The 72089-nt window shown below is 35.6% G+C and overlaps 2 protein-coding genes across 5 annotated transcripts; one reads left to right on the top strand and one right to left on the bottom strand.

Moving 5' to 3' along the window:
• The first annotated feature begins 3752 nt into the window (after positions 1 to 3752).
• LOC121426100 (histone-lysine N-methyltransferase EZH2-like) lies at positions 3753 to 32362 on the top strand. 4 transcript variants are annotated; one of them, XM_041622259.1, is made up of 21 exons: positions 3753 to 3861; positions 6185 to 6372; positions 7577 to 7705; positions 8501 to 8617; positions 9448 to 9568; positions 10125 to 10220; positions 11462 to 11621; positions 13804 to 13967; positions 15247 to 15338; positions 17588 to 17759; positions 18509 to 18672; positions 19276 to 19364; positions 19860 to 19906; positions 21532 to 21657; positions 22357 to 22470; positions 22770 to 22843; positions 23305 to 23400; positions 24485 to 24566; positions 25120 to 25200; positions 25955 to 26039; positions 27958 to 32362. In XM_041622259.1, the coding sequence occupies exons 2-21, from the start codon at positions 6205 to 6207 to the stop codon at positions 28025 to 28027; spliced, it is 2247 nt and encodes a 748-aa protein (XP_041478193.1). In that variant the 5' UTR covers positions 3753 to 3861; positions 6185 to 6204; the 3' UTR covers positions 28028 to 32362. The 4 variants fall into 4 exon arrangements, with proteins under 4 accessions (XP_041478193.1, XP_041478211.1, XP_041478203.1 ...); XM_041622277.1 differs by having other exon boundaries at positions 19860 to 19900; XM_041622269.1 differs by having other exon boundaries at positions 11465 to 11621.
• A 3953-nt stretch (positions 32363 to 36315) lies between these two features.
• LOC121426124 (galanin receptor type 2-like) lies at positions 36316 to 45913 on the bottom strand. Its single transcript, XM_041622295.1, has 2 exons — positions 45777 to 45913; positions 36316 to 37872 (listed from the first exon to the last, which is right to left on the bottom strand). The coding sequence occupies exon 2, from the start codon at positions 37548 to 37550 to the stop codon at positions 36510 to 36512; it is 1041 nt and encodes a 346-aa protein (XP_041478229.1). The 5' UTR covers positions 37551 to 37872; positions 45777 to 45913; the 3' UTR covers positions 36316 to 36509.
• Positions 45914 to 72089: the final 26176 nt, after the last annotated feature.

Here is a 72089-nt window from a genome sequence, read left to right on the forward strand (position 1 = left end):
TTGATTGACAACCATGATCGGGTTTTTTTTAACGATGATTATGAAAAGATCACAAAATAATGAGTATATGCAGACAATGTAACTAAGATTTGTTTATCAAAATGTTCCTTTTGTTATTCCATATATTTTGATAAATGCCCCGATATCAAACTACATAGATTTTGATTGGCTTTCTATCGAGATTGTACTGACGAGACGATAGACAGTGATTGGTGACAGATTTGGGGTAGGAGGGAGAGGGGGAGGGAGAGCTGAGACCATGGTGGCGGAGGAGGGGGCTGAGGGAGAGGGATGGATGCACTGAGACAGGTGATGGAAGGAGAGGGGGAATTGAAACAGGGGAGTGAAATAAAGAGGAAGGGGGTAGAGGTAGAGATAGATGGGGAAAACTGAGATATAGGAGAAGGAACAGAATGGGGTGGGGGGTGGTGCGAGCTGGAGGGAAGAGGGAGAGAGGGTTACAGAAGGGGAAAGATAGTTAGGAGAGAAGGGGAAAGGTGGTAAAAGGGACATATACTTAAAGGAAAAGATAAGAAGTGAAGCAAAATGACCGACGATGAATAGGCAAAATCAAAAGATCAGAGAGAGAGAGCGGGGGGGGGGGGCAGGGGTTCAAAGAGAGAGTGAGCTACGGAGTCAAATTTTTCTCAGAATGGTGCAGATGAGGGTCAAACATAACGTGTACCAGATTATTGAATTTGGCTGGGACTGGCATGGCATCAATTCCTAGTCATATAAAAAACTAGTCGCTTTGACTCCCAGCTGTTGCCGCTTGAGTCAAATTTGACACAGCAAGAAATAAGAGGACGATCATTTTGTAATGTTATCAGATGATGTTCTACTTTATCCGCTTTCAAGGTGATTCCCACTCTCTCTTACACTTTTAGAAAATTTATCCTTAAAATAAAAGAAGTTCCTGCAGCAGAGTCTCGAGAACACCTGTAATTTTACCAGATTGCCTAATCTTACAAAAAATTGGTATTTGGTGTATACATGGAACCTTACCAATTTCCTTTAATAAAACACCCTTTTACCCATTTTAAACCGACCTGTTCTGTTGAATAGCAGAAAAATTCACGTTTTATGACTTTCCAGAATGATTCTGTTATTGCTTTTTGCAAAACCTTCTTTCTTTTGTCTGTAAAATCAGGGGTTTTTTTTAACAGTGTATGTAGGCCTGTACAGTGACCGGCTAAGTTAGCCGGGTGTGCTAAATATTTAGCACACCCAGCTTAGCCCGGTGGGTTAAAACATAAAGTGAAGTACAAATATTCATACTAATAGAAAAAGATAAGCAGCATGGGAGGCAATTACTTAGAGCCAGTTTTGAACAGAAGTTTGGCCAGAAGTAGGCCTACGGTGCACTCTGCCATAAATTAAGGAGAAATGGAAAAACATGCGTGTCACCGCCAAAAAAAGAAGAAGAGTGTTATGGTGGGTGGAGGAGGAACACCCCCCCCCAAAAAAAAAAATGGGGGTGGGCCTCCTCCACATCTGAGCGAATCCACAAAAATTGACACATGCACAGATCGTGATCAGTGTAAAGAAAGGGCTCGCTTATCTGGTGACCCAGATGTCTGGCGTGAATATAGACTGTTACGCAATCAAGTCACGGCAAAGCGACGTAAATCCAAAAGGGAATATATAACAAAGAACATTCTTGAGAACTCTGGCAATAGTGCTGGGATATGGAAACTGCTAGGTAAAATCCTTCCAAACAAACGTAAAAGTCAAACTTTGAAATCTCTTGATATTGGTGGTGGTATATTGTCTGATCCAGAAGACATCGCAAATTATATGAATAATTATTTTGCTAATATAACTAAAGAACTTAAAGATGGTGCCCAGTTTACTCAGAAAACGTTTGAACCAACAATCAAATGCTCGACGGTGTTTTCTTTTAATGAAGTTACACAGAACGATATAGTAAAGTGTTTTAATGAGATTCCAAAAAATAAGTCTTCAGGATTAGATGGTATACCTACCTGTATCTTAAAAGACTCAGTTTCACATATTATTGTACCATTGTTACACATAATAAATCTTTCTCTTAAACAGGGAATAGTTCCATTAGACTGGAAAATGGCTAAGCTCACGCCATTATTTAAAGGTGGTAACTTAAAGGATCCTACTAATTATAGGCCAATTTCCGTATTGCCTGTACTGTCAAAAATAATGGAAAAGGTTGTTTTTAAACAAGTTTATAAATATGTTTCTGATAATGATATACTTTCAAATAATCAGTTTGGATTTCGCCCCAATTATTCAACAAATACAGCCCTCTTTACAATTACAGAAAATATTCGTAAAGAATTAGATATTGGGAACGCTGTTGGCTTAGTATCGCTTGACCTTCGGAAAGCATTTGAAATGGTTTCCCACGATATTCTGTTAACAAAACTTGATCTTCTGGGGTTCGATGAGTCAAGCTTACGATGGTTCCAAAGCTATTTAACTTTAAGAAAACATGTAACAGTTATCAATAATACATTTTCTTCTTATAATACAATTACCTGTGGAATTCCGCAAGGGAGTATAATTGGTCCATTGATGTTTATAATTTTCATAAATGATATTTCTACTGTTGTAAAGTTTAGCAGTATTTCAATGTACGCTGATGATACCTGTATATACTATTCCTCAGATAATGTTTCTGATTTATGTTCCTGTCTAAATGAAGATTTGGCACGGATTTCAGACTGGTTGAAATGTAATGAATTATTACTGAACCCTAAGAAATGTGAATTTATCATATTTGGATCAAGGCGTAAATTATTAGCATTTGCAAATGCACAAGTTCAAATTGACGGTGAAAAAATCAGAAGAGTGGAAGAGTGTAAATACCTTGGCGTTATGCTCAGTGCACCGCTTAACTGGAATGCACATGTTAAATTCGTTAAGACGAAAGCAACAAAAACCCTGTATTGTTTGAAACGGCTCAGGCCGTACATCAGTCTGAATACTGCTATAATGCTTTACAAAGCACTTTTTCAACCACACTTTGATTACTGGTTCAATGCATGGTTCAATGGTTCAGTATGGTTCAATGCAGGGAAAGTTTTACTTAAAGAATTAAGTGTTCTTCAAAATCGAGCACTGCGTATGGTCTTAAGAGTTGATTATAGATACAGTTCCAATCTATTGTATTCTACTCTGAACATTGATAAGTTAGAATTGCGATGGAAAAAACAGGCAGTTTCCTTTATATTTAAATTACTTCATGGACTACTTCCATCTTTCTTGTGCTCCAAAATAAGCATCAAGAAAAGTAATTATTCTCTTCGAAATTACCAGTGTAAGATTAATCTCGAAAAACCCAAAACTAATTTTATAGGGGACGGTGCTCTCTATATAGGTATTAAATTATTTAATTCCTTACCAAGTAATACCGGCAACTGGATCAGTTCTCTTTATTTATGAAATCAGTTAATTCCAGCGACTTCTAACTCATCTGCGGGGGGGGGGGGGCTAGAGAATTTCTATGATTTCTCTTCGCACTGCGGTTTTATGTAGTTTTACTTATTGTTTTTCATTTTAATTATGTATGTCTTATATTATGTGTTACTGTAATATTTAAAATATTTTCGTATTGTCTCACTTTTACATGTTTTTTAATGTTCATGGACTTGCTGAAAAGCAGTCTGTTATGACTGAATGTAAGTTTTACCGTGATTAAATAAATACAATACAATACAACAGTACAACTCCTCCGAGCTCCATGTCCATTGTCAAGGCCCATTGTCCCATTATGCTCTAGCGCCATCTTTTGTTGATTGTTTGCAGCAGCACATCCGAGACCGAGATCCCGCGTTGATCCGATTCCGACTCTTTTGTGGAAATTCAATCTATACTTGACGTTTGGTGAGTAGAGGATAGGTCTAAATATTCAATTCTTATGAACCTTACGTGGTCAGGTTATGTAGATTCTGTATTCTTTGCTTTTCAATAATCTTGAAAATATGAGAAGCGTTACATATTCACAAGATTTTACTTTCTCAGTCCCACTGCTATGTTTTTGTGTTGTGTTGAATTCATGATTTCATCCGTTCACCTGTCCTGGCTTAGGCTTTAATCATGTTAATAGTCTTGAGGACGCAATGATTGTGACTTAACATCCTGATATATACTTCTTCATCATTGACGTCTTGACACTCTGGAAAGACTTATGTCCCCTCCAATAATTAAAAAAATTACTTCTCCAAAACCCCCTTCTTTTGTTCTCTTTTTCTTCTTTTTTTTACTTCATACTTCCGGTTGGAGCTTGGATTTGAACCTCTCGCTGCTGATTAGGCCCGTTTTGAAAGTCCATTTTTGATGCATGTGTACACGGCATGTTTTTCGGTCGTGTACACCACTTGTTCACTGCTACCACCCTGCCTGTAGGAAATCTAGAGGTAGGACTATGGTATGCCAATGTTGCACAGAGCACAAACTTAAAAAAAATCATTAAAATATCACTTTTGTGACCAAAATTACTAATTTCCATACAGTTGCAATTTATTTTTCACTAGTAATTGGGAATAATTTTTTCATTCACCAGAGCGCTCAAAATCATGAATTTTGGGCATATATTTGTGTACGCCCTCTATTGGTGGAAAGTAATATGGCAAGAAAATTTTCATTTTTTGATCTCTATTGTTAATTAAGAAAAAAAAGGATTTAAAGAATCAAATTTAAATAAGAGCCAAGTTGTATGAATAATAGATGTAATGGAAACTGTCAGTGTAAAAAAAACAAGCATTTGCCCCAAAGAAAAAGAGAAAATAAGCCAAACATTGCCACCCTTATTTTGCCACACATGGAGATATAACTGAGAACAAGGTTATATTATGTTCATTGAATGAGTGGTGTACACGTAAACACTGTCAGAGCGAGTTATGTTTTCATGTCGACATGGACCCGCATCAACATTTCATAAAATAAGGTCTATGTAGCCTAAGTCACGGTTTTAAAGCTTACCTGAGAAGTTTGAAGTATCAATCCACAAAATTGGTGCAAATTAAAAGTTTACTCAGCTTAGCAGTGCATTAAATTAATAAAGAATGCAAAAGAAAATCAGTGCAGGGCCCTAGCTAGCGCCGACGCTCGTTGGATGCGTATTTTGTATACTGTACCGTACATGCATGCACAGATCGCTGTAACCCAGGGAACTCCCACCCATATTGGAGAGTCTCCAATATTGGCTGTGCGCCTCTACTGATTATTGACTGTTTGCAGCGCACAGCGCAACTTCGTTCTAAAAAGCAAGTACACGGTGCGTTATAACAACAGCACGTATTACCAATTTAATCAGCCGAGCCCGAGATGTCCGATATTTTGGAAAGTGCTAGTCTTGAGTTGAGGACTCCATGATGATGTTTTTTTCAAACATTTTGACATATATTTCTTCATCATGGAGTCTTGAATCCCTGTCCATTTACAATAAGAGACACATGAACACAAAGATTTCCCTAGGAAATCCAAATCCATAGGGTGAAATAGGTTTGTATTGTCTAATTTTATCTATCTATGATCCTTCAGGCGCCTAATGCATATAAAGGGATAAAAATTATTTCACTATAAGTGGTAAAAATGAGACGTTTCTTACCAGACCCGATCTCCCATACATTTGTAGGTCCCGTTTGTCAACAAAGCAAAGACAATAGACCTGACCCTTGAACCGCTTCGTAATGATGTACTTCCGACTAGCGATGCCGATTTGAAGAAAAATTAATAGATAAAATTTATTATTTCACAAATACTAAAATTTGCTACATGTTTATAAAAAATTATTAGTAAATTGAGACATTGATTTCTAAGCAAGGGCATCTCAAACCGTTGCCCAATTAAATGGGGGCTAATATTCAGACCATATGGAAAAGTGTGCAAGTCGGACTGCACTAAACTCCATATTCTTTTGCAGGATGTTTTAACCAAACACGGCAACATTTCAGGAAAATAGTAAGGATTAATACCAGGTGCCATGAGACACCCTACAACATTGCAATTGATTTCTTGAACTGTTTTGGTCAGGCAGTGACAATGGCAAACTAACGCATTTGCACATTAAGTTGTTGAAAAATACCACCGACACCGACAAATTTTAAGATAAAATTCTACACCGCATACCCTTTCCTGTAAAACTATTTGTACTTATAAAAACTTTCTTTCATTTCAATTTATGTGTCTTCATTTTTGATGACAGGTCATAGGTCAAATGACATCATGGCATCAAACGCTACAAGGTCAGCAACCTCCAGCCCGGCCAAGAGTGAACGGAGTACAAGTGAAAAGAGCGAAAAGAACACCTTCACAGATCTGAAGTCAATAGTGAAGTCAGAGTACATGAGCTTGGTGACTAACAGACGTTTCAAGAGAGCTGGAGAGATTAGGGTGGGACTAGGAGATTTTCTTATATTCTTATAATTACTGTGTGAAATAGACCAATATGAATGTTTGTTTGAATTGAATCGCAACTTTGAGTTAAATAAGATTATTCACCACTGCTCTTCAGGCTCATAAGTGACAAAGAAAATGATTTTCTAGAAATCAATTAGGGCCAAGCCATGCCAGAATTCTTTCTTCCTGGATTCTGACAGCATACAGTATTATATTCAGATCTCTGCATGTTTTCAGTACATCCTGTAATAAGGTCATAGGTAATTTAATGGACTTTGATATTCCTCTCAATTTTGACTTGATAGATTTAGCCTACACCTTCTATAACATTAATGATAAGGGTAACAAACGCTACAAGATGGAGACTATTCTGGCTAAAATGTATACTCTTTTTTTCCATGGAAATAAATGAAATCATGTAAAGTGGTTTAATCTCCATAATCTCGCCAAGTCAGATGAACCAAAAAGAGATATGAAAATAGAGGGTGATTCACTAACCACTATAAAAAGATATAAGAAGCTTAATAGACCAATAAAGCAGGGCAATAAAGTCTCATGAAAATTAATTTTACACTGTACCTCTCTTACAATTGATTTTTAATTCTCAGGGAATCATCTCACCGAAATTAATTATGCTCAAAATTATTTATATTCTATCCAAATTTACCACTTTCAGTAAGTCTCTGATCCAGACCAGTCCCGAGGCTACTTCACAAAATTTTGATTTTATGAATGGCTGAAATAGCTTGCGTCAGGCTTGGGCTATTTGGGTGCTGCTTTTATTAGCACCAGGACCACGTGCCCAAGTTTGTTAATGGGTGATTGTAAAAGTAGTGGGACTCTGCTATAGTTACTGAGCGCAAATTTTATCGAGTAGTGCGGACTATTTTTTTGCACGGGCCTGGTGCCGTAGTGCGTACCCAAAAATCATGAGTTACTGAAAACAGTAGTAGATAGTTTCCAATGGGCCTTGTGGTTAGATATTATTCTCAATTTTGACTTGATAGATTTAGCCTGCACAAAGTTTGAACACTTTGCGATTGTTCATTGGGATGTCTTTTACAGTGATTATGTTTAGCATTATGTGAAATCAATGGTACAGTCATTCGCTCTGTTGAGTGTTAAATGTTACATGCCCTTGTTTGATGGCCACTAGGACACTTGAAAATGTGTCTTCAAAGTCTTGTCTTTTTTACAGATGATTTGGTCGGCCAATCGTAAATGTATAGAAGAGAGAACGGAGGAGAATGAAAGGAAGAATCAGGATCGTCCCTTCCAGTCTATCCACACTGCTGCTTCCTTCGATCAACTTCCCATTACAAGAAAGGTAAGACATGTCATCTTTAAATCTCATGCTGCTCTACTTTGGCAAATTGGGGTCTTTGATATTAGCCAGAACTTGATACTTCCCGACAACAGATCTTGTGGTATTGAAAAAAAAAGGAATGAACCCAGTTGAATACACCTTTGCATGATTGAGCGCTTTGTGTATTCCATGTTATAATTTTCATGACATTCATCAGATTTTTTTGTATTCAAAAGTGTTATCAAGTCAAGCTTTAATGGTTTTTTTTTTGTTAATCTTTTTAGCTTTAATAGGTAGTGAAGATCTATCCCTTCTTTATTATTCATGTAGGTTTTATGTGTCACAAGATTGGTGTTGGTGATAATGAATATCTATCATGTAAATAAAATTTCTCCTTACAGATGGAAAACCAGGGCTCACAGGAGCAAGAGCATAAGTGTTATGAAGCGTGCATAGAATCGTAAAAACTTTTTAGGTCTGTTTTCAAAGATAAGGGTTTAGCATTTGACACTGAAAGCTGTATTCAATGGATCCTTTCAACTTTCTTAGCCTTGGTCCTTGAACATATTTTACTCTGGAGGTGATTCACACATAAGATCAATTTTAGGTGACATTAGATTAATCTTGAGAGAACTTGATTGCTCTACAGCTTGTAATATTTTATTTTATCTGTTGATCACACAAGTGTTTGTAGAGTACACTATTTATTAGTTCATAATGCCCTGTTTGACTATTCAGTGCAGCTAGTGACTATTCAAACAAATCAGAGATGCATTGGTTATTATTTTGAATGATGATCTGCTAAATTGATTTCAGTGTTCCATAGAGGTTGGTAGTAACAAGCAGAAACAGACTGCCCCGCTGCATACACTTAATGGTGTTAGTTCAGTGCCATGTGTCTATACATGGGCTCCACTTCAACAAAATTTTATGGTAAGTAGGCTTATCCATTTACTTCTTGATAATGCTCCCCTTTATTTTGTAATGTCCACGATGATAATAATAAGTATTATTTATTTTTTTATTCATTTTTGCATGTCATGATAATGTACAAAGTGTGACCATCACAAAAGTAAATACACTAAATTATAATTTTACATAAAAATATGTATTATTATGATCATTTGCTAACTGATTGTACGAAATTGGCAGACATGCAGTGGTATGAAAATATATACAGATGCTTGAGCCGTTATCACACCTTTGGAAACATGAAATATGTATGTATATATAAAAAAAATACTAAGAAAGTCAAACAAACAAACTTATGATTACGATTAGAAAACTAAAATTATAGTGGGATCTTATAGAGGCTCAGGTCTGTAAAATATGGCAACTCTGATCGATCTCTAATTATATAGTATCCCAGCATTAGAATAGCTACCAATAAGATTCTCAAACATATTAAGAAACAAATGAGCTATGACAGTGAAGGCAATCTATTAATCCAACCTTTGTTGAACCCAGGTTACCGATTTTCAGGCTCTCTATTTAATGTTTATGTCATCCATGATATCATAATTCTGCTTTCCAATATGTCAAAGTAGTGGTGAAGGAAATCCTTAAAGCTAGATTTGTCCCAGTGTACTGAAGGTAGCAGGAAGTACTTCCCACTTGTAGCAATTGCCCTTCTACTCAACCTGATTCATTGCATTTTCAACCCTCATCCCAATTCTCCTGCTCTCCTCCACTTGTTTCATCCTTGTCCCGGTTGTCCTTTTATTATAACCTGGTGCTTAATCCCATTCTTCTGTTGGTCTTAGGTGGAAGATGAGACGGTTCTGCACAATATTCCTTACATGGGGGATGAAGTCTTAGAGCAAGAACAGACATTCATTGAGGAACTCATCAAAAACTATGATGGCAAAGTACATGGTGATCGAGGTAAATTGATGATTTAATTTAGTAACTAAGATCAAACTTGCAACTGTCTTTTCCTATATCGAGTTATTGACACTAGGGAAAATAATGGTTATTGGCTTAAACCTCTGCTTCATATTGAGCAGAACTTTTTATGTGTACCTCCAATCAATATACGGAGGGAAGTGAGATTTTTTTTTACTATATTAATGTCAAATGAGAAATAGAACAAGAAACAAAACCAGTTTTATCAAATGCACCTTCAAGTTGTTGGTTTTTCCAGCCTTTTGCATTTAATACAAACATCCCACGCAGGAGGCTCTTGTCTTTTCTTCCCTCAAATCCTGCATATGTCACAGCTTTCGATATATTATAAGCAATACTTAACTTTCTCAAGGTTTCTGTCTAAAATCTCTCACATTGCCCATCTTTGACTCTGGCATTTCTTAGGTTCAAAGAACCCGAGTTTGGTAACAAGTCATTTCCGATTACATTGTTAGTTCTCATGTACTCTCATGAAATAAAGTGTGAGATTGTCAGAGCCATTCTAACTAGTTGATATTGATTGTTTTGCTGACAGAGGGAGGTTTCATTGATGATGAAGTCTTTGTTGAGCTTGTTAGGAGTGTAGCAGCCTCAGAGCGTCAGATGACAACCAAAAGAGAAGAAGAAAGTGGTAAGAAGAACAAAAACATTCCTTCATGAATTTCAGTAAGACAACAATATTTCGAGATTCATGAACAGTAACTTCAATTTTTTGTGCATTCCCGTCAAAATATGCAATGGGTTCATGGAATATAAACTGCAGTCAAACCGATCTGTTAACACATACTTGTGTAGTAGGTTTCACAGTACACCATGCATCTTTCTTGGGCAAATGTTGGTCCTGAAAAGGACCACCCAATCTCATTCTCCTGAAGATGACCAGAAGACACTTGTTGAAACGTCAAGATTAGGTGATCCTTTTCAGGACCAACGCTTGCCAAAGAAAGAAACATGGTGTACCGCTAAACCTAATACACTATTCTTCTTCTACACGGAAACATGTTTAGAAGTTATAAAACACGTGCTCATTTAAAATTGGAAGCAGTTTTGGGGGTCACAATAGACACGTTTGACTTCTTTTAGCATTGCATGTGTTTGACATTTTTTTTTCTAGAATTGATTCTCATGAATGATATGTCAATATTGATATTTCAGATGCATATGATGGTGTGATAAATTCCTAAAACACTTCTTTATCTTATATCAATGATGTATGGTAAAAGAGATCAATGTACATGTAGTTGTAATACCATGCTCTTGTGTTGAGTGCAGCAGGCTCAGTTGAACCACAGACTTCCCTTGTGAGAACCAAGGTGTCTAGACCACTTTGCCAAGGCACCTCCTTTAAATTGATATTGATATAATAATATATATCAATAATGGGAGGGAGATTCTGTGTTGAGTTCTGTAATTGTGCCATTTATTGACATCATCCTAAACAATGTTTGGGAGATACGAACATTGTTTCGTTTGAGAGATGTAAACATTAGACATGATAAATGCAACTTCTGTAAAATTAAAAGAGCACCCATGCCTGCCTCCAAATTTGTAAAAAATTACCTTCACTGATTCTGCTTTTCCTCTTTTCCTTCTTTCTCCATTTAATTCTCCATCTCCTCCCTTTGCTACTCTCTTTTCTTCCCTTTTTTCTTTGCCCATCTGCTCCTCTTGTTTCTACATATTTCTACTTTTTTTAAAAAATGTCTTCTTTCTCCACATTCTTCACTTTCTTGTGATCCTTTCCCTATGCTTGTCTTTCTTCTTCTCCTCTATATCTTCCACCATTTCTCTTCCATCTCCTCTTTCTCCCTCTTCCTCTTTTATTTTTCTCATCTAATCATACTCATCATCATGCATAATTTATCTAATCAGCAGGCTCTGATTTGACCCAGATGAAATTAGAAGAATTGAAAGAGCCGGAATTGAAACCAGAAGAAGATTCTTCATCGTCTGTTTTTCCTAAAGATATCATCTTCAAGGCCATCGTCAGCTTCTTCCCTGAAAGAGGAACAATAGAAGAGCTCAAAGAGAGGTCAGTGGCCTATAATACAAAGGGCAATTCCACAGGTTGGTGGACATGAGCTTAAAAATTAAAATTCAATATTTTCTTGAATTTTTTAATACTTTAAGTCCTTCATACATGATAGTTTCAGGAACAAGAAATAAAAAGTTTATTTTCATATGTATACTTTGGAAAAAAATGGTCAAAAGTTGTGTCTTCCATTGTGTACCAAAATACAAGTAAAATAGTGAAAAATGAAATATGCCTTATTACCATTTTGTTATTGCAACAACATACCACTTTATATATTTCTGAAGTTTAGAAGAGTCAAATTACTTAAAATACACAACCGCTTTTTAAGTAAACTTGTAGTACTCATTCAGAAATGAATATTGCAACCTGCTCAGGTGATGTAACGTGAGTAACCGAAAAAACTGACTTTGTTTTCTGAGAGAAAAATTCTTCACAGTTAATTGGTGGGATTTTAAATTCTCTTCCTTCAAACAATCTTTGACACAGTGATGACTATCAAAATCATTAAAAATTACAATTTTTTATAAAAATGATGACTAAAAACTGTAACGTGAGTAACTTTGTAACGTGAGTAACCATCATGTAATGTGAGTAACCAGTAAAAATTATTCAGTTCGGTAACATTTTCTGTGGGATGTCAAGTTTTAAGTCTCATGGTTAGTTGTGAAGTTATTTTTGATTAATTAAAAGCAAAATGAGGGTACATCTCTTTGATGCTACTCTTTGTTCATCAAAATATCAGTGGTCATACAATCACACAAAAAATTGAATATTAGTAGAAGTATTCACAATGCGAGAGTGCATTAGTAAGACTTGGTTTTGATTAACCAAACTTTAAAGAGTGTTCGAACAACACATTGAATGCCCTTACCTGTAACCCTATCTAGGCCGGGGTATTTTGGGAGTTGATATGGCCCGGGGGGAGAGGGGGGGGGGGCTCCCAGGCCCCCCTTGAGATCTCGGCCATTGGCCGCACAATCAAGCCAAAAATTTGCGTGCAGGTTGTCTTGGACATAATCTACAATACTATACAGTAATTTATTTCATGCAAATTGGTATTAAGCGATTATGCTAATTTATGCATAATTAGTAAGCGAAATCATACTTTTCCCTCCTACTCCCTAATAAAGCTCCAATTGTTCCAAGTTTTGGTATAAAATCTCTTTTTGATGTTCCTAGCAATGAATTTTACACACATTATTGAATTTTCAATGACATGTGTGTTGTTCACCATACATGGACAAAATGTAACGTGAGTAACCGTAACGTGAGTAACCATATTATCTGCACCCCAAGTAAAAACCAGGTGTTCTTTATTTTTTTAATTATATACAAAGTTTGTCTCCCTAATATACTTCTTTGAAATGGATATGATCAACTTTCGTAAAAGCCTTGTATGAGGAGACTTTTCACTTATATCGACTTTTCATTTTATGCATGTCCAAATCATGTAACGTGAGTAACCGACACATTCCAAAGATTTGCCAGGAGCATAATATTTCCCAAGTTTTGTTTTTATACAAAGGATAGTCAGACTGTGTACTTTGTTGTGATAAGGAGATTTTTATTTGCTATCAATAATGATGGAGTTACAGCTCCAAGTATGAGTCAAGGTGTCTCCAAATGTAACGTGAGTAACCGTGGAATAGCCCCAAAGCTTAGCAATCATCATAGAATATATTTCTATGATTAATTACATTGACTACAGTGTACAATTGATAATGAAAATCAAGCCTACAATTAATTGTTAACCTTGTGTTATGGGACCCAAAACTATTTATTTTGTATAGATTCAGCAGCTAAATAATGAATGAATGATGCGAAAACAATTAGATGCCAACTTATTCTAATTTTAGCATAATGGCTGCATTAAACAAACTGCTTTGTACAGATTACTTCATTTATCTCTGCTTTTTCAAGAGCTAGTATGCCGGGCATGTAACATAATCACTATAGCCTTAATGTTATCTGGTTTTTTGATATTTTCTATGGACAAACATCTAAAGATTTACCACCTTCAAAATGGTTACCTTTCAACAAGTAACAAGATGTAAGTAATCATAAAAGTAGTGATCGTAATATCATGCCTGAATTGAAACAAAATGCATAGACTCTTGATGTATTATTCTTTATTCTTGATTGTTCTTATTTCTCAATCTTAATTATTTTCATAATTTAGGTATCGAGAGCTGACAGAGAAGCAGGATCCTAACATCTTACCTCCCGAGTGTACTCCAAACATTGACGGACTAAATGCCAAATCAGTGCCTCGAGATGAGACTATGCATTCCTTCCACACACTCTTCTGCAGACGCTGCTATAAATACGACTGCTTCCTCCATCGTGAGTTCTTATTCTGTTTGCAAGACCAGCCTCATTTCGTTGTTCTTCCTTTCTCTTTTTGTTGTCAAATTCTTATATATTTACTCAACCTTTTATTCTTTCAATTTCTTTTCCACTTGTCTAGCCTTTTCTCCTGCTCAGAAATGTTTTATCATAAATAGCTGGTTTAATTAACACAAAGACAATTTGATTTCATCGTTATTCTCTCTGTTATCTGACTTGATACCTTTTGGGACTCTCCTCTTGTAGTTGATACCAATAATAATAATAATGATGTCTATTTACTTGGAGATTATTGTTACTCCTGTCATCAGGTTCATTCAGATATTTCCACTCATACTTGGTAGGATTCCATCGAAAGGCATATTGAAGGTTTTGAAGAGATGGGTTACCACTTGCTGTCAGCAATTTATTGTGCTGATGGTTTGGATACACATACAATAAGCATGTTCTCGATTGATATTTGAAAGTTTGGCTTGGTCTTATGAATCACAGAAAATATTCATGCTACACATGTTGGTTTTGAACGCAGATTGACAAGAATGCAGGGAGGTTGTACTTTTTCCAGGGGGGGGGACTGTTCCAGTTCTGTACTGTTCCTTGGAAGGATTAATATTCACTTACAATCTAACAATCTGTTGCACATAACTTTGTTGATGTAGAATTGTAGGTCATGGGTAGGGGTCTCTAGCTCAGTACCGTAAGTAACGGACCATAAACCGCACCCGTAGATTAACCGCTTCCGCAGATTAACCGCACCCCCAACTTTGGACCAAAAAAAAAATCCTCACATTTACATGCATATAGGTATGAAGAAACAAGAACTAAGTTAAAGATTTCAAAGTATCCAAAGAGATTACTAGTATGCGGAAATCTGCTGTTCTTGATCAATTCATCTACAAATGTTGGCAAGAAAGAAAGGTCCTGACAATATTGGCCACTAACACACTCACCTCACAGTCACAGTGTACACACACACACAGCACTGCCGTTCTTGTACATTGCAAAGTACGATACGATACCAGTACATCTTATCAAATAATGATCTGTGTCTTTCCCAGCGTAGGAGGAAGAAACATTCACATTTCTTGCATCACAACCTCACAATCACTTTTAGAATTTGTCTAGCATTCAATGTCTTAGCTCAGACCCATCACCGTGGATAAACCACACCCCCGACCTTTGCTTCTATACCGCCAAGAATAAGGTGTGGTTAATAGACCGTTATTTATGGTACCCATCGTAATTTCATGATTTCATGTATTGTTTTTGTTTTCAGCATACCATCCAACTCCTAGTCAGACCAAACCCAAGAACAAGGAATTCAGGACTAGTACTGAGCCATGTGGACCAAGCTGTTTTATGCATAAAGTGAGTGACTGACAAACACCAGTGCTGGTATTCAATTCAAGTATTGATTAATAAAGTAAATTACTTAGTATTTTACTTGCTTAAGCAAGATGCTTATATTATTCAACTCACTTCTAAGTATTTTACTTTATCAAGCAAACTTTAAGCAAAATACTTTTACTACTGTATAAGCTGTTATTTTCGGGAATTTTGTTGATAGAAGATCACCCACAAATTTAACAACGCGCAAAAGTGTTCTCTTATAAACATGCAACGATACGAGAGCACATTAGCTAGCCGAACAATACAGCACTAGCTATATACTAGTACACACAATTACAAAACATCCATTGTCACCTCGTTTTTATGATCCCTGCCCTAACACAGCCTGGTGATTGTTTCATGAAGAGTTTTTTGCTGAAAATCACAGCGAGAAATGTCACATGAAATTTACAGCGCATTCATAAGGCCTATGAATAATAGTGACGTAAAGGGGTTTCCCCTCTTGCCTTGTGTATGCGTGGTTTCCGTCTTTGGTATCCAGGGTTCACAACAGCACACGGGGCTGGCCTGGGAATACCTGCAGGATTTGAAGAGTGCGAGTCCGAGCTGGAGAGGGACATGAAGGTTGGCAGGGGCGTGAACGTGATTGTGTTTGGGGATGGGCCGAGGGTGGGTACTAGTATAGAAATAAATGTATATACTGCAATCTCGCGGGATATCAAATGGCGAAATGAGTGAGTAAAAATGTGGCAGGAGTTTATAGCGATAACAATAGTTAGAGCTTTTGTTTGCACTTAACATGATCGTAAACGAGTTATGTCAAGGATTTTCCCAAGCTGTTGTAAGGCGTGGTCAACGTGAAGTTAAGGTCATGCAATTATGTGACAGAGGCCGCCTTTCGCCAAAATATTAGCTTATACAGTACAGTAATAACCATTGTGACATCATAAAGCCCAAATCAAATGATTTGCAATGTATGTATCCAGTTTTGTCCATGTACATTTGTAATGGCACGCAAGCAAGATTTAAGCCAGGTAGGCTGCTGACTTAGATTTAAGCAAAATGTGTATCCACAAATTAAATTGAATACCAAAGATGGCCAGGTATTCTACTTAGTCAAAATACAGTAAAGAAATCTGCCTTGAACTATCAAATTTAATACCAGCCCTGGGCCTTACATGTATTTCACAAAGTGCTGCAATTCTTTAGATTCAAATCAAACTTCAATTACATTTGATCTATAATTCCCACCTCGTACAGTAGATACACAAATTAAGATAAATTGCAATGAGTGTTATTTGAATCTATATGTCATAACTTTTCATAAGATAGTGCCCTATTCTCTTTTTCCCCTAACTTTTGATAAGTTGCAAGAAAATGGTGATTATTTTACATCTGTTACTTATTAACCATTTGGAGCCTAGTCATGAGTTTTCTCTGGTTGGAGTCTGTGTAAAATATGGTGTTCTAGAGACAATTACTAATCTTTTATGTCTTAAAGATGAAAATGTCATGATCTAGGGGTGAGGGTTTAGGGCATTTCATGAAGCGCTAATAAGTTATTCACAATCTTATGGAAAATTAATCTATGTTGCATTAGCTGGAGCTGAAACATCAAAGTGTCGATATATGCTTTACCTGTTCAATCACATTTTCAGAGCAAAGTATAAATTGGCTTTTTTATACATCAAAGTATTTGAAATGTGACCATTTCAGAATAAAGACTGGAAAAAATGCTGACCTTCATCACTGCCGATTTTATTTCATATGGGACTGAAATATTTGGTGCAAGCAAAGTATGCTTTAACATATAGGATGTTAACAGAGGTATCTGCTCGTCTGTGTTGGTATGGAACCAACACAGAGCGTTGTGGCCCAGTGGATTAGTCTTCTGACTTTGAAACATAGGGTCGTGGGTTCAAATCCCAGCCATGGCGTACTTTCCTTCAGCAAGGAATTTATCCACAATGTGCTGCACTCAACCCAGGTAAGATGAATGGGAACCTGGCAGGAATTTATTCCTTGAAATGCCAATGCGCTGTAAAAAGGCTGTGGGGCTAAAGCCAGGGTAATAATATCCAATTCCTTTGGAAACGCATAGGGACGTTATGACATAATGTGATATGTGCTATACAAGAACTGCGTTATTGTTATTATTATGGAGGCTCTATGTAATCACGCAGCTGCATCATGCATTGCATTATGGGTGAATAATATTTGTACAAATTTTTTTTTCATTTTTTGTCTCAATTTATTCATCTATACAGCAAGAGTACTGTATTCCAGAGCTTCCCACACCATCTACTGAGAAGAGTAAGGGATCTCCATTCCGACCCGGCTTCAGGAAGTTGGGAGGCGGACGTTCTAACACCAGCACACCAACCAAATTCCTGGGAGAGTTAGAACCCGAGTTTCAGCCATATGATAAACCCTTTATTGGTAGGTATTTGGAATTTTGGGGGGAAGTTTTGAAAGTTTTCCATGGCGCATATTTATGCAGAACTGTAATTGAGTTCACTTTGCTAAACATACCCCATTGAGAGTCCTTTATAATGAAACTCACTCCAAACAAATACCAGAATTCCACAAATATCACTCTCTGCCAATTAAAGGGATCCATTTTAGTAGCTTATTACAGTTGCTTGATATTTCCCAATTATATGAAACATTTTGCATAGCTCCTAACTCTAAATCACAATTTGCTGATACCTTGTGTCCTGCTTCTGTCACTTTACCTCCATGATGACATATGGCATGGTAAAAAACAACAGTTTTAAACGCTTTCTGTGCTCTTTTCGATCTCTGATTTTTATGCCTTCGCCCACAGCAGGTGGTTGCCTGAAGTATTACTTTTGGGGGTTTTCCATCTGGCATTTTATTCTCTTGATAACTTATTAACTGTTTTATAGATTTACTTCAAACTTGGTCCGATTATAATTGTAATTATGATCCAAGCATTGGTTGTTCTTTTTATATCCATGTTAACATCTTGGGCTTGGAATTGACAAAGAGTTGTTTAGGGATGAGCTTTAAATTTGGGCTCATGAAAGCATGTATAATTATTGATCGTTGTGAATCCATCAAGTTAACATGATGTGATTGATCCTGGAAGGGAAAGTATGAGAAATTGTGGACAGTTTTACATTGTATATTGATTGCCTTACTATTTATGAAATCTATTTTTCTAGAGCCAGAGAGTAGCAGTAATGACAGCTTGCCAGCTGATACCAACCTTGTGACATCAGAGGAATGGAATGGAAGGGAGTCCTCACTCTTCAGAGTCTTGAGAACTGTCTATTATAACAATTACTGTGCCATGGCGAGGTTGCTCAGGACAAAGACTTGTGTTCAGGTGGGTCATTCTCACTTGGCTTGGTATATTGTACTGAACCTACGCAGTGTGTTTTCCACAAGCTATGGTAGCTGAAATGTGCAATGCTTTCCTATCTTGCGTGTACAGTCCAAAATATGTAACATGATACAGCTACATTATAGCATTAAATATTGATGCACATTCAGTTTTGTGCTTGCTATGTAATAGATATTCTTGGAAATTTCTTGTTTTCTTGGTTTTTTTTTACCTCACTTCTAGCATGGAAGCTGAATGTATGTTTTCCTGCTATGCCGTCTCTAGCATTCAAATCGTAAGCATATGCTGTACAGTATAAACGTGAACAACTATGACAATGATAATTTGATATGACAACCATTGTGGTTGCTATTGGTTTTATTGTCTTGTCTCTTTATTATGCCTCAATTAAGTTGTATAACAACAAAAGTGTCATTTCTAAGCCACTTTTTGTATTACTTGGAGTCAAGTATTTCACTCTTTGTTTTCCAAAGCATTTTTTCATATTTTTGGTTGGGTACATTGCATGATTTGGTGAATACATTTTTTTTTCATGGTGGAATTTGTTGAAATTTAAATTGAAAATTGAATTACTGATCATTTTAGGTGGCAGAATTTTCATCGAAGGAAGGTGAAGCAATGGAACTCTCACCAGAGCACAACACACCACCTAGGAAGAAGAAGAGAAAACAAAAGTAAGTTTGATATAATCTCTTTTTTACACCGCCGTCATTTTAAGAGTATTTAAATTGAAAGCTATTTGTGTATTAAAGGGTTAGGGTTTGTGTGAATATTGGTGCTCATGTAAAAAGATAATTACAATTGGCTGGATAGTTCCTATGGCTCTCTTGAAGTGGGTAGTACAGTGATTTGTTGAGAGAGCTGAACCAAGTCTCTGAATAATACTTAAAGACGTCCAAGGTAGAGCCATGAAGCACTGTTTTGTGTTGATCTTTGACTCTGATTGAGGTAGTCCAATATGAAAATGGTAATCTGATTGTTTTTGACTTGTTGAAGGTGCTCAGCCGAGTTTGTAGTCTTCTCGTTTTGAGGATAGGGAGACAGACAATTATCCTCATCGATGTGACACTCACCTTTCTTGGTAGTTCAATATTTTTTTTACACTGTAATGAGATTGTAGAATGAATAAATAAGAAGTGAATCCAAATTTCCTTTTTATTTTCCTTTAGGTTGTGGTCTATGCATTGCAGAAAAATTCAACTCAAGAAAGGTAAAGGTACTTTGATCTCATTTTTTTTTCTCATCCATTTTAAAAATAAATTTATTGACACAAATAAGTTAATCAAACAAAGTTTACACAAATATATATTTTAACAATTTATCTGGATAATTCATTTTTGCACATTGTTGATTGACAGTCCTTAATGTCTTGTACGATTATATGTATTAGTAACCTTAACAGAATAAAAGTTGATGGTTGATGTTTTTGTTCACCTGACAGCTATAGAATCTTGAATGTTTGTGATAAACAACCAAGGACCAATAATTTAAATCCTGTCCATGGCACCTATTTAATGAGTATATAGGACATTAGGCGTTTAATTACATTTCATTTCAACTTGGTTTTAAAGCAATCTTTAATATGTTGACAAATTACTATTGAGCTGAAACTGATTTAGTCTTCAATTTTCTACCTTTACTATAATGATAATGTGAGCAGTCATCTGGTATTTCAATCATGATTTTTGCAGAACTTGTTATTTTGTAAACTGGGTGACAAGCATACACTTGTAAGAGAAAATTGACTCCTGGTTTCTCAGCATGTAATCCAGTGGTGATCTGCACAATTTTTGCAGGATTATGAAGCTCTCATTTTACATGTGAATTCATTTGATATTGGGACTGACTCTCCTGTGCTATGTAATACAGAAAGGCGTTATAGGCCATGGGGTGGTATTCTGGAACTCTGTCATAGCTTTGTCATAAATTTGTCATTTCTCCCCGAGATGTGACGCCGCTATGATTGTCACAAATCAGTATTCTGGACGTTGTCTTTTTCCCTGTCGTATTTCTTTAAGTCCCGCCCACCTTTTTAGAAGCAAACCAATGAAAATCACTGTTAATTCTGAGTTGAGAGCCCTGCTAACCAATTGGAAGGCCAGGGACGTGTGAGGTGTATCCTCAATACAGTAGCTGGCATCGCGTGCATGCGCATGTATTGATGCGCTTAATTACAAAGAGAGACAGGGAGCTGAGAAGGAATTTTAGAGGAGATGGAAAAAAGGGAGAGAAAAAAGAGAAGGAAGGAATTAATATGTTGAATGAAAATATATTTATGAAAATAGTTACGGATGATTAGTGAAACTAATACAACAATCTGGTATAAATAATATCATTGTATGCTTAGCATATAGTCTGTGTGATATCAGGATATTGTGTTACTAAAAGAAATAAGTTTTGTGACTTCTAGACCCTGTCATAAATGTTATTATATTTTTCGTTTGTATATTGGGATTATAGAAATTTATGAACTGCTAATTTTTTGATGCGTGCTAAAGAGAAGAGACAAAATTTATTACAATTTTCAGGACAAAAGTTATGACATCACCCAGAATACCAAAATACACCATCCATGCCTATTTTCTTGCCTCACAATTGTTAATTTTTCATCTTCATGCAGGGAAAACAAGCTAAATCACATAACTTCTATATTGGTCTCACCAAAACTGGACATGGCTTGTAGGGTGCTCTACAACTGATAGACCATGTAAGAACTAATGACGAAAAGATCATTCCACTTTCACCGTGAAAATGCAACAAATTTTCCATCTTACTAGTGCTTCTCTTTTCACATTTTATTAGCTTATTCTGATCTGTTTGTGATAATTAATTATTTTTCAGACAATTCTTCAACTCATGTATACAACTACCAACCTTGTGATCACCCTGGCAAACCTTGTGATTCCGACTGCACCTGTATTATGCTCCAAAACTTCTGTGAAAAGTTCTGCCAGTGCTCCACAGAATGTAAGTATCAGTGTGGCAATGATGATGATGATGATGATTAGGATGGTGGAGGCTGAAACTGTTGCTGCAATGGTGTTGCTGGTGACCTTTGCAATGATGATGCCAATAAGAACCAAAACAACAATGACCACAGCGGTGAAGATTATGCGACTGATGACAGTGGTGACGATGATGATGAGGGTTATGATAGTGAGCATGATGATGAGGATGATGGTAATGAGTTTGATGATAATAATGACTACATTAATAATTATGATTAGGATGATGATCATAACTTTGATGATGATGGTGACAACAACAACTACCCATAACTAACCTTGTTATGCTATTTGCCACTAAATCATTCTTCAATTCTGTGAAAAATTATGTCAGTGCTCTCCTTAATGTGAACAGTATCACTTCCATACTTGAGAAGAATAAATGGCCAAAATAAATGCTTTTTATAAACAGAAGCAGTGATGAACAAGTACTTTAACTCATACTCCTTTGATTGCTGAATTTGCGTTTGTTGAGATCTGAAGCAACGCACTTTGATAAAAAGGTAATTATTAAGAGCTTATGATCCCCCACCAGACTTCAGTTTTAACAAAATTAACTGTTATTGTAAAATGAATCTTGATAAATGGATTTTTATGCAATCAAATTTGCTTTATGAATGACAAATCTGTGTTTTCTGCATTATGTTTCTGTTACTTCCAGGTCAGAATCGATTCCCTGGATGTCGATGTAAAGCTCAATGTAACACCAAGCAGTGTCCATGCTACCTTGCTGTAAGGGAATGTGATCCCGATCTATGCCAGACTTGTGGAGCAAGTATGTTACGGAATTGATGGGCTTATTCAAGGGAGGGGGGGGGTGAGGAAGCAGGTAGTCACACAGCACAGAAATTTCAATTGGGGGGATATTCAGGGAATGTTTATGATGTTAGATTGTTCTGATGAAGAAAAGAATCAAAATTTCATAAAAGCACCTATTCTCTGAAATGGTTCTTTAGAAATACCTTGGACATTGTTCCACGTTAACATCATCTTTTGTGTGTGATTGCTCTATACATATATATCAGAGTTCATACCAAGAGTCATTTTTATAGTTCTATTTATTTTATTTTGCAGGTGTGTTCACAGATAAAAGTACAAGTGAAAGTATATCTTGCAAAAATGTCAGTCTACAACGAGGATGGAAACGGGTAAGAAACATCTGCATTTCCTATTCATAAAGATAAAATAGGAAATGATGGGACATCTATAACTTTCTAGACCTGGTATCTCTAGAGAGATACAAAAGTATTTTGAGATATTGACTTTAGGAGTCTATCATTCAGGATGATTTGATTAGCCAAAGTCTCCAGTTTTGGTGAAAAGTGAATTGTGGGATGAATCAATATTTTGCCCATTTAACACAAAGCAATGTTTTGTGTTTTAGCGATATTTCTGGGGTACAGGGGAAAAATGTATCATAGTATGTACTATTTTTGGGAAAAGGGTGTATGAAACTGTCAAGAGGAAAAAAAGAGATATTCATGGAACTTCAACATCCAAAATTTGAACTTAGGTCTCTTGGTACATCATGTTTTTGTTGAATTCCTTGCTGTTGCATCCTTGTTGCAAAATGTTAGAATCACATTTACATTTTTTCTCTTGACTTCAGCATCTTCTGCTGGCTCCATCGGATGTTGCTGGGTGGGGTATCTACATCACTGTTCCTGTCATGAAGAATGAATTCATCTCAGAGTACTGTGGAGAGGTTAGTAACGTCTAAGTAGACATAGGAGGCTCAGTGGTTGAGGGCCTGCCTCATGAATGGAAGGTTTTAAGGTTTGATCCTCCAGCTGGGTCATACCCAAGACTCATGAAAAGGGTACCTTCTGCCTTTTGCTAAAGTGATATTTTCACTTATGGTGGAGGGGGGGGGTGATTTCATAGGTTAGAAGGGAAAAATCATCTGTGAATCCAGGGCCCTATCTTACAAAGCGTTGCGATTGATCCGATTAACCACAACTATGGATGGCCAACACCTCACCATTTAAATTGCAATTCGTTCAAAATATTTTCTAGATATGATATATATTCATAGATGCACCATCTTCTTGAAGATTCAGTGTGATTCTCTTCGTTTTAATACAAATGAGATTGAGCTAATTTCCTGTAGAAAGAATTATGTTATGGATGGATTTCCATACAGGTGAGATTTATTGGATCAATCGTAAGACTTTGTAAGACTGGGCCCATTTGTATTTTTATCTGCATTGATATTTGTAATCAGCCCAGTGGCTTCCAATTTTTTTGTGGATATTTTTGTTAGAAAATGTAATAATTGATACTCCAACCAAAAATTAGCTTTCTACTGGCTATATAAATTGAGTTTAAGGCAAAAGCATTAAAAAAAAAAAATTAGGGCAAATTTCGTACACTTACTTATTTATTTTATTTTTTTACCAAACAGTCTTGTAGCTTACGTCCGGCTGTATGCGCGTGCAAATTTTTGCGGTGATCGCGCAATCAGTGGCCGAGATCTGAGGGGGGGGTCAATTTGACCCCCCCCCCCTTGTATATACTGGTCTGAAATTAATTAAGATAGGGTTAAATTGCAGATTGTGTGGGTATTTTTTGTATTTTTACTATATTGTTGCACTTTATATGAATAAAGAGATGGCCTTTTCAATCATGATATCTTTCTTGTTTTAGTATTCGTAGATTGGTTACAGAGTGCCATCAAAATCATTTCTATTATGGAGATAAGTTTAGCATTTCTGTATTGTTTCCTTGCTGAAAGGAATTTTCAAATAATTGATCTTTAATCATGTTTCTTTTTTTACTTTTGTTATAAGATTATCTCTCAAGATGAGGCTGACAGACGTGGAAAGGTCTATGACAAGTACATGTGCAGTTTCCTCTTCAATCTAAATAATGGTATGTAATGCAGAGTTCTGGGGCTCATTTTACAAAGAGTTGCGATTGATCTGATCTATTGCAACTATGGAAAGCCAGCAACGTCAACATCTAAAATGCATGCTTGTTCAAAATAATTATTAGAAATTATGTATATCCATACATTATCAGTTTTCTTGACAATTCAGTATGCTTCTTTTTGTTTTCAAAGGACATCAAACAAAATAAAAAAAATTAAGACATAGTTGGATTTCCATATACTTGAGATTGATCGGATCAATCGTAACTCTTTGTAAGACCTGGTGTTGACTGGGATGTTGCTGATGGTGATACTGCTGATGGTAGTGGATGAGGTTGATAATGGTACTGGTATCCATGATGACATGGATGAAAATGATGATGGCAATGGTCCTGGTGATGATTGTATTTATGATGATGATGATGCTGGTAATAAAGGATGTTGCTGATGATGATTCTGATATTTTGCTGTAGTTGAGAAGATGATGTTGCTCATGGGTGATGATGATGACTGATGATAATGATCTTGATGATGACATGTTTGTGTTCTTTTCAGATTTTGTTGTTGATGCCACAAGGAAAGGAAACAAGATTCGTTTTGCCAACCACTCCAACATACCAAACTGCTATGCCAAAGGTAAATCATTGTAATAAATCACTTCTTACTCATATGTCTCAAAGTGCCCTGTAACACTGAGCAAAACAATTGATCATAGATTTATGTTGATTACATGATTATTTGAAATCAACTATAGGATCGATTTTTAAGCCTTCCATTATAAGGCTCATATGCTTTTGGTATAAAAGTTAACTTGTAAGATATTATTAAAGATTGTTTTGATGAAAACTATTCAACTACAACTTTTTTTTCTACATTGACGTAGAGTTTTGATAATAGTTGTTGAAGGATTTTCCTCAATACTTCTTCTTAGAACATGAACAATATTGTATGTGTAATGAAATACGATTTTACAAAACTTGTTATTTGTATTTGTTTCTAATATTATTTTTCTGCCTGTGAAAATTTAAAATTTGCTTTCCAATTCATATATATATATATAGTGAGCTAGACCTATGAAAAACTTGAAAATGTCCCAATTGCTTTTAATGCAATTAACTTGAAGGATATTTCATACCAAGTCAATTTGTGGGCCCTTTGGACTTTACCTCCCTCTTGCACTTTATTTGGAATAAGATTTATTAAGATTAAGTATTTCCAAGATATTTAGATAATGAAGTTTTTATGAGACCTGTTATATGGTAATAAACACTTGTGTGCTTCTTGCCTTGTGTAAAGGAAATTGATATGACAAATTTACCATACAACTTTAAATATTATGCAAGATATGTCTACCATTAAACAAGGATCTGCCCGTATATTTATGTTTCAGTTATGATGGTGAATGGAGACCATCGGATAGGTATCTTTGCCAAGAGGAACATTCAGACTGGAGAAGAATTATTCTTTGATTACAGGTAATGAAAATGAACTTGTGAATGGAATGGTTTTTTTGTCTCGCCCACCAGAGATGAAGGCGAGACTTAAGGGATCCAAAAGTCGTCCGTCACAAATTCAATGACACATAACTCCACAACCGTAAGTCGCTTATCAACCAAACTTGGATGGTAGATGGACTTGGGGGACCTGCATCTTATGCTGCAGTCGGAGGTCACATGGTATGGTCAAAGGTCATTTTCAGGTCAACGTTACAGTTTACAGGTACATGCAAGACTCTCTTATGACACATAACTCCACAACCGTATGTCACTTTTCAACAAAACTTGGATGGTAGATGTACTTAGGCGACCGGCATGTTTTGCTGCGTTGGAAGGTCACATGGTAAGGTCAAAGGTCATTTTCAGGTCAACATTAAAGTTTACGTGCAAGGCTCTTATGACAATTCTGTTGCGTGCCCTCGCAAATCACAATATTTCTGGTTATTTTCATCAGTGGGCGAGACACAAAATCGCTTTTGCCTTGTTTTTCATTGAGAAATAGAATATACAGTGCATCCCAGAAAAAACGAAACTGAGATTTAGCGATGATTTATCATGACTTAATCATAAATAAAATAGACAAATGACCTAACAATGTAAAGCTTAGAATCTCCTCTTTCATCTGGTGTTACTTAGATTATTTCTCATTTACGCATGAGTGAAAAGGGGATACCAAAAAGTCACTTGGCGGGCCGTATTTGTGTTTTAAAAAAAGCCCTCATTTTTAAAAAGTTCAATATCTGCTCTTTAATTTGATACCTCAATTACAGAAAATGGTCAAGAAATAACAAAGTTCTGGTTATTTGAAATAAGGCTTGAATTTCAATGATTTCAGAAAATGAAGAGGTTTTACAGGCTAGCGTTCAAACTCACTCGACACTCCGTTTTGTTGACGATCAGCCATGCATGAAGTCTTTTGTTACCGTGCGATAGCTTCTGTGGGAAACTGGTGAAATCAAGTTTATTTAATGAAATTAGGGAAATACAAGCATTATTTCGAGGGATCATAACTTTTTTAATTCTCGACCATTTTCTGTGATTGAGGTATCAAAGAAAAGAACAGATATTGAACGTTTTTTTCATATGATTTTCTTTTTGAAATTCAGATACCCCCGCCAAGTGTGTTTTTGGCATCCTCTCTTCGAATTGTTTTTACTCATGCGTGAATGATGAATAATCTAAGTAATACCAGATGAAAGAGGAGATTCTAAGCTTTACATTGATAGGTCATTTGTCTATTTTATTTATGATTTAGTTATGATAAATCATCGCTAAATCTCGGTTTTGTTTTTTCTGGGACGCACTGTATAGGTGATTGTGGCGAATTTGAATCGTTTTGTACCATAGAAATCCCTTCGTCTTCGGTGAAATTAGACTTAGAAGAAGTAAATTACAAAGAACTTTGCTTGGCAACTCATCTTGGTGTTTGAACTTTATGGTCATATTTTATTGGCAGTTTGTAATGGAATGTAATTTATTCATGAGGTTAATCCTTGCACCGACACTCATTTTGGATTACACTAGATATGGGAGATTGCAATTAGAATGTTTATTAGAAAAACAGAGCATTGACTTTCTTGTAGCATTCTTAGTTCCATGCTTTCATGACTATCACCATATGTCAGTGTGTTGTATATGTCAAAGTTTTTTTAAAACTTAGGACAATGCTACTTCATGGAAGGTTTGTATAAAATTTAAGTAGACATGAATTGGGGGAACAAATGTGAAAACTAGATTCCTCTTACAGAATTTATGTAGTATACTATTCTATTTAATAGATCATGGAGTTTTTCTCTCTTTATCTCTTCTCTCTCTCTTTTCCCATCCCCCTTTCTCTACCTCTTTTTTCTATCCATCCCTTTTTCTCTCTTTCTTTCGCCAACTTTTTATTTAACAGATATGGTCCGACTGATGCCCTGAAATATGTAGGAATTGAAAGAGAGATGGACATCCTGGCAGCAAAGTGAAAACTGCATCAACCATCAATCTAACATTCCAGGAATATAAGGACTAGTTCTGACACCACAATTGTTGAGGTTTTTTCATGGTTTACAGTCTCTTTTTAGAAAGAAGACAGTTTTATTGCACTGTAATCTTGTCTTCTGCTGAAAGCATGGAAAGGAATATTCATGTGATATGTTGATGATCCAAGTAAGGGATATTTGATATGAAATGATCAAGAGTGAATAGAATTTTGCATGTATATTGCGATAGTTGTCACTTTTCACTGCCATCACCTTATCTTTATCTTGTCACCTACATGACCACTACTAACAAGTTGATTTCTTTGTGACTACCACCAACACCACCATCATTAAGAATGTCATCAATGCTACCACCTCCACCACTGTCACAAAATATGTCACCACCACAACTGCCACTAATAATGCTATTACCATTAACATCACACCACCACCACCACCAAAGTCAATATTACGAGTGTTGTTACCATTACCACTGTTACAACCATCTACAATGTCAGCACCACTAGTACTTTAAAAACCATTAACTGCACCACCACCAAAATCACCACTAATGGTATCATCACAATTAACACCATTGGTACCATGAACAATGTCAATACCATCACAACCACCATAATCATTGTAGTCACCTTACATTCATCACTAAAATCAGAACATTTTCCCTAACCAACACCACTAACATCTAAAACGGTTGCACCATCACCGCAACTATCACCATCACTGGTTGATACCACCATTATCATCACCATCTTTGCCACAACTATTACCATCATTACCGCCACCACCACCATCATTTTCACCTCGGTGGCTTCCACTCCGGCCACCACCACAACTGCTTACCTCACTTTTGGCTTCCACAAAATGAATAAGTGGAAGACCATGTTCTATTTTCACCAGTCGTTAAAGATGTGGTAAGACTCACAAAGGAACTTGTTCCAATTGCAGACAATATGCATGTTCCCTCTTGTAGACTTACAATGTGCCCTTGTATGTTCCACTGTATTGATAGCCAGAAGAGCTTTCATTATAGTTGGTCATAGCTGCAATGTTTAAGATGTCTTCTCTGGAACTGTTGCAGTCACACTCAACAGCTGTACACTAGATCAGAATAATAAATCATATCATTGTGTACGTGTTCAGGTATATAATAACAGCTCTCGAACAGAACTGTTACGACAGCCGTGCCTTATCGATTATCACTGTCACTGGCAAAATCAAATGCATGCATTTTTGTAATATTTTGAATATTTTTCATTTCAAGTAGTTTTATACTTATGCTCCTATTCAATGACATGTATTTTTCTAATTGTGAAATAAAGTCGGACAAACTCATTCTTGTGCAGATCTGCTTCATGACTTTGTCCTTAAAACATTTTTGTTTATTAAATGTCTGTGTTTCTTATATTTGTATGTCTTGGGCTCAATTAATAAATGCAACTAAGATGCATTTCCCATATGCATGTTTTCGAATTGGTTGGCAATCAAATTACATTCAATTTTAGGAGTTGCTTTTGATTGCAAATCACTCGGTTAAAGAACCCCCCCACAAAAAAAATTAAATAAATAAATGAATAAAAAAATAAAAAATGGAGACAGACAAGGCAAAGAATAAGAAGGAAGAGGGGGTGGTGCAGAAGGAAGAGAATCATTTGCCGTGCACATGTAATATAACGGTAAAAGAAGAAAGAAAACAGAATTGAAATCTGCAGGATTTTAACCTGCCATCTACTAGCTGACATCAACTCTACCTCTAGGCTCCATGCCACTACTGGTACTTGCCATATAGCAGTCAAGGAATAGATCCCGTTGGGTACCTATTCACATCACCTGGGTCAAGTGCGGCTCATGTGGATACATATTGTGCTGAAAGAAATTAATGCCTGGAGCGGACATGCCAACCCTTTTTATAGTATTTGTTCCTCGTGTTTGCTTTGAATACACCAATACTTTTTTGTATGATTTGTTTCTTTTTTTTCTGATCATGGAGTATGTATTATACACAGCCAATGACACTAGTGCCGACAGTCCGAGACTATTAATAATCACTCTCAGGCCAGTAACTTGTTGCATGGAAAGAACAAGTAAATTCTTGCCTACGAGAGCATGTTTAAAAGAATGAATTATGAAGTAGAGTCATTTCACATGTTTTTCACTGATCTCACTACAACAGGCTGGCAATTGTTGCATTGAGACAAATTTTTGAAAATACTCTCCTTTTTTGTCTAAAAAATTGTTTTCCTTCTAAGAATACTTCTTTTTTTGTGGAAGGTTGGCAGGCTGCTGGAGTAGGATTTGAACCAGTGACCTTCTGATAAAAAAGCAATCAATAATATGAGAGTGTCTTCACATCAAAGTTAATCTTTGCCGTGCCGTTAGAGATCTAGATCTGGTACATGTAGATTTTACTTTGTGACATGAAATTTAAACTTTGAAATGATGAGACTAAAAATCACCAACACTGATAACCACATTTGGGTCATTGTGTCATTATTGCTTGGAAAAAAAAAAAATTTAGCTGGGAAGTCATACTTTTAGGGGCTTATTTTCTCATCATTTACACCTTTTCAACCAGATCAGAATTATTTGACATAGGCACAAATTTTTATTCATGTATGCAAATACTTTGGTGGTAATTTTATTTGATTCTGTTCAAACTCATTTTGAGATCATTACAACAACTAATACTTTAAAAAAGATCACATTATTTTATAATTTCTTTTGATTTTCTATATAATAATTATAAGCCCATTTGAACTCATGAAATAAGAACATTCTGGTTGTATTTGCTAATTCTTTATCACAACTTACCTCACAAATCTCATTTCGATTGCTCAGTTTCAATTGCATTTTTCAATGACATAAATTTCATATTCACATTCAGTGCCTTTATTGTAATCTCAAATACTAATGTTCTATGTGAACTATACATTTTATCATGTAGAATTTTCTTGTGTATTATGTCTTTTCATTAATTTAGCTGACAAGTGAAACCTAATGGTCCACAGTGTCTCGCTGTATTACAAATACACTGGAAATAAATATATTTCGGATTTGTATTTGTACATGCTGTATATGTAGCATTTTTATATCCTCATTTCCTATCCTATTTGACATGCTTTCATGCAAGGGTCATTGTTCATTTGTTAAATAATATTTATTTTAAAATTTTGTAAATATGACAGATGTACAATTTCTGATTATTATTTTGCCCTCAATTTGTTTTATTAATCCTTTTCAAGGATTACTGCTCGTGCATTCTCATTGTATTTTAAGAATCATGAGAATAACATGTACACTTACATGCATTCAGTTTATGATTACAATTTAGTTCATAATTTGATGTATTTCTCCTTATTCCTAACAAGAATTAATTGACGTTACTATCTACATGTGTCTGTTGAAAATTTGTCTGTTGCACATTTCTGATTTAGCTCACAATTCAATCTTTAAGCAGATTGTTGTATCCTAATCAAACTCTGGATTATGCTTATCATAATCATGTTCAGAAGAATGCATTTTGTTTGCCATATTGTCATTATAGGCAAGGCAGATCCAAAAAGAATGTAATAAAGTTTAGAAATACAAATGTTCCCCTTTTGGGATTTCATTTGTTATCAAGTAAAGTCAAAGGCATCATCAGCTTTTGAAAGGGTTGGAGGGAGCTTGTGGGGGGGGGGGCTGCCCATGTGTGGCAAAAATAAACCAAGTGTATTATGCTGTTAAAAGTTCGTAATTTTGATATTCATAACAAGCAGCCATATCACAAGCTCTGCATAGGAGAAGAAGGGGTGTGTTGATCCCAGGGGGAGTGGGGGGGCAAATGATAAGTCCTGAACACTCACTTGCAAATACTTTAAAAGGTTTGGTTTCTCCTTGTATCCATCTTATTGTTTATATATTTGTAATTTACAGGTAAACATTTATTGGGGAGAGGCATTCTATCACTGCTCGTTCTATTTGATATGCTTTACTGTGCGTGATGCTTTTGTTTGTATTTCAGAAGCTTTTCCAAACACGTCAACAAAAATTTAGCTCTTACCAGCTATTATTTCTAATGAAGGTTCAAATTGTGGATTCATGATTTTCCTTAATTTTGAGTTTTTCACTCAACACAATATAAGAATACACAATTTTTTTAATGGCTGAAGCTTATATGCCTCTACTTGTGACCTATGCTTCTCATGTATATATTTTTATATTCACTCATGTTTGTATAAAGGTGAAATCTGTAGTGTCCAATGTCCAAAAATTGATTCTGAAGGGGAATAGAATAGTTTTGACATGCTGACAGATTTGTATTAAAATTTCTACAAACTGCAAAATCATTTAGTGAATTGACTTGAGACTCCTGCTTGGTTTGGCATGAACATCCGCATTTAATTGGAAACGTAATGAAGATTGAAAATGATTATGTGCACACCATGTTAGAGGAAAACGATTGCTGCAAAATTATGGCAGGAGAGACAGCTGGGATGAGAGAAAGAGACACCCAAGAGAGAGATCAAAGGGATCAAAACTATCAGAAATTGAAAATAATGTATTCACCTGTTTTAATTTCTAATTTTCACAATTTAGAAGTGAGTTGAGAACACTCGTCACATAAAAAATGTATGCTTAAACACAAATGATAGACATCACATTGTACATATTAATGTTTTCCTTCCAAATTTGAATGGCTTATATTTAGAATGATATAATTTGTACACAATAAACAACTGGTTCATTTATTTGTTGAAGAACATTTCATAAGAGCCATTTAGCATCATCCAAAAATATGTCTATCTCTCTCTCTATCTATCTATCTATATATATATATATATATATATATATATGTATATATAATTTCACATACTTCACACACACACAGATTTACATATATATATATATGTAATAATGTGTGTGTGTATCATATGAAAGGGAAGTACAACCTTTGTTTTGCCCCTAGTTGCAAATTGTGATCGGTCATGCATTAATGATTAGGAATCCTAATATGCAATAATGCACATTTTCAGACCAAACAATTGCAGACAAACCATACATGACTGCTGTTGTCTCATTGACTTTTGTAAAGGGGTGCAAATTAATTCAATTTTCATTTTCTGTAAAAAAAAATAAAGTATGGACTTTGTTTTGCACCTAGTTCCAAGTAGTGACCAGGTATGTATAAATGATTTCCAACATATGCATCAGTTCACATCTTCAGACCTTGTTATGATTATTGAAGCAGAGAGCGTAATGCTTCACTGATCATGACATATTTCATATTTTTTCCTTAATACAGATGAGATGATATAGTTTCAAGTGTTGTACAATTCCTAATATTTTGCAAACTACTTTAAACTAATGGATGTGTGACTGGTGTTGCCTCATTGACTTTTGTACAGGGGTGTAATTTATATTCATATTTCATTTCCATTCAAAATTTATAAAACAGGTGAAAAGGATCAGAATTTTATATGAAACTAAACCATATTATCTCAACTCTCAGAAAAATGAGAAATAAGTCATGATCACTGAAGCATTGCAAGTTACGTTTCAATGATAACAAAAAGGTATGAAAATATGCATTTACAATCATTCATGCATGACTGATCACAATTTGAAACTAGGCGGAAAACAAAGGCTATATTTTTTTTTCTACTTCCAGCATAGTTCATCCACTCATTTATAGTGTTTTTAATGTACAGTGTACAAATAATACACTATTATGTTCTACTTCATCAAAAACTTTAACCGAGCCCTTTATCGAGTGGATACATATACACACACATATCCCACTTTATTACGTCCAAGCTAGTTACTTTGAATGCAAAATGAATTCACCATTATTTACTTTCATAGAACATGAATTAATTTTATTTTCACATATGTGCAATAAAAGACATCTTTCTCACGAAGTATGTAAGACACAATTCTTCAATTCAAAATCGTAGATATAGTTGATAACAATCAGTAATTTATTAGACAGTACGGAATACTTGTGTGGGAGTGAACCCCCTCCCCTCATGTTGGATATGAATACGTTACAACAAACCCCTTTTTCATCTTCTAAAGGGCGATTCCATGCTAGAAAATCAGCCATTTTCGCAACATTTTTAACGTACTGTCCGAACAAACGAAGAACTTCAGTTTGTTTTGTGGTAATAATAAAGTACTACTAGAAAATCATATGAAAAAATGACAACCAACAAAAATATATTGTCCATGGGTGAATTAGGGGGGTGTTGCGTGTCGTACGGGACATTTCTGAGTCCCGTACGACACACATTTTTACCTTTAATTCACCCACAATCCAACATTTTCGTTGGTAATCAGTTTTTCAGATGACAACCTGCTATAACTTCATTATTGACAGAAAATAATTTTGTTTTGCTCAAGCGATCGGCTAAGAGACTAGAAATGGTTGTCAAAATGTCCCGAACGACACGTATGGAGTCGCCCTAAATTATTCATTAACCTTTAACCATCCGATTAGAAAAAAACTGTCGATATTTGCTCATATAATGGATATTTCTTTGTATATTTGTGTTGCTTTAATATTTGTATACTTAGTTTTTACTTTAGCTAATTTTTGTTTTTCCCGGCCAATTTCGACAAGATACCATTCGATTAGATTATTTAGCATTTAAATTCCAACAAATAATGCTCCATTTTTTTCCCGATTATCATTCAAATTGGCTTTCATTTGATTCGGTTTGGCAGTATGACAATCATTCAATTTTTCAAAGTATGACTATGAGACAAAAAAAAGAATTTTGTGTTGGATCTCGGTTTTATTTTCACCTATAGGCAATCAATTTTGCACTTACGCCGGTCAAATAAAGCAATATATAAAGTAATCTCATTCCCCTTTATAAATTACTTATACTTATTTAATTTCTTTCTTTTTTGGTCACTTTAACATTCAAGTATTTCTTTTTTAGTAATAACATATCTGTTTTGGTTGTTATTTTTTCATCTTCTTACATAATATTTTTGTGGACCTTGTTTGTATATTTGAGGAAGTGTGTCTCAGTTTTCATCTCTATTTCATTTTGTTTTAAACATTTTTTTTCTTTGTGATGCTTTATGATCTCGGTTGTTTCATCCGTCAATTTCCTTGCCATTTAAACACCTTGGCAAATAAGTTTCGGAATGTTTGAGCCATTGGGTGCACTTATCAAGCGATGTGGATCAATATCAGACATACACGGTTGTAGCGTTGAGCTGCAACGATTGCTGGTTTGATAAAACTTTATGAAAGACAACCTTCTCTGAGTCTGACGACTTTCTTTTGGGATCTATCCGCTAAGTGCTCTTAACCCAAATCTTGTCCTTTCGACGCTTATAGATATTTAATTTAATTTTAAATTAGTTTTAATTAGACTGCTGTTTCGATGAATTTGAATGCTGATACGGGGATAGATAAATTGAAAAATCTTAGTCTTATTTTCATTACAGTTAATCGCACGCGAAAGAAATAAAATTGAACAGCAAAATTTGCTTTTTTATTGTTGATCCACATTGTCAATCGATTTTGTGTGAAATCGACCAGAAAATACTTATATTACAATGATAAATCTACAAAGATGGCCGGGAAAACCCTATTTTGCAATGTTCACGGACAGCTGATAGCTTGACCTTTTACCGTGATTAAATGAATACAAAATACACACACAAAATAAAAACAATTGAACAAATGTCAGGTGACAACGAGCATTCAAAGAGTTCTTATGAGTTTCGCAGTATTGAATAAGATCAATGTCCATTAAAATGAAAGCTTTTGTTTTATTTTAGGACAAAGATAATTCTATGCATGATAATTTTAAGACATGACTATTTGACATTGAATAACAACTTGCAATATACTAAACATGCTCACTTACTTTTCACTTTTTGTTAGGATAAAAGATAAATTATATATATATATATATATAAATGTGTAAAGTTATACATGTACAACAGCTTTTGGCAACTCTTTTTTATTTAAATATTGTAAGAAACTCACCTTCACCCGACAAAGGAATATATAATTGGTATAGTGTCGAAAATTTGTCTATCTGACGGTCAATCGGATCGGGCTCGCCCTAGCTACTAACCGTCTCTGTGGTCTAGTGGTTAGGGCACCGGCGTTCAAAGCTGGGGGCCCGGGTTCGATTCCCGGCAGAGACATTTTTTCGGCATCACCAATTTTTCCAAAGGGTAGATAGCTCTGGAAACCTTGATTTAAGCTACGCCTACCATTGTTCTCTTCATCCATTTCTTACAATATATATATATATATATATATATATACATATAATTTTTCTGAAGATTATATATACAAAGAAGCTATATATATATATGTATATATATAGCTTCTTTGTTCTTCAGAAGTTCAATACATTCAGGAGTTACGTCAAATTTCATTTATTGTGTTTAACATTGATACAAGACAAGGAATAGACGATGTAATTGATTTTTTCTTTCACAATACCTCAAGGCATTACAAACCCGTCATCGGTGGCAAGTTGGTGGCGTTTGTTGAGAGGGACTCCGATGCATCTATCTTGTGTTCGAAAACAGGACCGAGACGCGCACGGGTTCCGACGCAAAGACCCTTGATGGCTTCCCGAAAATGAGCATTCATAACGATATATACCACGGGATTCATGCAGGAGTTGAAGAAAGCGAGGACGGTGAGGGCGCGGTGCAGAATGCTGTTGATGTACGTGAAAGGAATGACGCCGACGGTAACGCCGAAGAAGGCAATTTGGTTTGGTGCCCAACATATGACATAGATGAGGATGACTATGACCATCATCTTGATGATACGAGATCGAGCCGCTAGAAGGCCACTCGACCGCATTCCTTCATCCTTGTTTCCCTCAAACCGTTTGGATTCTCGGAAAAGGTTCCGCGCAATCAGGGTCTGTGTCACCATCATGATCAAGATCGGGATTACAAGTCGGAGGACAAAGGTGTAGGCGCCGAAGGCAAGCTGGGCTGTGGAAGTCGGGAAGGTGAAGATGCAACGTCCACTTGAGCCATCGATTTCAAAGACGAAGATACCAGGGAAACACATGAGAAAGGCGGCAAACCATGTCAAAACGATGCAGATGATCACCCGTCGTTTGCTCACCAGGCGGTTGAACGCGAGTGGGTATACGATGGCAAAGTAACGATCTACTGACACCGTCACCAATGCATAGGTTGAAGCCGTTATGGCGATCCACATGAGCATCTGGGAATCTATGAGTCGACAGTAGATTTCACCCAACAATGTATCTGGTGCGGTCTGGAGATCGGGAATCGGGATTAGGAGAATGGACGTAAGGAGATCAGCCACCGCGAGGCTCTCAATCAGGATATCAGTGCTACGGCTATGAGATCGACGTTGAAACATGACGATCACCACCAACAGATTCCCCAGGATCCCGACGATCGCGACAACGAGCTGGATGACGAGTGACCATTGCCAATCCAGTGTTTGCCAAGACCAAAAAAGATTAAGAACAGTCGAGGCTGTTGTCTCAATATTTGCCATGATTTAGTCCTAAAGAATGATGCGGGATTCTATTTTGGCTTTGACCGTTTTCGATGAATTAAAGACAGTCAATAAAAGATTCACCCTTTAAAAGTTTCAATAAATGTATTGCCAGCAATGCCCTCTTCGATGCAGAAGGCCTAATTCGATGAGTTTCATTTGTGTTATTGACGGCCAATTTAATCCTTTGGATTATCAAACGGATACCGAACTTGCAATTTGTGTTGGTGATGGTAATATCTCGCGCTTGTACGACATTGATGATGTAGACGTCGGCACTCTGTCGCTTTCTGTTAATGTAGTCGCTCCCGGGAACACTTATCTGCAAAGTAAAATATGATAGTAAATGAAGAGCGAATCATTATCTCACACCTCTAAAAGACTTATCCACTTATACTTCGAAGAAAGAGAGACATTTCCGCTACTCCGGGAGAAAACTAAGTTACAATACCCAGACCTGACAACCTATCAGATGCAATCACTCTAACCCCCCTTTCACACGGTAAAAAAATCATGATTTGAATGATGATTCCAGTTTAAAAAAGAAGGCTAATGACGAATATTTAGCAAGTGTGAAACCAATCTAGAACATGGTTAGAATCACAAACGCTAATCACAGACACGATTACAAAAGCAATCATCATTACATCTAGAGCACTTTTTGACGTTTGGCCGGTCTACTATACAATGATGATTCAAGATTCACGTGTGAAAAGGCCTCAAAAAGAGCGCATTCATTCTCATGTGACACTTTCAGAAGTATATGCGTTTTCTGAATGCGAGGTCGCTTTAAATCCATCATAATTTCTCTAAAAGCACCCCCCCCCCGCGCGGCCATTACTCTTCAAAGTGTTGTACGGCAATAAAGCGGTCTGTCATGGTCTTTCGAGAAAAAATAGATTTCTTTTGCTAACGCGGTTTCAGTCGGGGATTATTTTCTCATTGGAATAGCCGACTACTGTGTTTAATGGCACATCAATATCATCATCTGTCAAATCCTGTCATCTACTTATAGCTTGTTCACATCTTGATTAGATGTCATGTCTTACCCCGAAAGCGGAGCGCGAGGAGCCTGGGTCCGAATCCGAATGGAACAGGGGCCGCGGAACGGATTTTAAGGGGGGGGGGGCTGAAAAAATCACAATCATAATGGTCATTTTTACGTTTTTTGTAAATGGTTTTGGTTTCCGCGGCCCCTGTGGAAAACTAGAATAGAGCGCCAAAAGGACGAGGTCTTTTACTTCATTTTCTTATGATTTTTTTTTAATAATTGATTTTTCTTCCAATATGATCCTCTATTCTATTCCTTCCTCAAAGGAGCACGTACCCCCTTTATTTTATGAATAATAAAATATGAAATTGCAGGAGGCGAACAGAAAAATCGGTTATTACACATTTTATTACATTTTCCGAAACAAACTGTATAGAAGGACAGAATGCAAGAATCAAACATTATTTTATACATTCAGTAATTTGAATGTCATTGAGTATGTATTAATTCATAATCACCAGCTAATATCCAAGTCCATCTCATGTAATTTCGTTTCTTTCCTGAATGAAAGCCTGCAGTGGCGTTCATAGGAATGCTTCGCCCCGTTGTCCCATGGAGATATTAAACAAGGGCAATATTATTTTGATGTGGAAATTAATTTTGTGTCTGGTTTAGACCGAAGCGTCTGCATGATGCTTACCATTTTCATCGCTCTTGCGTGCACTTCTCATAAATCGCTGATCTAATTTCAAATCCATACCTTGTGGGTAATAAAACAAGTGAAGCAGTCTCGCCTGCATTAAGCGATTCAATATTTGTATTGTATTTTGTATTTATTTATTTACCGAAATTCACAATAAAAACATAAGTGTACAAAGGAACATATAAAAGCAAGATATATATAAAAAAAAATAGCAAGTAAGAACAGATATATACAAACAAACAACAATATCAAATAGACATGAGAAATAGTTAAATCGGAAGGACACTCGGTTTAGCTCTGCCCATAGACAGTACTGTTCTTCCACGGGGTCCTAGGATTAAAACACAAGAAATTAAGAAAATTCTACCAAAAAATCTCTTAGAACAAAAGGGGGAAATGGGGAGGGGGGTTCCAGTATCAAATTCAAAATACTTCATAGATCAGGGAGGAAGGCATTGAGCCTAATATATGCAAGAAGACTTTAAGACTACAAGGGACCTTTAGATTCGCAGGGAGATTATTGAATTGAGAAGCACCTCTGTACGAGAATGAACGTTTACAATAATTTGTTTTAGGTTTCGCTAATATTAAATTTCCATGGGACCTGAGAGAATAATTATACTGGCTACTGGTATGTTGGAAAAATACTTTTAAATATTGAGGAGCAAGTTCATTTAAAGTCTTAAAGACCACTGTATTTAGATGATAACAACGCCTATTTGATAAGGTTTTCCAACCCAAACGAACATGTAACTCACGTATAGACACGCGACTGTATGGACTTATTCCTAATATACTTGTACATGCTCTATTTTGAAGTTTCTGCAATGACTCGATGTATTTTGCACATGCTGAACCATATACTATATCACCATAGTAAAAAAATAGGGAGGATAATGGCATTGTACACTATTTTCAATTTTTTCTGATTAATATAGTGACGCAGTCGGGCTAATAAACGTATGAGTTTGCTTATTCTAAAACATACATATTCGATATGCAAATTCCACTTGAAACTGGGATCTAAAAACATGCCAAGATATTTGGTTGATTCTACTTGTTTTATATGTATTCCATTTACATTCAAATTCAACCTATTGCATTATCCATCAAAAACATTCAAGTTTAAAAACAAATATTGAATGCTTATTCACAAAAAAAATCATATGATATAATACTTTGTCCAGGGATTTACCCAAAATGACATTTGACCTTGCCCATTAGTATTACTTGATTACCCCTATCGTCGGCCTTATGCCAAAGGGCCTTAACTGCTTTTGGCCATTCCGAGATAATGGCGTTTGAAGGTTTTGGCCTCTCTAATAATCAAAGTTTGTGGTCGTTTTTTGCTTTTGAAGCCAATTTCGATAAACGTGTTAAGTTATTAAGTTTTACATGAAATGTGTTAAATTTATTATAAAATATTCAGAACCCCTAAAATCGGGTTAAGGCCCTTTTGGCATAAGGCCGACGCTATGTTTCATGAACTATAGATCCGTAAACTTTTAAAGTTATGACGATTCCACAAATACCTCTAACATGGTCAAAGTTCATTAATCTTAAATTACCTCGGACCTATGTCCAAGTTTCATGAACGAGGTCCATATACTTTCTAAGTAATAATCAAAAAAATTAACCTTGGTTAAGATTTCAATGTTGACGACGCTGCCATCAGAAAAGCGGCGCCTAGTCTCGCTCTGCTATGCAGGCGAGACAAATATTTTTGAACAAAAGAAAGATATGGTACACAAATTTAAAGGAAAATACCAAATAATAGTATCGTTATCATCCGTAAACTTTTATACAAAAATAGCCCCATAACTGTATGATTTTTTGTTATCAAAAGGGCAGTTTTCTTCATTAATTTTCCTTGCCGCCCTTCAACATAATCGTCGACTTTGCCTCGTTCCCTAAACTACGATTCTTAGTTTCTCTAATGATTTCTTATTGGTCATTTCAATTTATAATGCGATACTCTCTTTTTTTCACAAGTTATTAGACATGTTTTTTTAGACGACGAGTACAATACAATAACGGAAATCAAATAAAATTTGAGTATAATCTGACGTCAAGCGGAATTGATGATTGCATTATCATTTTATCCTCAAAAATCATGCGTCAGAATGCTTTTTATTCAAGATAATCGATTAGAATCATTGATTTAACTATTACAGTACATACGCAAAGGTTATATGAGTTTAAGAGAGATATATAGAAAGAGGGAGGGAGACGTCTCTATAGCTATAGGTTGTACTCATACCTGTATTCCTCTTCACATTACGGATTTATGCATTATTGATTTTTTTTTATCTTCACGTTTTATGCCTGTTTTTTATTACTAACAGCTTTGAGATTTCATGACATATTGAAACATCTGTTTAACCAAAAAATTGACGATGTAACTTAGCTTAGAGATTTAAATATGATACTACATCCTCTGAAAAAAATCATAATCACAATCGTCTTGCTAGGCGAAATTTTAAGAATTTGTAGCTTTCATTATTCTGTCTACACAGTATATAATACGTATTACAAAATCTCGCTTTTGAAACAAAATATACTGTAATAATGATCTGAACCAATATCAATTATGGTTAATGAAGTAATTTATTGTTTTTTGTAAATCTGTTGGATATAACTATATATAACTCTTATACATGTATTACATTAAGATATGAATGCTAAGCGCTTAGAAACTATTGTAATAAGCGCTATATAGATGTACATTATTATTATTATTGACTATTTCATCTAATATTTCCATGAAAATTTTTCAGTTATTTACCTGTTCATTGTTCTCGTAAAGAAGATGTGTTTTTCGTTATTCTTTTCTTTCTCACTTTAAAAAATAATCGTTCATTTTCTTTTTCCATACAATATTGAAAAAATAGGAAGTAATGCAAAAAGAGTGCCTTAGAAAAGAAGGTTAGATAGTAAAGCTCGAGATAATTAGATTTACCAGTATAATGCGTGCTGTTGTGGTGTTTTAGCTATATTTTTGCGATCATTATAAGTCATATTTGACGTGATGATGAAGGCATCTTTCATCGTTAAAACCACTTCCAAGGTCACTCATTCAAGCGCGTAGCCAGGAGCGCGGTGGAGGCGGTCGCCCCCCCCCCCCCTCCTAAACGTTCCCAAAAAGAAAAAGCGAAGGGAGAAAAGGGAAGAAGTGTATAGCATTATAGTTTTTCCTTCTTGTTTTTTTTTGTCAATAGAATGAATATCTAAACGAGACATTAATTCTTCCCTCTCTTTATACAAAATTTTGCTTTCGCGCTCCGCGCGGGAAAAACAATATCTAAATTGCCTTTCCCTTTGTTTTTCACATCTTATTTCTACTTCGTTTATCCCCTCCCCGGCTATGGGACTCGTGTGTTTCTTCCAGAATTTATCAAGTATACATTGGTTTGTAGTTTTAAAAGTATTTCTTCTAATCGAATCTTCTGATCGGAGCGGATAAACACTACCGCCACCACCCAAGTCCCCATTTTGCCATCTCTTCCGCTTTTCAGCGAGCGATTTTTGGAAGTATCTGCTCAAAGAGACAGACATCAAACTCGTGCTATGCTATCTGCAAAAGTATATACGATGACATCGCTGCACGTCAGTCTCCTGTCTTGTTTTGCGCCATTAATTTGAAATTTTGAATATCACTGAAGGACGCCCTTCATAATTATGAGCGTAATTTTTTCTTATAAAATAAATCAGAGGTTTCCGTATCTCGCGTGCATGAGAAAGAAACTATCCTTCTTCTAGCTTGCATCATCCCATTTCGAGCGAAAATTTCGCATTTCGGGAGGAAGGGGGGTCCCCGGAACCCCCCCCCCCTCTCTAGGGAGCGTTCTTCGCGCGCTCTGTTAGTGTTGGCAACAAAGACGTTATCATTTAATTATACTAGACTGCCCCTTCAAGATCCTTTCTACGAGGTTGCACTCAACGAACTTTCGTCATGATGTTGATCACAAATTAGAATGTCATAATGATTGTTTGCATACCTAGTTTTATTCTAACCAGTAGCGTGACGAGCCAATTATGTTGAGGGGTCAGACTTTGCACATAGGGCATAATTTCTGAAAAGCTGTAAGCGAGCAAAGCGAGTAAGCAAATATGTTGAATGGGCATGATGGCTCAGTGGTAGAGCGCCTGCCCTATAAATGGGAAATCGTGAGTTCGACCCCTGGCATGTTAACCACCTCATGTTCGAGTGGTAAAGACGATATCTCTTAAATTGCCTTCTAACTCTCGAAGAGTGAGCCAAACAATCGTTCAAAATAAATCCGAAGATTCTTTAACGGTCAAGTCCACCCCCATAAATTTTTTTATTTAAATCGATAGAGAAAAATCAAACAAACATAATGCTGCAAATTTCATCGAATTCGGATGTAAAAATAAGAAAGTTATGACATTTGAAAGTTTCGCTTATTTCTCACAAAACAGTTAAATGCACAACTCAGTGATATGCAAATGCGAGAGTCGATGATGTCCATTACTCACTATTTCTTTTGTTTTTTATTGTTTGAATGATACAATATTTCAATTTTTACAGATTTGACAAGAAGGACCAACTTAACTTAACCATAAACTGTTAAAACAATGGTAATTCCACGTGTTCAGGGAGAAATGAAACTTTGTTTCACTTGACAAGGAGGAGAAAATTAGAATATTTAATATATCATATAATAAAATACAAAAGAAATAGTGAGTGGGTGACGTCATCAATTTGCCAATTTGCATACCGACCAGGATGTGCATATAACTGTTTTGTGAAATTAACGAAACTTAAAAATGTCATAACTTTATATTTTACATCCGATTTTGATGAAATTTTCAGTGTTTTGCTTGTTGGATTTTCTCCTATTTTTCAAATCAATCTTTTTGTTGGAGTGGACTTATCCTTTAATTATAATAATATTATAATATTGGTATTTATTCATCGTAATCTCCAGCAAGCAGATACAATATGATTTACAGGGTACTATAAAAATATTTAAAATACAAAACATTATTACGATATCAGAAATTCTGAATTGCAGCATGGAGGTCCATGATTGCAGTAACCATGTTAACATAATAGATGGCCTGTAACAAATTCCAAATACGTATTATGATTAAATATTTAAAAGTATCAATGGAATGTGCACTTACAAAATAAAAATAATTATAGAGGGGGAAAACAAAAGAGTGACCGAGAAAGAGAGTCGGGAGAAAATTAATAAAAGAGAGAGAGTGTGTGGTAGTCAGGAGAGATAAAACAAGGGGTAGTCTGAAGGGAGAGTGTGAGAGAGCAGGGGGAATAAAAAAAAAGTAGGAACAAGAAGGGTAGTCACAGCTATACAAGATATAGGAAGATAAGGCGAAGGAAGCAGACAATTGCGAATAGAAAACAATAATTCTCACAACTGGTAATACAATATAATATAATATCCGGTAAAATATACATGTCCACCATGACCACTAGATGAGTTAACCTATGCTTAAGTGGATCTTTTTTTTTAAATAAAGATCCAAGCGAGCGTAATGAAAATTTGTTCGTTACTTAGCGACCTGATTGTTTTTATCTGTATAAGCTAAATCTCCGGCGAAATCAACCCGCGCTCGACACGAAAGTCCCCATATGAATCATACTAGGTTTGAGAGCAGGTTAGAATTGCCATGTTGTTCTCAAAGTAGTATTTTTTTTGAATTTAGAGGGTTCGATTAAAGTTTTCCGTCTTCACCTGATAAGGTTTTGTCCCTTATATACTTCTTGAGAGCTTGGGAGTTCGATTATGCAGACCAACATCTTATGCGCTCGTGTGTATGGGGAGGTTGTTGGGGATACCATATTGCCATGATATTTACCTTTGTCAACATTTGACGGAAACGTTTGACCTCACATGCAACATTGTTTTGATACGATTGAATGATTGAATAATGGCCAGAATACATTATTTTGTGAAAGAGATCATCCTTTTTTCTTTTCTTTTGTTTAAATTCAATATTAGTCAAAATGGCATGTTAAGCGTGTCGAATAATACTGCATTGATATTGGGCTGTACTTTTCTCATCCATTTTCACATGAGGGCAATTATAACATATTGCATAGAGAATGTAGAAAGAACCCCAAAATCGCAATATTCAAACAATGATTTTATAATTATGTCAAACATACACAAATTCTCAAAGGATGTTTTTCAATATCTTGAAACGAGACCAAACTTATAACTACTATTGGGGCTCAGCATTTAGGAAATTGTACGAACTACTACCTATGATAATAATGTTTTATTTACCCAGGGTAGCCACTTCAGTTAGGAAACTGCTCTACCAGCGGGCCCTGCATAACATAACATGTTATTAGACGATCGGTAAAGGACATGCTTTATAAATTAATGATAGAATAAAAACAAACGAAATCTCATCGATTCATTTGATATTCCATTCTTCTCGCGAGATGAAGATATACTTCGAAATATAAATCGACCAACCAAATATTATAACAAGTTGAAATCTGACAAAGATTTGACAAATCTGACGAGAAATGACTTACCCATCTTCGTCGAAAAGGAGAACGCACATTCAGAAAGAAAATGCAGACAAAGACTGTTATCTCATCCCGCAAGTGATTTGGTGTTGGTCACCTCTTGGAGAAATGTAAAACTCCCCGTTGTCTCACCTCTGTAACTTAAATATACAATCTTCGACTTGTAATAATGCGTAACGTCTGTTGGACGCGCACGTTTCTATACAATCCCGAAAAAATGAAATATTCATTTACATCAGTGTAACTATAGTTTCCTGCTCATCGGCACCTTTCTTCATTCCTCAAAATACCTTTTCTCGGAGACAGGGGGACTAACTTACATGAAGCACTGCTTTTTAGTGGATCCCTCCATTTTCTCAGAATTTTATTTTTTGTTTATGATATTTTGCTTATATATAATACTCTGTTATGTTTTACTTAATATCATATATTGTACATGCCTCAATTTATTTTGTCAGAATAAGTTCATTGAAAATATTTCGACCACATTACTTTGTTCTGTTGAAAATTAAATAAAATCAATTGAATTGAAAAAAAATAAATTGAAAAGGGGAGTGCATGGAGACAATGAATGCCCCCCCCCCTTTATTGTTTTATTGGTATTTGTCCCTCCTGGCGAGGTCTACGGTAAACCACCGGAGAAGAGGGGTGGTCTGGAATCGAATAGGATGTAGTGAAGTAAATCAGGATGTAGCAATACTGAGGTGAAATATCGAAGTTTTAGCCCCCCCCCCCTTCATGTCCCCACCTATCAAGCGCTATGGTATTAATATATATGTAATCTATTACTTTAGACAAACTGGGGATGTTCAGTCGTATACCACTCCTTACGAAGGGGATATTCCTTTATCTTTCTTAATAATTGATTTGTATTAATGGTCACAGTTTCATTTCATTGATATTATAGATCATGCGTTTTCTGCCATATTATTGTTATTATTAATATTATTATTTGATTAATTCATTAATTTTTTTTCGGGGGGTATAATAATAGGCATTTATATGGCGCCATCTAATAATCTATTCCGAGGCGCATTGTTATTTATTATTATAATCCCGACTTTAGTTCGAGCTGCCTTTCACCGCTCAGTGCATTCAAGGAATTAATCCTGCCGGCGGGTACCCATTCGACTCACCTGGGTTGAGTGCAGCATAATGTGGGTAAATTTCTTGCTGAAGGAAAATACGTCATGACTGGGATTCGAACCTACGTCCCTCTTATTGAAAGACAAGAGTCGAAACCACGCGACCACGGTGACCCCACGTGTTTCAAGATCAGTGCATCGTTTTCTATTTCCAGACGTTTTTACATTGCAAAAACTCCGGTGTTGATTTAACACCAGCTCAGAATCTACACCAGAGAAGTATTGAAACAACACCAGTTTGGAATCAAACTGATGCTGTTTTTATACTAATTGGTGTTGGATAAACACCTATGTTTAGACCGAAACGAAACTGGTGTTGTTTAACACTTCTCTGGTGTGTAGACATAAATAGATTCCGGGCTGGTGTTAAATCGACACCGGAGTTTTTACAGTGTATAGACAACAGCCAGTTACTCTCTCCATGCCTAATTTTGATTAGCCATTTTCTCATTATCAACTATGCGAATCAAAAGCGTCTAGTACAACTAAACCCTCCCAATCATGTTATATCTATATAGGGCCCGTTGCAGAAAGAGTTGCATTTGAACGCAAGTCCCAAAAACAATCAAAAGTAAAAAAAAAAAAAAAAAAATGTGCGCTGTTGATTGGTTGAAAATGTGAAAATGAAGTTGCGCATGATTTTTAGAGATACGTTTGATTGCAACCCTTTCTGCAACGGGCCCCTAATCCATAAAACAAATGTTATCTGATCATATGCGAGATTTGATTTATATTTGCATACTCCACACACGTCATATGCAAACCTACCTCCATCTAAATTACTGATTAATAAGGGCTCACTTGAAACGTGATTCAAATACTTGATTCCAACTTAAGAAACAATCTTCAAGTATAGTTACGGTTTCTTTTTCATGTAGCCTTATATTTCTTTTTTTATAGCCTTATATTTCAGGCTGTTCATGTAATACTTATTCATTCGACTTCAACCTACGAATGTGGGTTCCGGTGTTTTCATGAATTTTATTTTAAAAGTAATGGATGTGAAATGAATATCACAAATTGAAAGCGGTAACTAGGTCGAGATAATAAAAGGTACAGTTGGCCACACATTTTATTGCTCGGTTTTCTTCGCTGATTTCATAGTACTGACTCGTCATTATTATTTGGTTGACTTGATTGAGGTGTAGTTAATCATAAATTGGTCCTCGAACTTTCAATGTAACTCAGAGTGGCTCTTATTCGCCTTTATTAAATATAAATATAGTGTATATTTTACAAAATGCTTTACCATAACTTTGATTTATCTTTCCATCTTCAGGATGTCATTGAAAGGAATGATTAGCTTTATAGGCTCTATAAAGTTACATCAGTAATAGTTGGAAATTTTAAAAAAGAGAGAAAAAAGTATAATGAAACACATTGGTGAGTTCGGGAGAAATATGGGGACGAAAGAGACCTGTTAACAAAAGAAAATGATAAAGAAAATTAATTGTTATTCTGTGAGAACCGTAGGAAGAAAGAATCAAGAGAAAGTTAGTATTATCTGATATCATGGAGCTACATTGACTGATCGACATCAAACTTGGGTTCTGTTTACAAAACAATTGTTTTTTTTGCCCTGCTTCCTTCCAACGAAAAGTTATGAATCAGTAAATAACACAAGGTAATTGATTATTATATATTGAAAAAAGGGGGAATATAGCTTCAAGATGATTGAATAATGTCTTCTCTTTTTTCTTCATTCTACTTATTTATTTGCAGTTGGTCTTGGCTCGACCATTGCTTTACTTGTGGTTAATGGCTTTCATGACGATTCCATGGGTTTTTCTTTGTTTTTTTTTCGAAGTGTATCATTATGACCAGAGTAAAAAAAATGTTTTTTAATGTTTTCCGTTATCAAAAGAAATCCCGAAGCTAAAAAAATCAATCAGGGACAAACATCTTAAAAGAGAGGGGGTAGAGGAATTTGTCAAAAGCCAAACACTGCTCTTTTCACTGCGCTGGCGTTGTCTTTCCTGCTCTAACGAGCCGTATTTCTGCCTCTTTCCTTCGTCATCCTTTCGTGTGTTTTTTATTATGATTTATCTTTATTTTTATTTTCGCATCCCGAAGCGAGCGGAAATGAGTTTTTTTTCTTTACCCATTTCATTCCCCCTGTGGAATATTTCTCTTTCAGTTATATTGTATTTTATTGATTCCGTGTGCAAGCATTTATATACTAATTTTATGTACTCCTATACTGAATTAATACTGTCTAACAATGAACATTAACAAGACTAAAAAGTGCACATTGACTAGAAAAAGATTTTAAAAATCGTTGTTAGGAAGTTCACTTCACTTCAGAAATAAAGGAGAATAAAAAATATGAACTTTTGTTTCAAGCTAGTTTGCTTTAAAAATTTTTACAAAATTTAATGTAGCGAATGAGGTAATATCTTGGTGCTGAGTTTGAAGTCAGTATGATGTGAATTCCACGTTTCAAACACCCTTTTGTACTGTTTTTTGTATGCCTATTTAGGAAATTGAAAAAATCAACAACTTACGGGTTCTCTTTAAATGCATGTGCGTTATAATGCAGAAGACCTGTTATTGGATTGCGTTTTAAATCTAATGTACATTCGGCGAAAATAATGTCATAATACACCATTAGGGACCGATATTACTTTACCTTTACTATTATGAATGAATGCAAGTACTTGTTGATGCTATCTTTATGATGCGAATATAAAGATGAATAGGATGTGTATCTTACTTTTAAGAACGTTTATAAGATTCATTTTCTACAGTAAGTATCTTTGGAATAACATGCTATGTCCTTTTATTTTTTTTTGGGGGGGGGTGGGTGGCTTAAAGCCTACAGGTAATTCCATTTGATTTTACTAATCTTATTTGTATTTCTTTATAACAAGTGCACAAATAGTTTCATTAATTTGAATGTATTAGAGCATTGTCGATTAAATGCCTTGCCCGCGGGCATATATAATGTAGGTGACGGTCAGGGAATCAATCTTCTGATTGTCATGTGAATAGAAACAGTATATAGAAACAAAAATTGATTTGTTTTTTTTTTAATCGCCATTTACCCCCTCATTTTATTTTTCTCCGTCTGTAAATCAAATGGTCGGTGAAGATTTGTTTTACTCGCATTTTGTCATTATTATTTTATTATTATTATTTATTTGACCAATATAAAAAGAACATATACATTACATTAGAATAAAATTTACAGTACAGTAACATGCAAAGAAATGCGGGAACGGCATGTGGGTCAGGGGGTACAAAAGCGAAATACATCACTGTTGCCCGAAGGCATGAGCCCCCACACATGCCGCTCCCATTTATATAAAGAATGTTAGGTCTATAGATAATATCCGATATAATCAAGATTATAGTACAGCAATATTGTTAAATAAAAAAAAATGTATTGATTGAATAATCCTTATGCTTTCTTTTCCTTTGATTATATATTACTTTCAAAAGAATTGCATGTACTAAGTGACATTTAATGCTTAAGAAAGCGTGGACTAAAGGAATATCTCTATCTTTTTGTTTGTTTTTCTTATCAATATGACAATCTGCGGGAGGTATTTTAGTTATAGACACAGTATTTCGTTGTGTTAAAAAAAGATATCCGCATTTGACATTTCAAAAAGCTCGCATGAACGTGCTGAGATAAGAAATAACTCCCAGCTAACATAAGTTGGCGCCATGAGCCAATAGGCAGCGGTGGAAGCAAGGGGCATGAGCCTCAAGAGCTGGAGGGGGGGGGGGGTTACTGAAAATTTTTACAAAATTCACCTAAAGTGTGCACGGAATTCTACAATGGCACTATATATAACGCAAGAGTGCCCCATGACAAGCTCAATCGCAGAATATCTTCGAAAATTCTATGCATTTTGCCCACCCCCCCCCCCTCTTCCGTCCGATAATGAATTTTTTTTTTGTGTGTGTGGTCATGGTTGGCATAAAAGTGGCGCACAGTTGGAGTCCTATACTGCCGATACCAACTCCGGGATCCGTTTCAGAAAGACTTACAACAAATTGAATGCACGATTATCATAACAAATTTACCATCAGCCAATCATTTTGAAGGATTTCAGTTGATTTTAACCGTTATTGCAAATTTGTTGTGAGAACCAGTTTTAAGAAACGGGTCCCAGACAGACCAAATCTATTTTGATATAGCAGTCATTCCAAGTCATACCAACCTCCCATTCAAACAGTGACATGCCATTACAGATATTACAGAATTAGCTTTAATCGTTCTGAATCTGACGTCCTTTGCTGTGACTAGTGTAGCACAATATTTCAAGAGTGCATAGTTTCCTTTTCATTCATTGTCTGCCATTTTGTTTTAAGCGCCAATGCACGAATCGTTGAATAATGTAAATCAATCGTATCATACAGAATAACGCACATAATTGACTAGAAAATCTTAAAATAATGCTCGTGATTTATTAAGTTTTTGATTGGTATGCATTTATAGCGGGCATCTATGCCTTTTATAAAAGTTCTTGCCATGCATCCACTATACATGCACTCTCAAGAAGTGGAGGTCTCTTTGATTTTGATGAAACGCCACGGGAGGTAGGGCGACCGCTCCCTTTCCTTTTAAGCTGTAAAAAAAAGAGAAACCGAGGAAAAGGAGGAAGAAAATGGAAAAAGAAGAAACAAGAGTATTAAGAATATATTTCGGTAGTTAGTGTAACTTGTTATTCAATTTTGAAAATGACGTCAAAGTTACGTCATCTCCCTCATGAAAATACCTTGGCGCCCCGGCTTTTGTCCAACTAATCTCCCCTTATAACATTATTTTTTATGTTTGTGAATATTTAGAGCTATCGTCTTGTCACTCCCTCTCTAGAATTAATAGGTCTACAGATGCTTAATTCTTACGGTATTTCTTTCTTCTCGCCTTCTCCTTACTCGTCTTCTTAAAATTCTACATGCCATTGATGGGCCATTATAACTATATCCTGGCCCATCGTGGGTTATCAGATACTATGTATCATGTTTTCGTGTCATCGCAATCGATGCTTCATTTATTATATTCTAAAATACCAGCTATCCTATCGATGCCATCATGCTATCAACAATCGGATGACATTGGTTAGCCATTAATTTACCCTTTCTTCAGTCCTAATGCACTCCCCCTTTCTCTTTATACTTATTTCATTCTTCTTGATCTTACTAAGATTACTTTCGCACGTCATTGGTAACATGGAGCAGGGCCAACGGAAGTTGACTTGGGTACAGTGGAAAAGTGACCTCGTGGAGATTATATTTCGTTTTATCAATGGAAATATTTGGAACATTATTTACACGACTCGGTACTGTCTTATATTAGATTCTTTTCATATTTTATTTTTTTCTTCCCCTTTTCTAGTTTATTTTTCCTGTAGCCTCGATGAAACAAAAAGTGGGTGTGGTGCTGTATACGTAACATTGTTATTTTCCATATTCGCAATTATTGTGAATAAAAATCAATATGGGCAGGTCCGAGTAAAGAGATACTCCATCTTCATATGAAGTTGAGTTAAATAACAGGTTAATGAAGAGAACATTTCTACATATAAGCTATGAAAAAACAGCCTATTCATGAAAATTGAAAAATAAGATATTTACGTCATTTTGACGTTTTGCGTCTTTCTTCGTGAAAAGTGTTTTGCGCAACTTGACTTGTTCGCAAATTTAATTAATATGTCGCTTGAGTATCTTATAAGAAAAAAAACTTTTTCTAATGGAATTTCAAAGAATTTCCCCCTTGTGTCAAAATAATATGATTTTTTACATTGTCTAGCATGCAAATGTATGTTCAAGGTATACTCTTACGAATTTTTCATAATTTCTGTCATTGGTTTAAAGTTTTTATAAGACAAAATTGGAGCATGCGTCATTGTTTTGAATATTTATGGCTAATTAATCGTTTCGTACATGAAGTATGGCAGCTTATGTTTCCATATAAGGAATGACTGGATAAATAGCAAATATGTATAAATTGGGACGCCCATAACTTATTTGTTTGAATTGGACGTATGTCTATATAGTTTTTAAAAATGCAAGATCCCTTTCTAGAAATTAATTTTGTCAGAATATATGCTTAGATAAACTCGCTTGGGTATAGTACTCATCTATTAGAACTGAAGAGCGTTTCATGCGAGGGCTTGTCGGAGGTTTTCCGACAAATCCTGTTTTATCCGATATTAACCATAGTAACTACAGCAACCATTGTAACTTCTCAGCCAATCAAAATCAATAAATGCTGTCAGAGCCGACAAATTGTGGGACGAAAATCTTGATGAGCGGCTCCCCTGGAAACCTACAAAACATGCGGCGGAAAAAGAAACAACATGTATTCCTAATCTACTTGAACATATTCAGTAGACATCCTAAATAATATGAGTTTCATTACGCATATTGATTGAGATGATGAACGTATTAATTCTTAGTCGTATATAGCCCTATATTATTGTAGCCTCATCTATATTTATCGTAATACGTTACTCAATCATAAATATTAACATAACAAATTATATTTCTATCACAAACATTCTTCCTATTCATAACACTTCTATTATTAATTTTCCTTCTTCAATTTTTGTAAGCCAACCTCTTTTATTGACTCTAAATTAAAAGTGCTTCGATGTGACCTTATTTCATTCCTGTAAGCATTTATTTCACAATGTACAATAAAAAAAACTGTTAAAAGACATTCAAGCATGTTATAAAACTTCTTTTCGTAGTGTGCGAAGTTCATACGTTTAGATGATTCAATCAAAGAATACATAATGTAGTTATTCCAAAGGAAGAGAAAAGAAGGAGCCTCATAAATCGAATTGGAGAAAGTACTCTTTGAAAATAAAAATGTGGCATTCGTATCGTTCGTCATTATGTCGGCGGAGCGAAATGTTTGAACGTGGTCAAAAAGAGAGGGAAAGGTAAAATACAATAACAAATAAATTAAATGAAAAATGGTCATGACATTGACAAAGGAAATTACCATCCTTTGAATCGCAGTCATTTATCTTTTTTTTTTCGTTCGTCGGTCAAATGGCATTACCTTGAAGAGCAATTGATGCTTTAACGTAAACTTATACACATTAAATCATACCGGTCGCTCAAGGATTATTTAAAAGAAAAACTACACACGTTGTAACGAATTCGTAAATTCAAGATGACTTTAATCATCATATAAGAATGAAGCGCACATTTCAATATTATTAAGTAAAAATATCAAGTAGCTGCAATTGTGATGACACTGATGGTGAGATGGTTATTTTTGGTCAAATCGAAAATGCACTCATTTTATTGATTGTCCTCAACAAAGCTTGCTGATTTTCATCAAAGTTTCATTCCACAGCCAGGTTGCTTAGGGACTACAGTAGAATTTATGCAACACTGGTATGTGTATGAGAGAAGGATGTGACCGTGTGAGTGATTCGATTGACTGATTTACATTTTTTTTTGGGGGGGGCAGGAGTGAACTTTGAAAGGTCGTTTCAGTTGAGCCCAGTAAGCCTATGTTTTTAGCAGCCGCATTATCTGTGTAGTGAGACATGTATTCTCATGAATTACTACAAACAGTCCTAAACAGGCACCTTTTTTCTGTTATCAGGTCAGTATATCAAAAAATTTCAGCTCGCGCTTCGCGCTCGCATTAATTTGTTGCTGAGGTATGTGTCTCTATCTCATGAGTCATATATATATAATATATATATATATATATTTATATATATATATATATATATATATTTATATACATGTATGTATGTATATGTATGCATGTATAAATATATTGCCTTTGCCGTTTTGCCTTTGGAAAGTTGATGATTTTTGCCCCCCCCCCATCTGAAAAATGGATCGACGCCCCTGGCCGCTTGTAGGCTGCGTTCTCTCAACTCTTATAAGTATGTCTCTGATCCTCTAGGCTGAATGCTGAAGGATGACAAGATATGACTTTCAGGAGCTGCCAGGACCAAAAGCTTAAGATGTATACTTAGCATCAAATAAAGAACAATAGATGAAAGATCCCGTCATAAAAAGACATGGACGATACCTCCGAGGAGGTGGAGTTGGATAGGGCGTGTCTTGAGAAAAAGAAGCTGACATAATAACGCGGACAGCGCCGCAGTGAACTCAAGAAGCAAGGAGGAAAAAAAGGGCCAACCCCAAAACGCCCGGTGATGGACCGTGGAAGGTGCACGTGAAATGACTAACCTACAAAGTTAGAAGTATTGCTATTTTGAGCTAGGGTCATTGTAAAATTTTATGATCTGGACCAAGAATTTAGTTAGAGAAAAGTTCAAGTTCAGGTCGTTTTTTTAAAGATATTTCAATGTGATTGTTAATTATAGGGCCTATTAGTTAAAAGAAAGAAATGCTAGGAAGGTGGATCGAATGCATTTATGGAGGGTTTTATTTTGCATATTGAAATAAAGTGTATATCGTAATTTTGTTCGCATTATACAGTTTTATCTGAATTTTGTTAAAGTCTACCCATGTGACAATGATGATGTTAGTGGTGGTGATGATGATAGTGGTTATACTGGGTTCCTGATAAACTGGTGGTGGTGGTTATGTAGTTGATGGGTATGTAGATGATGCTGCCCCGAAGCCTGTTGTGGCTTGATGAGCCCAAAATTTTGAGTTGGCCGGATATGGAGTATTGGGAATTTGTTTTAAGTTGCTAGCGAGCGAAGTGTGAGACCTATAATTTCAACATTGTTTATGACAACAAGTGAGTGCCTCTGGCAGTCTCGCCTGCATTACACGATTCAATATACCGACGGTGCTGACTTTGAAAACGACTACAGAATAATTATTCATTCAAAATACCATTCATTTGGTAGTAGAATAGTATGTTAATTGAACCTTAAATGACATTTGATCTTTATCATGTGACCTAAAACTTGTGTAAGATAATCAGTGATACCTTATTACCCCTATGCCCACATTTCATTAAGTAGATCGATAAACTTTCAAAGGTATGAAGGCAGTCCAACAAATACCTCCAACATGGCCAAAGTTCTTTAACCTTAAAGGGGATTGAAACCTTTGGAACAAATAGGCTTGTGTAGAAACAGAAAAATCAAAGAATAAGAATAAAGAAAGTTTGAGAAAAATCGGACAAATAGTGAGAAAGTTATGAGCATTTGAATATTGCAATCACTAATGCTATGGAGATCCTCACATTGGCAATGCGACAAGGATGTGTGATGTCACTGATGAACAACTTTCCCTTTGGTGGACTATAAAATACCCTCAAAATGTCTCTTTTTGCTTTTTCTTATGATGATACAAACTCTTTATACATGATGTATTGTTAAAAAATAAGTATTACATGACCTCATGTAGACAGAACACATAATTTAAGGATAGATGTGTTAAAAAAGGCAATTCTAGTGAAATATATACTAAAGTAATGGGGAGAGTTGTTCACAAGTGACATCACACATCTTTGTCGCATTGCCAATTTGCTATCTCCATAGCATTAGTGATCGCAATATTCAAATGCTCATAACTTTCTCATTATTTGTCCGATTTTTCTCAAACTTTCGTTGATCTGTTTCTTTGATTTTTCTGTTTTCACACAAGCTATCTTGTTCCAATGGTTTCATTCTCCTTTAAATGACCTTTGACTTTGGACATGTGACCTGAAACTCATCATCATGTTCACCGATACCTGAATACTCTTATGTTCAAGTCTCGTGAACTAGATCCATCTACACTTACAAAGTTTCGACATTTAAAAAAAATAAAATAACGTTTGTATTGATTTTATTTTGATTCTCTAACAATCTAAGTGTATTGACTCTAAATTACTTTTCACCTTGGTAATGTGACCTGAAACTCGCACCGGATGTTCATTGATACTTGTATTACTCTTATGTCCAATTTTCATGACTTAGATTCATAAATTTTCTTAGTTATGATAGCAATTTAAGAAATATTAAAAACAGGGCCAAAGTTCATTGACCCTAAATGACATTTGACCTTCAGTTGGCCATGTGACCTGAAACTCTGGTAAGATATTTAGTAATACTTCGTTATATTTAACTATAAGTTTCATGAACTAGGATCATATACTTTCTAAGTTATGATGACATTTTAAAAACTTAACCTTAGGTCAAGATTTAGATGTCGACGACGCCGCCGCCGCCATCAGAAACGCGGCGCCTACAGTCTCAGTCTTCTATGCAGGCGAGTCTGGCGAGACCAACAAAAAAAACAAAAACAAATTTTGTGATAGATTTAGACATATATGTAATGATATGAAAAAAAATATATTACACCCTTCTCTCTTTCCATGTCTTCTTTTTTCTATGTCGTATTTTTTTTTGGGGGGGGTGTTGCACCCACAAATGTAATAACGCCCACAAATGTAATAACACTTTACCCACAAATGTAATAACGCCCACAAATGTAATAACACTTTACCCACAAATGTAATAATTTCACCCACAAATGTAATAATGCACTTTACCCACAAATGTAATAATTTCACCCACAAATGTAATAATGCACTTTACCCACAAATGTAATAATTTTTGATCGCCACAAATGTAATAATGACTTTACCCACAAATGTAATAAATTTGAAGGGATTTTTGGCAAATCCAATCTGAACTAAAATCGTAGAGTAATGCGTTCATAAAGCACAAAAGTGCAAAGTCTCTTTTCCTGACCCGGTTAATTAAAAAATTATGATATAAATCCAAAGTCTTTATTCCAGACCCGGTTGTTTAAAAAATTATAATATGAATCCAAAGTCTTTATTCCAGACCCGGTTGTTTAAAAAATTATAATATGAGCCCAAAGTCTTTATTCCAGACCCGGTTGTTTCAAAAATTATAATATAAGTACAAAGTCTCTATTCCAGACCTGGTTGTTTAAAAAATAATCATATGAGCCTAAAGTCTTTATTCCAGACCCGATTGTTTCAAAAATGATAATATAAGTCCAAATTCTTTTCTCCAGACCGGTTGTTTAAAAAAATCATAATATAAATCCAAAGTCTTTATTCCAGACCCGATTGTTTCAAAATTATAATATAAATCCAAAGTCTTTATTCCAGACCCGCTTGTTTAAAAAATAATAATATAAATCCAAAGTCTTTTTTCAGACCCAGTTGTTTAAAAAAATGATAATATAAATCCAAAGTCTTTTTCCAGACCTGGTTGTTTCAAAAATTATATATGAATCCAAAGTCTTTATTCCATACCCGATTGTTTCAAAAATTAGAATATAAATCCAAAGTCTTTATTCCAGACAGGGTTGTTTAAAAATAATGATATAAATCCAAAGTCTTTTTCCAGACCCTGTTGTTTCAAAAATTATAATATAAATCCAAAGTCTTTATTCCAGACCCGGTTGTTTAAAAAACAATAATATAAGTCCAAAGTCTTTATTCCAGACCCGATTGTTTAAAAAACAATAATATAAGTCCAAAGTATTTATTCCAGACCCGATTGTTTCAAAAATGATAATATAAGTCCAAAGTCTTTTCTCCAGACCCGGTTGTTTCAAAAATGATAATATAAATCCAAAGTCTTTTTCCAGACCCGGTTGTTTCAAAAATTATAATATAAATCCAAAGTCTTTATTCCAGACCCGGTTGTTTCAAAAATAATAATATGAGCCCAAAGTCTTTATTCCAGACCCGGTTGTTTCAAAAATTTTATATATGAATCCAAAGTCTTTATTCCATACCCGATTGTTTCAAAAATTAGAATATAAATCCAAAGTCTTTATTGCAGACCCGGTTGTTTAAAAAACAATAATATAAGTCCAAAGTCTTTATTCCAGACCGATTGTTTAAAAAACAATAATATAAGTCCAAAGTATTTATTCCAGACCCGATTGTTTCAAAAATGATAATATAAGTCCAAAGTTTTTCTCCAGACCCGGTTGTTTCAAAAATGATAATATAAATCCAAAGTCTTTTCCAGACCCGGTTGTTTCAAAAATTTAATATAATCCAAAGTCTTTATTCCAGACCCGGTTGTTTCAAAAATAATAATATGAGCCCAAAGTCTTTATTCCAGACCCGGTTGTTTCAAAAATAATAATATGAGCCCAAGTCTTTATTCCAGACCCGGTTGTTTCAAAAATTATAATATGAATCCAAAGTCTTTATTCCATACCCGATTGTTTCAAAAATTAGAATATAAATCCAAAGTCTTTATTGCAGACCGGTTGTTTTAAAAAACAATAATATAAGTCCAAAGTCTTTATTCCAGACCCGATTGTTTAAAAAACAATAATATAAGTCCAAAGTATTTATTCCAGACCCGATTGTTTCAAAAATGATAATATAAATCCAAAGTCTTTTTCCAGACCCGGTTGTTTCAAAAATTATAATATAAATCCAAAGTCTTTATTCCAGACCCGGTTGTTTCAAAAATAATAATATGAGCCCAAAGTCTTTATTCCAGACCGGTTGTTTCAAAAATTATAATATGAATCCAAAGTCTTTATTCCATACCCGATTGTTTCAAAAATTAGAATATAAATCCAAAGTCTTTATTCCAGACCCGGTTGTTTAAAAATAATGATATAAATCCAAAGTCTTTTTCCAGACCCTGTTGTTTCAAAAATTATATATAAATCCAAAGTCTTTATTGCAGACCGGTTGTTTAAAAAACAATAATATAAGTCCAAAGTCTTTATTCCAGACCCGATCGTTTCAAAAATGATAATATAAGTCCAAAGTCTTTTCTCCAGACCCTGTTGTTTCAAAATTATAATTTAAATCCAAAGTCTTTATTCCAGACCCAGTTGTTTAAAAAATAATAATATAAGTCCAAAGTCTTTATTCCAGACCCGATTGTTTCAAATATTATGATATAAGTCAAACTAAGATACGATAATGATGTTCCGGTGGAATAAAATGAGAATCGAGCCTAGTCTTCTCTCCCAGACCCAGTAGTTGATTAAAAGGTGGAATTAAAGTCTTTGTTGTTTTAAATTATACTGAACGTATTGTGAATATAAGCGCTATGAGTAAGTTGAGAATCAAGCATAGTATCTTTTCTCCAGACCCAGTTATTTAAAATTAAAAACTAAAAAACTATAGTAATGCCTTCATATAGCACAAAAGTCCAAAGTCTTTTTCAAGACGCAGTAGTAGTTTCAAAAATTATATTGTAAGTCCAAAGTCTTTTTTCCAGACCCAGTTATTTAAAGAAATTATAGTAAGAGCATAATGATATTCCAGTGGAAAAAAGGAAAATCGAGCTTAGCCTTTTCTCCAAACCCTGTTATTCAAAAATTGTAAATAACAATACAACAACAACAAAAACCGTATAAAGACCCCATAATCTTATTACTGCTGGATAACATGGACATATAGCGTAGTCTTTCAGCCAGACCCAGTCATTTGTTTTTCAAAATAAGGCTAAGAGTAAAAATATAAATAACTCCAAATCAAATACCAAGCAATCTTGAACCCAAGAACATGATTTTAAAAAGAGGTTTAGAATGTTGTTTTTTTTCCAGACCTAATTATTACAAAAATTATGAAAAAAAATCTTCTAACATAAGACCCTATCATATTCTCTTGGAATAACATGAGTTGTAAAACGTACTCTTTCCTCCAGACCAGGTTATCTAAGAAATGAATTAAAAAAGAAAATCAAATCTAAAACCGTTTTCAAAAGTTACACCCAGTAAAAAATATGTCTGTACCCCACACCCAGATTCTTTTGTATAATAATACTAAGACCCTACAAAACATTGTAATTATGCATTTGCAAAGAAAACGTCCATTTTCCAGACTTGGTTATTATTTAAAAATAAAATTGTCTAAAACAAATACCCAATAATCTAACTACTGTGGAATAACATGGAGATCGATTGTAGACTTTCCTCCAGACACAATTATTTCAAGAATAAAAAAACAATAAAACTCAACCCCCAGCAACGAATCTAAGAACCAACAATCCTCCGAATTAAGACCAAGTACAAAAGCACATGTTTAGAGCGTTGTCTCTATTCGAGACCCAGTCATTTAGAAATTAATTCAAACAATCTTAAAAACATAAGACTTTGTCATATTCTTATTCCTGTTGAATAACATCATTATTATGCTTAGACCTTCGTCTAGACCCAGCTATTCGTAAGATAAACAAATATTGAAAAAATCAAAGCTAAGACCAATCTTTAAAATTAAACCCAGTTAAAATGCTTGGGCTTAGAGAGTTGTCTTTACCCACATCCAGTTCTCTTAAAATACAAATTAAGCAAAAGATTAATCTAAAAACTTAGACACCAGCATCTCCCAAAATATAAAACCCTGTGATAAGGCATACCACAAAAACGTCAAATTAATAAAAGGCGTAAATATTCAGATCTGAATGGTACGCGCCTTAAAAACCCAAAATAACAACAACAACAACGTTATTCTACATCAATGATATTGTGGCGTCTTTGTTAATATTGTTTGTCTGTTACTAACATATTTTAAAGACTGGGCGTTGTGGCGTGCGCCTGTAATCCAAGCTATGTGGGGAAGTTACAAATTGATGCAGAGGTTCGAGGTTCGAGCCCTGGTCACGTCTTTCGGATGGTGACGTTAAAGGTCGGTCCCAGACGTAAATAATCATATCTGATTGAGACACGTCTGACAAAACTCAAACACACACACACAAGTTTGCCCCCTGGAAAGATTAAACCTCAAGATGTTGATGGACCTGAATCCACCGACGGGACAGCCTAACTCCGTAACTCTGTTACGGGTGTGGGAGGGGGCTCTTCTTTCTTTGCCTGTCTCTCTTTATTTCAAATCAGTTTTTTCCTATCTTATCACTCTTGATCACATAAATCCTCTCTTCTCTCTCCCTCTCTCTTTACTTAACGGGTCAATAAAACCCCAGAAAATATATCTTAGGCCACTGAGATTATTGGAATTGTAACTAATAAAAAAAAAATGCTGAATATATTACAAATGGTGCTTGGTACACTGAAAATTTAAAGTACCGAAGAACTTGTTAAAACGTTATCCCCTTTTGTTAGAATGATTTTCCTTTATATAATATCTCATAGATCGTCGATCAACAACCTGATCGTTTACGGGAAGTAATCCCATATTGTGTGCTGATATCTTATTCCTCAATTTTTTGTTTTATATGTATTTAAGGTCTTGTGTTTTTTTCATAAAAAAATGAGTGAATATACAAAAAATAATAAATATTATAAACAGTGGAATGCCTCTGACCGTCTCACCTGCATCACGCGATTCAACATAGCAGCAGTGCTGACTTTGAAAACTACTATAACTCGCACAAGATGTTAAGTGATACTTGGTTACTCTTATTTCCACGTTTTATGAACTAGACCAATACACTTACAGAGATAGGATGGTAATTCAACAAATACCCCCATTATGGCCAAAGTTCATTGACCTTTGACCTTGGTCATGTGACCTAAAATGCACACAGGATGTTCAGTGATACTTGATTACTCTTATGTCCAAGTTTTATGAACTAGACCAACATACTTTCAAAGTTATGATGGTAATTCAACAAAAAACCCAAATTCGGCCAAAGTTCATTGACCCTAAATGACCTTTGACCTTGACCATGTGACCTGAAACTTGCCCAGGATGTTCAGTGATACTTGATTACTATTATGTCTAAGTTTCATGAATCAGATCCAAAACCTTTTTAGTTTTGATTGTAGTTCATCAGATACCCCCAAATGGCCAAAGTTCACTGACCCTAATGACCTTTGACCTTGGTCATGTGACGTAAAACTCATGCAGGATGTTTGGTGATACTTGATTAACCTTATGTCCAAGTTTAATGAACCAGGTCTATATATTTTCTAATTTATAATGATATTTCAAAATCTTAACCTCAGGTTAAGATTTGATGTTGATTCCCCCACATGGTCTAAGTTCATTGACCATAAATGACCTTTGACATTGGTCATGTGACATGAAACTCTAATAGGATGCTAAGTAATACTTGATTAACCTTATGGCAAGTTTCATGAACTAGGTTTTTATACTGTCTAAGTTATGATGTCATTTCAAAAATTAACCTTAGGTTAAGATTTGATGTTGACGCCGCCGCCGCCGTCGCCGTCGGAAAAGCGGCGCCTATAGTCTCACTCTGCTATGCAGGTGAGATAAAAAGAAGTAATGAAAATAATACTTAATAAAATTGCTACCCTACTTCTCATACAGTGGTGGCAAAAATAGTCAATCATACTTATTGCCAAATAAAAACATGAATGGTTATCCCCTCTTGTTAGAATGTTTTTCTTTATATAATATATCATAGATCGTCAATCAACAACTTTATCGTTTTCGGGAAGTAATCCCTTATTGTATGCACATCTCGGTCGGTATGCAAATGAGGAACTGATGACATCACTCACTCACTATTTCTTTTGTATTTTCTTAAATGAAATATGAAATATTTTATTTTCTCGTCATTGTCATGTGAAATGAAGTTTCATTCTCCCTGCAAAACGTGGAAATTTATTATTTTAACATTTTGTGCTTTAGGCAAGGAAGTCCTAATCGTCAAATTCGTAGAAATTGAAATAATGTTAATTCAAACAATGAACCCAAAGAAAATAGTGAGCGAGTGACATCATCGACTCTCTCATTTGGATGTAGCTGGCTCGTTCATATAACTATTTTGTTAAAAATAAGCAAAACTTTGAAATGCCATAACTTTTTTTATTTTACATCCGATATTGATGAAATTTTCAGCATTGTGCTTGTCTGATTTTTCTCTATATATTGATTCAAATTCTACATTTTTCTGAAGAGGACTTGACCTTTATTCATTGCAGGGTCTTTGTTTTTGTTGTTGTTGTTGTGTTTTTAATGACTTTATAACTGGGTCTGACAGAAAGACTACGCTATATTTCCATGTTATTCAACATATATAGGATCGTGGGTCTTTGTTTTTTATAATTAAAATTTTTGAAATAAACTGGTCTGGAAAAAAGACTTGGACTTATATTATAATTTTTTAATTAACCGGTCTGGAAAAAAGTTTTGCATTTTTGTGCTATATAAACACATTACTATAAAGTTTCAGCTTTAAGTTACCGGGTCTGGAGCAAAGACTTACTTGATTTTCAATTTTACCATTAGCGTCTGGAGAAAAGACTAAGCTCGATTCTCATTTTTATTCCACTGGAATATCATTAATGTATCTCATTTGGGACTAAAATAATAACCGAGTCTGGAAAAAAGACTTTGGATTCATATCATGATTTTTGAAACAACAAGGTCTGGAAAAAGACTTTGGACTTGCATTATTATTTTTGAAACAACCGGGTCTGGAATAAAGACTTTGGACTTATATTATCATTTTTGAAACAATCGGGTCTGGAACAAAGACTTTTGGCTCATATGATTATTGTAAACAACTGGGTCTGGAATAAAGACTTTGGACTTATATTATCATTTTTAAACAATCGGGTCTGGAATAAAGACTTTTGGCTCATATGATTATTTTGTAAACTACCGGTATGGAATAAGGTTACAGCCCGATAGACCGCGGGTCCGATAGACCGCGGGTCCGTTAGACCCGCGGGTCCGATAGACCGCGGGCCGATAGACCGCGGGCCCGATAGACCGCGGGTCCGATAGTCCGCGGTGTGTGTATAATTATGATCAGGACAACATAGTGAAATCCATGTCATCAAGAGGTCAAAAGGTCATTGATACAAGTCCATGGGATTCTATAACGATGACCCACAGGACAAATCGCCCCCTGACATCTACTTCAAGGAAAATATTATCTCCATATTTTTATCGTCGGGACTGTTACACCCCCCCGGAAATAATGCCTCTAGACGCCATACGGAGCCTCTAAAATGCCATCGACTTGACGACATGGCGAGATACTTTATTTTGCCATGTCGACTAAATAAGCTTATTATGTCCGCATGGCGAGATACGTTATCCTGCCAAGTCAGTCCACTTATAAAAAGTTATATGTCAACATGGCTAGATATTGTATCTTGCCAAGTCGACTTAGATATGTTACATGTCAATATGGCGATATATCGGGCTTCTTGCCGGGACTTGTACACTTCATATTTCGCCATGTGGACATATCTATGGAAGCTTAAAAGTGCCACCGAGATGTTGAGATAATTATCTCGGGAAGTCGACATCTTGATAGCAAAAGATAAGATGACGAGATCCTGGATCTCATCATGTCGACATCTTTTAGAAGAGATGATGAGATGACAAGATCCTGGATCTCATCATGTCGACATCTTTAGAAGAGATGTTGAGATGACGAGATCCTGGATCTCATCATGTCGACATCTTTTAGAAGAGATGATGAGATGACAAGATCCTGGATCTCATCATGTTGACATCGTTTAGAAGAGATGATGAGATGACAAGATCCTGGATCTCATCATGTTGACATCTTTTGGAAGAGATGATGAGATGACAAGATCCTGGATCTCATCATGTTGACATCTTGTAGAAGAGATGATGAGATAACAAGATCCTGGATCTCATCATGTTGACATCTTGTAGAAGAGATGATGAGATGATGAGATGATCTTGTCATCTCAACATCTCTTATAAAGATGTTGACATGATGAGATCCAGGATCTTGTCATCTCATCATCTCTTCTACAAGATGTTGACATGATGAGATCCAGGATCTTGTCATCTCATCATCTCTTCTACAAGATGTCAACATGATGAGATCCAGGATCTTGTCATCTCATCATCTCTTCTACAAGATGTCAACATGATGAGATCCGGGATCTTGTCATCTCATCATCTCTTCCAAAAGATGTCAACATGATGAGATCCAGGATCTTGTCATCTCATCATCTCTTCTAAAAGATGTCAACATGATGAGATCCGGGATCTTGTCATCTCAACATCTCTTCTAAAAGATGTTGACATGATGAGATCCGGGATCTTGTCATCTCATCATCTCTTCTAAAAGATGTTGACATGATGAGATCCAGGATCTTGTCATCTCATCATCTCTTCTTAAAGATGTTGACATGATGAGATCTGGGATCTCGTCATCTTATCCTTTGCTATCAAGATGTCGACTTCCCGAGATAATTATCTCAACATCTCGGTGGCACTTTTAAGCTTCCATACATATCGACTTGACAAGATAGAATATATCGCTATGTCGAAATAATAAGCTGATTAATTACTTTAATCATGTTAAAGGTATTGTTTAACTTTGTGAGCAGCTGATTTAAAAAATTCTCAAACCAAGATGAACATGTGTAGTAAGTGCATGTATTAGAACTAATAAACACTGAAAACAACCATTATTGAGAATGAAAAGCTAAAACTACAAGGCAAACCCCGATTTTGTAAATAGGCGTCTTATAGACACCTAAATAGTACACATAAGTGTATGGGATGAAATTAAGATGGTGTTTCCGGTCACTTTATATTTCAATTTTTGAAGCAATAAATAATCATTTTCGAATGCAATTTTTTATGGGCTTCATTTTTGGAACACGTCACAGACACAGGAGACAAGTGTGACCTTCTAGCTCAGATTTTTTAAAAGTCAAACCAATGTTAACCAATCACTTTAATAGGCGGCAGAAGCGGGGAGGGGGGGGGGGCTTTCCCCCCTAAATTTTAGGTGGGAGGACGGTCCCCCCCTAAATTTTTAGTTGAGAACCTTTTTATTGGTCGTCAATTTCTTTTCTACGCCCCCCCTAAATTGAGGTAGACCACCCTAGAATATTTTGCCTCCCCCCTAATTTTGGTTGATAACCTTCTTTTTTTCCTTGTCAAAATATTTTGGTGGTCCCTCCTAAAATTTTGGTTGATTTACTTGTCAATTTTTTTACCTGTGTCCATCCCAAAATTTCAGGTGGATCCCCCTAAATGTTTTGCCTTCGGCCGCCAATGATTAATTAAGACATGGTAAGATAAAGTACCACGCCATGTCGTCACGTTAAGGCATTTTCACAATTACTAGTATAATTTTCAGAATCATCTGGGGTAATTGTCTGGAGAGTACATTTCCGGGGGGGGGGGGTAACAGTCCCCGCGGTAAAAGATATGGGATAATATTTTCCTTGAAGTAGTTGTCAGGGGGTGATTGCCCTAATTGGGTTATTGTTATAGAACCCAGGCGCGGATCCAGGATTTCAAGGGGAGGGAGGGGAAGCAAATTTGACCTGATGTTTGGCGCCCATGTGTACTTTTCGAAAATTTGCGCCCACTCCCTCCCGCCAGGCTAACTTAAATTATCTTATAATCACATTTAAAAAAATAAAGACCACTTTTTAATGTGTTCTTGAAAAAACTCCATGAATACATAAATACCAAAAGGTAGGTGAGACACAGGGGCGGTTCCAGCCTTCGTCAATAGGGGGGGGGGGATGGGGCAGAAATTTGTTTCAGCCATATTTTCTCCGATCGGCAGCTCGAAGATAATTTTTGTTTGTTTCTTTGAAGGGGTAGTCCTCATTAGTCACTTTTGGCTTTACTCTTATAAATTAATACATAATATCATAATCCTCATTTATATGATGCGAACGCGAAGCGCGAACTAATTTTGGGGGAAATTTTATGTATTTTTTTTCCCTAAAATTTGAACTGATTCTGGGCAATGTTTGTTATCCTGAAAAAGACATGTATGCAACTTAATAATTACTACGAACGCAAAGCGCGAGGGGAAATGAACTGATGAAAAGGATACCTGTTAAATTAGCATTTAACAATCAAATAATGCGAGCGCGAAGCGCGAGCTGAATCTTTTTGACATTTTCACCCAACGAAAGGAAATTCTTAGCACTTTTTTTTAACTGAAGCAGAATATGTATATGAGTAAACAATTAAAGCAAGCGCGAAGCGCGAGCGGAAAATGTCTAGATTCAGTCCTATAATATTTAGCGAACGAGACACTTTATTCGTGATTTGTAAATTCTAAAAAAATATGAGTATTAATAATGCGAGCGCAAAGAGCGAGCAAAAAAAATTATACGTTTTAAACTGATACCTGTTAAGGACTGCTTGCACTTAGCCATGAAGGCGTCATATATTTCAAAAATAAAAAAAAATACGAGTGCGAAGCGCGAGCTGAACATTTTTTAACTTTTTTTTAAAGAAAGAATGGAAAATTTCAATCAGTTTTTGTAATCGTGAACAGGATAGCTATATAATTTAACGATTGATGCGAGCGCGAAGCGCGAGCAGAAAAAAAATCGAGATTTAGACCTAAAAGTGGGCCACTCTGTTCATGTTTTGTAAATCATCAAAAGGATGAGTAATATGGCGTCTTCCTACATTAATAATGCGAGCACAAAGCGCGAGCAGAAAATTTTTGATATTGTGATCTGAAACTAGATTAGAGAACAAGTTGGGTATCTGAATAAACATGCGCGAACGTGTTTCATATTTAGACTTAGAATCTAGGCATTCTAAATACAACTTTAATCATGAAAATCATGAAACTTTGATAGTCCGATCTGAAAAAAGAGAGTCAATTTCAGCTTTATATTTCTAGCACTTTGTTAAAAAAATTGTAAGGTGGATATGGATCGCACTTAAAAATTAGCTGATATCATTATTACTTTGAGTTTTGACATAGGACCTGGACATCCTTACGACATGCCATCATATGAAAATGATGACTATCTTCCTATTCATCTTGCGCGAGATGAAACAAAGGGACAATTTAATTATTAAATTGATATCATATTTATTAAAGCCTAATGAGGGCGCGAAATCTGATGATATCATGGCATAAAACTGGACATTTCACTTTTGTGATTATGAATAGGATGCATCAGTTTATATATTTTTAACCATTAATGCGAGCGCAAGTCGCGAGCTATAATTTTTGATAAACTGTCATGAAAAGGGGATTTTAAGTAGTTTGTTGTATAAACAATATTGAAACATTTATATAACTCGCCAATAAAAATGCGAGCGTGCAGCGCTCTAGCTGATGCGCCTTAACAATCAGACCAGAAAAGGGATATTTTGAGAACTTTATGGATTACACGAAAATATAGGTACCTTATAGGTACCTGATAAATCAAAATTTGCGAGCGCGTAGCGCAAGCAGCAAATGTTAACATTCAAACCATAAAATTTACATTTTTACAGAGCACTTTTTAAAACCAATTGTAAATTACACAAAATAATGAAAGTTCGATTTCCGAGGTGAAATATGTGTTGTATATTGACTTCCAACTTGATATTCGAACTCCATATTGAACAAGATATGTAAATCACTTAATAGGCAATGTGAGCGCGAAGCGCGAGCGAATGTTTTATATAGTTGCACGAAAGATTCTTTCGTCTTCCCCTCATCTTATTTTATGCCTTCGTCGTCCTTCTCTTCTTTTCTCTTCTCTTTCCCCCTTTTCCTTCTTTCTTTCTTTTTTTCTTTTTTTTTGCTCCGCCAAGGGGGGGGGAGGGAGCTCGGCCCCTGGATCCTTCTATGGGGACAAGGGCGGGGGAAAAAAGTTATCATCGCCAAAGTAAGGTCATCTCGTCATAAAATACATGTTTTATTTCGATTTAGAATGATGTATTTCTATGATTATCAAAGACCAAAATTGTAGGGGGACATTTGATATTGTGTCCCCCTACTATTTTGAGTAGGTGGGACACGTCCCCCTGGGATTTCCGCCCATGATGTAATATCAATCGAGCGCGAAGCACGAGTGATGGGGGGGGGGGTCAATTTGGTTTAACTTCTCACCAGAGTAGGCCCTACTAGAATATTGTGAACGGGAGCTGTAGTTTCTGTACTGTTGTTTAGTATACCCTTCAATATTATCAATGATAACCTCTAGGAAATATGCAATCTCCACTAATTATCCTCATCAGTGGCGTATTATTCAGCATGGGTGCAGCTGGGGGGGGGGGCGAGGGCACCAAGATAAGAAAATAAATGAAATGGGGGGGGGGGAGACGTAAAGAAAATCTGAGTTTTTATTTTTGAAAAACACATTGAGGTATCTCACAAGGCCTAAATAAATAATGAGAACGCGAAGCGCGATCTGATTTTTTTAGAATTTTTCCTGCATTTTATCCTGAAAGCCTTAGTCAGGGGCGGACCCAGCTTCCAGCAATAGGGGGAGGGGCCATTTTTTCACCCATATTTTCTCCGACCGGAAGCTCAAAGTTGATTTGTCCAAGTGCCGTAATGAGCCAACAATTTCGAGGGGGCTCGATATGGCGTATCGCATAAAATTAATAAGAAGTTGGCAGTGAGCGAAGCGAGCAAGCAAATATGTTGACACTTTTATTACAAAAATACAAGGTTGTGATAGATTTTGACATAATATTTGGAAAATAATAGTATATTTCATCCTAATCCCTTTCCTTTCTCTCTATTTTTTCTTAGCCTTGATTCTCTCTTTTTGTGGGGGGGGGGCAAACTCCCATGTCCTAACAGTCATTTCCTATATTTACTTTATAAGCAACATAAATGTGTTATAATCTCATAATCTCAAAAATTAAATTTCATGTATATTGTCCTGAAAATTTAACATTCTGGGCAATGTTTGAGAACCTGAACAGGACGCGTATGTAACTAGATAATTACCGTGAGCGCGAAGCGCCAGCAGAAATGTTAAATATTATGGACTGGTCGAAAAGTTAGTCATCAAGACGATACATATTTTAACGATTAACTGAAAATTTTTGATATTCCAACCTAAAAAGATGAGATTTCAAATCCCCAAATGGGACATTCGACATTCATTTCCATCTCTCCTTTTCTTATCTTTCTTCCCATCTTTCTCTCTTTTTAATGTTATTCTCTTCCTATTTTTTTCTTCTTCTTTTCCTTTCTTTTTTTCTTTCTTTTCCCTCTTCCTCTTTTTTTCTCTTTCCCCCCATTGCTTATCCCTCTTTCTTTTTCTTTCCTTTCCCCTTTTTTCTCTTTTAATTTTTTCTTTCTCTCCCTCCCTCTCTTTTTTATTCTCTTCTTTTCCCCTCTTCCTCTATCTCTCTTCTTTCTTATATTTCTTCCCATCTTCCTCTCCATTTAAATATTCTTCTCTTCCTTCCTCTTTTTTTTTCTTCTTCTTTTTCCTCCTTTTCCTTTCTCCTAGCTTTCTTTTCTTCTCTTCCTTTTCCCTCCTCTCTTTTCTCTTCTTTCCCCCTGTTCTTCTCCCTTTTTCTTTGTCTTTCCTTTCCCCTCTTACTCTCTTTTCTATTATCTTATTTTCCCATCTTCCTCTCTCTTTTTATTCTCTCCTATTCCCCTCTCCCCTCTTTTTTTTGAGCGGGGGGGGGATGGGTGAGGCAGTTCCCCCTTGCCACCCCCATGGATCCGCACCTGATAGAACCCCATGGTCTCGCATCATTTGACCTTTGGACCTCTCGATGACATTTGATATATCTGATCATAATTTTACACGCACTGCGGACTATCGGACCCGCGGTCTAACGGACCCGCGGTCTATCGGACCCGCGGTCTAACGGACCCGCGGTCTATCGGACCCGCGGACTATCGGACCCGCGGTCTATCGGACCCGCGGTCTATCGGGATGTCCCCGGAATAAAGACTTTTCATTTATATTATTTTTGAAACAACAGGGTCTGGAAAAAGACTTTGGATTTATATTATAATTTTTTAAATAACCGGGTCTGGAGAAAAGACTTTGGACTTATATTATCATTTTTTGAAACAATCGGGTCTGGAACAAAGACTTTGGGCTCATATTATTATTTTTGAAACAACCGGGTCTGAAAAAGACTTTGGGCTCATATTATTATTTTTGAAACAACCGGGTCTGGAATAAAGACTTTGGATTTATATTATTATTTTTGAAAAAATCGGGTTTGGAATAAAGACTTTGGACTTATATTATAATTTGTTAATTAACCGGGTCAGGAAATGAGACTTTGCACTTTTGTGCTAAATGAACGCATTACTATACGATTTTAGCTTTGAAGAGATTTGCCAAAAATCCCTTCAAATTTATTACATTTGTGGGTAAAGTCATTATTACATTTGTGGGCGATCAAAAATTATTACATTTGTGGGTAAAGTGCATTATTACATTTGTGGGTGAAATTATTACATTTGTGGGTAAAGTGTTATTACATTTGGGCGTTGTTACATTTGTGGGTAAAGTGTTATTACATTTGTGGGCGTTATTACATTTGTGGGCGATTATTACATTTGTGGGTGTAACAGGGGGTAGGACAATCGCCCACAAGCACCCCCCCCCCCATCTGTACGCCACCGTAAGCCGGTTGTAGTGGTTG

The sequence above is a fragment of the Lytechinus variegatus genome, chromosome 1, assembly GCF_018143015.1.
Source record: "Lytechinus variegatus isolate NC3 chromosome 1, Lvar_3.0, whole genome shotgun sequence".
NCBI lineage: Eukaryota > Metazoa > Echinodermata > Echinoidea > Temnopleuroida > Toxopneustidae > Lytechinus > Lytechinus variegatus.

Coding starts and splice junctions, on each gene's coding strand:
- LOC121426100 (XM_041622259.1), top strand. CDS start 6,205: ATGGCATCAAACGCTACAAGGTCAGCAACCTCCAGCCCGGCCAAGAGT. Junction 10,221..11,461: donor CAAAAGAGAAGAAGAAAGTG/GTAAGAAGAACA, acceptor TTATCTAATCAG/CAGGCTCTGATTTGACCCAG. Junction 24,567..25,119: donor CCTCTTCAATCTAAATAATG/GTATGTAATGCA, acceptor TGTTCTTTTCAG/ATTTTGTTGTTGATGCCACA.
- LOC121426124 (XM_041622295.1), bottom strand. CDS start 37,550: ATGGCAAATATTGAGACAACAGCCTCGACTGTTCTTAATCTTTTTTGG.